At 39.9% G+C, this 72,089-nt stretch overlaps 1 long non-coding RNA gene across 1 annotated transcript; it reads left to right on the forward strand.

Annotated features, from left to right (window-relative positions):
* Positions 1–16,308: 16,308 nt before the first annotated feature.
* On the forward strand, positions 16,309–58,889 carry LOC122686004. The gene is made up of 4 exons (XR_006338605.1): positions 16,309–16,369; positions 25,497–25,627; positions 32,836–32,950; positions 58,153–58,889. It is a non-coding gene; the product is annotated as an uncharacterized LOC122686004 (long non-coding RNA).
* Positions 58,890–72,089: the final 13,200 nt, after the last annotated feature.

A 72,089-nucleotide genomic window follows, 5' to 3' on the forward strand; every position in this document is an offset into this window, starting at 1 on the left:
AAATGTTGTTCAGCTCATGGTAGTGCATATCCTGTGAAATTAGACAGTGGAAGAGAATTAGCTAAGGCCCAGAAAACTCACAGACTTCTTATAATCTGCAAGCACTATGTGTAAATCTATACAATTTCAGCATGAAGGACCTTGACCACACATATGAACTAGGAACTGGGATGGAAATTGATAATAATGGTGGCTATCTGTCATCCAACAGAAATATGAAGTTTACCTCCTTTTTAGTTTGCTCTATAATTTACCTGCTTTGGATCCACCCATAAACACTTTTCATTTCCAAGCAGGACAGTTTTTTAAATTGGAGTATAGTTGATTTGTAATGTTGTGTTAGTTTCAAGTGTAGAGCAAAGTGCTTTAGCTATACACATATATAATTTTTCAAATTGTTTTCCATTGTAGGTTATTATAAGATGCTGAGTATAGTTCCCTGTCCTATACAGTAGGTCCTTGTTGTTGACCTCGGTTATATATAGTAGTGTGTGTATCTGTTAATTGCAAACCCCTAATTTATCCCTCCCACTCCTTTCCCTTTGGTAACTATAAGTTTGCTTTCTATTGTCCATGAATTTGTTTCTGTTTTATAAATACATTCATTTGCACTATTTTTGGATTCCACATATAAGTGATATAATATTTGTCTTTGTTTGACTTCACTTAGTATGATAATATCCAGGTGCAGCTATGTTGCTGCAAATGACATTATTTCTTTCTTTTGGCAGCTAATATTCCATTGTATGTAAATATCATGTCTTCTTTATGCATCTGTTATGGGCATTTAGGTTGCTACTATGTCTTGGCTGTTGTAAATAGTGCTGCTATAAACACTGAGGTGCATGCATCTTTGAGAAATATGGTTTTCTCCAAATATATGCCCAGGAGTGGGATTGCAGGATCATATGGCAATTCTATTTTTAGTTTTTTAAGGAACCTCCATACTGTTCTCCATAGTGGCTGCACCAATTTACATTCCCACCAACAGTGTAGGAAGGTTTCCTTCTCTCCACACCCTCTCCAGCATTTATTATTTGTACACATTTTAATGATGGCCATTCTGATCAATGTGAAGAGATCCCTCAGTGTAGTTTTGATTTGAATTTCTCTAATAATTAGCGATATTGAGCATCTTTTCACATGCCCACTGGCCATCTATTAATATATGTAGGACCAATTGTTAAAAATGGCTTCAATGAGCTATTTTGCATTTTCCCAGGTGGTATGTCCTTGGACAGATGGGTTTATTGAGGGCAGATGCAGAGACTCTGTGTAACAACACAGAACCAAGAAGGTCATGTAAACCTTACAGTCCTCACCTGAGTCCAGCCCTGGATCTGCTCCATTTCTAATTCCTCACTGGGTTTTCTTAATCGCACTGAGGTATTTTCTTACCCTGATCGCAATGTTTGCCTTAAATCTCATAAAGCTCGCTGTGTTCCTGCTGCTGTCAGAGTCTCCTGCTTTGTGAACTATGAGGTTTAGTGCATTGGGACTATCTGTGCACATTGCATTCACTTAAAAAGGGAAAATCCTTTCAAACAGCTCCAGCTATAGAAAATCAATTTAGTTTATTTAGGAGGAAATGAGAAACTTGCATTGTAGGTGTGGAGTCTTACAACCATTCTGACTGGTAAAGTGTTCTTAAGGGGGTGGTTGGAAGAGTATGGGATCGCTGCAGCCAAAATTATTTTTGCGAGCACATTTCCAAACTCATGATCATGTTTTGGTAAGAAAAATCCCTATCCTTCTTAAGTTCTCAGGCTTCCCTCACTCCCAATTCTGGAACCCGTGTCAGGCTGTTCTGTGGCTCAGTTCTTGGTGATATGTTTTCAATTTGAGTCAACTTGATGAGAGAAAAATTACTAAAAAGTGGGAATGAGCTGTGAGGTGAACAGGGTTTTCCTATCAAAGTGGAGGTATTTTTAAAAGCATTTATTATTTCAAACTAAAACATTTATAGAAAGCCATGAGTGTGAAGTGTATGGTTACCAGTTGTGGATTGCTGCATTGAAAAAGTCAAGTTCCTAGGAAATATTAACTGAGGCTCTGGCTAACAAGAAGTTGGATCGAGGGAATAATTTGGTTCAGAAGACATGGCAGCTTAAAACAATAGTTTACTAATGTAGTAGAAACCAGCAAATAGCATTCATAAATGTTGCCATGATTGAGACAGCATTTGGGGTCTTAAATGGAAACAATTCTGTCATTAACAGAATTGAAATGCTGAATGTATATATCTTATACATGTGTATGTCAGAAGTGAGAAAAATCACTCCTCCGTTTTCTATGTTTTATGGCCTCTGATGTAATATGGTTATTTTTTTTTCAGTGTTGAAAATTATAACTATATCATTTTCATCACATTTGTTCCATAGTACAGAAGTATTTGATGGAATTCCCAGGTGGTTCAGTGGTAAAGAATCTGCCTGTGGTACAGGAGACGCTGGTTCGATCCCTGGGTTGGGAAGATCCCCTGGAGAAGGAAATGGCAACCCACGTCAATATTCTTGCCTGGGAAATCCCATGGACAGAGAAGCCTGGTGGGCTTCTGTGGGGTTGCAAAGAGTCAGACACGACTTGGGGACTAAACAACAAAAAGCAATAAAATATTTAGCTTAGAAGCAAAAAAGTCTGGTTTCAACTGTGGATTAAAGAGATGTTGTAGAGTTAAGTTCACTTTCTTAGGGAAGGTCAGTCTTGTGAGGCATCTCTGGAAATTTGTTTGGAACTTATAAAATTCTCTTATCACGGAACTGCTGGAGATCTGAGAGAAATGTGTTTAATCACATTGGATGGGAATGCCCCTTTTTGTGTAAGTTCTTAGTTCACAATGTTTCTTCTCACTCAGCTAAGCAGCCTGGGTTCATTCTGCAACAATGCATATGGTGTGTTGTTAGATAAATAGCCAGCTGCAAACTGTGTTTATGGTATATGATTCTACATAGGCATAAAATTTTATGCATGTGCATGCTGGTGCATGTGTATAAAAAGAAAGATGACTTGAAGGTTGTTAATACTTAACTCTGGGTGGTGGGTTTTGGATGATTATTGTTTTCTTTGTACAGTTTCTAGAGTGGTCCATTTTCTTTTGTTATTATGAAATGTCATACATTTGTCCAGTTTAAAGAGCAATAATATAATGACTACCCACTGCCTGGCTGAAAAATAGAATATTGCTTTATCTTAGAAGCCAAGCCTTCCTCTGTCCCTATCTCTTTCATGGAGGTCATTGCTTGGCTGAATTTTTTTGTGCTAATCATTCCTTTATTTTTCTATATGGTTTACCCACCTGTGTCTCCCTCTGCTCTCCTTTCTTTTTTTAAAGCAATAATTGTATTTATTTATTTTTGACTGTGCTGGGTCTTCGTTGCTGCACGTGGGTTTTTCTCTCATTGCGGTGAGCAGGGACTACTCTCTAGTTGCAGAGCACAGACTTCTCATTGTGGTGGCTGCTCTTGTTGCAGAGTAGGCGCTTTGGAGCATGCGGGCTCAGTGGTTGTGGCTCGCGGACTCTTAGAGTGCAGGTTGAATAGTTGTGGAGCTTGGGCTTAGTTGCTCTGCATCATGTGGGATCTTTCTGGACCAGGGACCCAACCCTCGTGTGCTGAATTGACAGGTGGATTCTTAATCCCTGAGCCACCAGAAAAGCCCTCCACTCTCCTTTCTCTGCAGACATTCCCTGCACTGGCCTCTTTGTGTTTCTGCAACACACTGGGGACCCTCCTACCTCAGGGCATCTGCATTTGCTGTCCCCACTGCCTGGACTGCTCTTCCTCCTTATCTGGCTCATCCCCTCACTGCCTTCAGGTCTGAACTCCAGTATTACATTCTTGATGAGAATTTCCCCTACTGTTTTCTGTGAAATTGTTAATTCCAAGACCCTATATTTCCTACTCTCTTTCGCTACTTTGCTTTTTCTGTATATACTTACATTATCTAATACATTATACTTTTCACATTTTCACTTTGTCTTTTTTCTGTCTTCACTGGAATGTAAGGTCTGTTTTCACAACTGTGTTCTAGTTGAATGGTATTGGCACAGAGTAGGCACTCAATATTTGTATTTGTGAAGAGAATAAATGAACATGTGTATGAAAACATGCTGTTACTACTACCTTATATTACTTTTCTTAGACTACTCTAGTTCCAACCCATATTTTAATTAGAACAACATATTTGTCATTATGTAAAAGCATTTGCATGTGTTTTCTTTTTCTGTACCACAGTTTGAATTTTGCCTTTACTAAGCTTAAGAAGTAACATGTTGAGTGCAAATTTAATCATTTCTGACTGGCACTTGGAGAAAAGAGCTCTTGCGTTAGAAAGTGAAAAATCTTCAGATATTCCAGATATATTCTCTTTGAGGAAATGTCTCAGGAAGAGCTTTTAAATCTATCTTTGTGTGATCTACACATCCAAAAAGCAAAGAAATCTTTGAGTAGCAAGACTTATCATGAGATTCAGCTCAGTTCAGTCACTCAGTCGTGTCTGACTCTTTCTGACCCCATGAACTGCAGCCCACCAGGCTTCCCTGTCCATTACCAAATTCCAGAGCTTGTTCAGACTCAGGTTTATTGAGTCGGTGATGCTATCCAACCATCTCATCCTCTGTAGTCCCCGTCTCCTCCTGCTTTCAGTCTTTCCCAGCATCAGGGTCTTTTCCAATGAGTCAATTCTTCCCATCATGTGGCCAAAGTATTGGAGTTTCAGCTTCAGCATCAGTCCTTCCAATGAATATTCGGGACTGATTTCCTTTGGGGTGGACTGGTCGAATCTCCTTGCTGTCCAAGGGACTCTCAAGAGTCTTCTCCAACACCACAGTTCAAAAGCATCAATTCTTCGATGCTCAAGTTTCTCTATGGTCCAGCTCTCACATCGATACATGACCACTGGAAAAACCATAGCCTTGACCAGACGGACCTTTGTTGGCAAAGTAATGTCTCTGCTTTTTAACATGCTGTTTAGGTTGGTCATAACTTTCCTTCCAAGGAGCAAGCATCTTTTAATTTCAAGGCTGTAGTCACCATCTGCAGTGATTTTGGAGCCCAGAAAAATGAAGTCTGCCACTGTTTCCATTGTATCCTTATCTATTTGCCATGAAGTGATAGGACCAGATGTCATGATCTTCATTTTTGAATGTTGAGTTTTAAGCCAAATTTTTCACTCTCCTCTTTCACTTTCATCAAGAGGCTCTTTAGTTCCTCTTCGCTTTCTACCTTGAGGGTGGTGTCAGCTGCGTATCTGAGATTATTGATATTTCTCCAGTAGTCTTAATTCCAGCTTAGGGCTGCTTTTACATTTGAGGTGGATGGTCACCTCCATTAGACCTCAGTTGATCTAACCCAGTTCTTCATCTTGATCTTCAGATATCAATACTTGAGTGAACATTTGGGTCAGGTGGTCTACACTGCATGTATATTTCCTTTTCCTTCTTTGACTTCATTAAATATTAGTAAGTTTTCTCGGCAGAAGGAAGAAAAGAAAGTGAAAGTGTGACTCCATGGACTGTAGCCTACCAAACTCCTCTGTCCGTGGAATCCTCTAGGCAAGAATACTGGAGTGGGTTACCATTTCCTTCTCCAGCAATCTTCCCGACCCAGGGATTGAATCCAGGTCTCCTGCATTGTAGGCCGACTCCCTACTGACTGAACCACCAGGGAAGAATTGTTATCTCTTACTGTGCCAGCAGAAGGAAGATGGAGAGTCAGTTAATCTGTCTGGATGCCTGTTTTTATAATGTTTTACTGGAACACATCTTCTCCCATTTGGTTATGTGTTGTATGTGAATATTTTCTATGCCTACATTCGTTCTGTGACAGTAGAACTGAGGAATTGTAACACTGGCCATATGACTTCTGAAGCTTATTTTCTTCTGGCCCTGGTTAGAAAATGTATGGATCCCTGACACCAAACTATAACCAACATGAAACAGAGTCAAGCCAAAGGCAATTAGCCTTGTGAAAGAGGAGAAAACAAAGGTATTCAATTGGGACTTCCCTGGCGGTCCAGTGATTTTCTGGGCTCCAAAAACACTGCAGTTGGTGGCTGCAGCCAAGAAATTAAATGACGCTTGCTCCTTGGAAGAAAAGCTATGACCAACTTAGACAGCATATTAAAAAGCAGAGACATTACTTTACCAATAAAGATTGTCTAGTCATTCTATGGTTTTTCCAGTAGTCATGTATGGATGAGAGAGTTGGACCATGATGCATGACTGAAGGCAGAAGGGAACAACAGAGGATGAGGTGGTTAGATGGCATCGCCGACTCAATGGACATGAGTTTGAGTAAACTCAGGAAGTTGGTGATGGACAGGGAAGCCTGGCGTGCTGCAGTCCATGGGGTCGCAAAGAGTTGGACACAACTGAGCAACTGAACTGAACTGGTGGTCCAGTGGTTAAGACTTCACCTTCCAAGTCAGGGGAGGCAGGTTTGATTTCTGATTGGGGAGCTGAGATCCCTCATGCCTCATAGTAAAAAACCAAAACATAAAACAGAAATAAATGTGTTCAATAATTCATAGGAACTCAGTCCCTAGTTAATAGACAATTACATATTTTTTTAATTTTTACAGTGGCTTGATCTTGTTGCATTATTTGTAAACATAAGCTTTCTAAATATGATCATTTATTCTCACTGACATATTGAAATTCAAAGCTGTTTTGTTTTAATTATGGATTGATTTTCTTTTTTTTTTTTTGGATTGATTTTCAAGTAGCAGTGACTTCTGCCACTCATTTACAGTTGCTTTGCAGCTTTTTAGATCAAGTGCTATTCTGTAATAGGCACCACTGCATTTTTATAACACAAATTACACTATAACTTACCTGTTTTGTATATGTGTCTTTTAATATGTGATTGAAATTTGTTGTAGTGATTGGTTTTGATGAAATCATATCTCTTTAAACATAACTACTTCACAGTGGAAAGATAGGTAGCATTAATGCTGTAGTTAATTTGGTCACCTAATCAGGTTTTATAAGAACAACTTGTTTCCTGGATTTTTTAAAAGTACAGATAGCACCTACAGATTTAATGTATCTTATTTGTGGAATATCAAGATAGATTATATTGAAACGTCTCTTGAGATGTGTGAAAAATGATAAAAATTAAGTACTTGTTAAACACTTGAGAAGCTTTCAGAATGTGTTTTCTGCATTTGGATTCTCCAGGAAGGTCCTACTTAGATTTGTCATCTGTTTGAATTAATGAGGTAGGTATAATAGAGACAAAGTGACAAACCCAGCCTTCAAATATTTATTGGGAAATACAAGGCCATGTCACATTTTTAGTATATAATGCAGCCTTAACAGTCTGAAAGAGTAGGTTCACTGTAAATATTTCACAGTCAGATTTATGTAGGTACTATGGAAAACAGGAGACTTTTGCCTATAACGTAGGCATAAACATATAGCCATTAATTCATAAGTAGAAGACTGTATCTGGCACTGCATTGCTGCAGTAATTTTTTTTCCTTTAATCAAAAAGTAATAATAACAGAACTAACCAATTGTGGAGTCTCATGTGTGCCACACTTGTTCTGTGCGCTTTCTGAGCATTGTGTCTTGGTGTCACGTGTCTTTTACGAGATCCTTCCAGCTTTATTTTGCTGATGAGGAAAGAGGCTTAGAGAGGTTAAGTAATATCTCAGAAACACAGAGAGGAAGTCATGGCACCCAGTTTTGACTGATCCAATCTATCATATCTGGAAGTGTAGCGCTGAATCTCTGCAGTGTGCAACCACCCTCAATAGGTATTCAACTCAGTTCAGTTCAGTCGCTCAGTCGTGTCGGACTCTTTGCGACCCCATGAACCGCAGCACGCCAGGCCTCCCTGTCCATCACCAACTCCCTGAGTTTACCCAAACTCATGTCCATTGAGTCGGCGATGCCATCTAACCATCTCATCCTCTGTCATCCCTTTCTCCTGCCTTCAATCTTTCCCAGCATCAGGGTCTTTTCAAATGAGTCAGTTCTTCCCATCAGGTGGCCAAAATATTGGAGTTTCAGCTTCAACATCAGTCCTTCCAATGAACACCCAGGACTGATTTCCTTTAGGATGGACTGGTTGGATCTCCTTGCAGTCTAATGGACTCTCAAGAGTCTTCTCCAACACCACAATTCAAAAGCATCAATTCTTCAGCACTCAGCTTTCTTTATAGTCCAACTCTCACATCTGTACGTGACTAGTGAAAAAACCATAGCCTTGACTAGATGGACCTTTGTTGCCAAAGTAATGTCTCTGCTTTTTAATATGCTGCCTAGGTTGGTCATAACTTTCCTTCCAAGGAGTAAGCGACTTTTAATTGCATGACTGCAATCACCATCTGCAGTGATTTTGGAACCCAAAAAAATAAAGTCAGCCACTGTTTCCACTGTTTCCCCATCTATTTGCCATGAAGTGATGGGACCGGATGCCATGATCTTAGTTTTCTGTATGTTGAGCTTTAAGCCAACTTTTTCACTCTCCTCTTTCACTTTCATCAAGAGGCTCTTTAGTTCTTCTTCACTTTCTGCCATAAGGGTGGTGTCATCTGCATCTCTGAGGTTATTGATATTTCTCCCGGCAATCTTGATTCCAGCTTGTGCTTCATCCAGCCCAGCATGTCTAATGATGTACTCTGCATATAAGTTAAATAAACAGGGTGATAATATATAGCCTTGATGTACTCCTTTTCCTATTTGGAACCAGTCTGTTGTTCCATGTCCAGTTCTAACTGTTGCTTCCTGACCTGCATACAGGTTTCTCAAGAGGCAGGTCAGGTGGTCTGGTATTCCCATCTCCTTCAGAATTTTCCACAGTTTATTGTGATTCACAGAGTCAAAGGTTTTGGCATAGTCAATAAAGAAGAAGTAGATGTTTTACTGAAACTCTCTTGCTTTTTGGATGATCCAGCAGATGTTGGCAATTTCATTTCTGGTTCCTCTGCCTTTTCTGAAACCAGCTTGAACATCTTGACGTTCACGGCTCACATACTGCTGAAGCTTGGCTTGGAGAATTTTGAGCATTACTTTACTAGCGTGTGAGATGAGTGCAATTGTGCAGTAGTTTGAGCATTCTTTGGCATTGCCTTTCTTTGGGATTGGAATGAAAACTGACCTTTTCCAGTCCTCTGGCCACTGCTGAGTTTTCCCAGTTTGCTGGCATATTGAGTGCAGCACTTTCACAGCATCATCTTTAAGGATTTGGAATAGCTCATCTGGAATTCCATCACCTCCACTAGCTTTGTTCGTAGTGACACTTCCTAAGGCCCACTTGACTTCACATTCCAGGATATCTGGCTCTAGGTGAGTGATCACACCATTGTGATCATCTGGGTCGTGAAGATCTTTTTTGTATAGTTCTTCAGGGTATTCTTGCCACCTCTTCTTAATATCTTCTGCTTCTGTTAGGTCCATACCATTTCCGTTCTTTATTGAGCCCATCTTTGCATGAAATGTTCCCTTGGTATCTGTAATTTTCTTGAAGAGATCTCTAGTCTTTCCCATTCTATTGTTTTCCTCTATTTCTTTGCACTGATCACTGAGGAAGGCTTTCTTATCTCTCCTTGCTATTCCTTGGAAATCTGCATTCAATAGATGTATCTTAGCTTATTGATTATGGGAAAGTATTTAAATGAATCTTGTGTCCAAATCTGTTTTTATGTCTTATACAAAATAGTTAAAAACAGAATTCTCTTCTACCTTCTATCACCATCAACCCTGCCTCTTTTATATTTGCATAGTTCATTACCTTTTGGAGATCATTCTAAATTAAATTAAAACCTGTTTTTTTTTTTTCAAAGCATTACAGTCATCCTTCTTATTTATCCTTTTCCTAGATTCTTAAATGTGATGTTGTAAATCTCATTTTTCATTCCTGCCTCAAAAGGTGCTTTCTCATTAAAAGAAATAAAAAGAAACGTGGAAATTCCAGGGTTGCTGCAGACAGCTGTACTTTGTTGAGTTGACTTAGGTCTGGAAGGTGTTCATTCTACTAGACATTTCTGGAAACAAATATTTTAGCTTGATTTATGGTGCTGAAATAATTATTGTTATTTTACGAATCCCATGTACTTCCATTGGAAGAACATTTGGAAAGCATCTTCCAATTGTCCAAGCACCGTTCCCTGCCCTAAATGACTTCCATTTAATTAAACCAGGTGGTACTTTGTGTCAACAGATTTTAGATAATACTTCTAAGGAGACTTGAAGGTGAAACGTACAATTTAGCAGGACATATTATCAGTGTAATGCCATCAGTATGTATATGACAGGTCATTGATAAGCACCTTCTTTGTACAGTTTTATGTGCAGACAATTGTTCTGGCATCTAGACAGCATCTGGAGGGTGCACTCTCCCTCCAGGATGGGAAACTTTGGGGAAGAACCGAGGTGTTTTTTAAGTTGACCTCTTTCTTCCTCTCCCAGCTCAATGAGCAGAGAATTATTTTGCAGCATCTAGAAGTCGAAGTGTGCAATCATGTTGCCCACTCAGGGCACATCTGACTGAATTTCCACTTACTCCTTTGGAAGCACATGGAGAAATGAAGGTGAAATTTTTTCACAAGCAGTTAATAGATTCAGCAACACTTGCATAATTATTTCAATCATTAATAAAATATTATTGACTACCTCATTCCAGAAAATATAGTCTACCTCACTCTAGAAAAGTCTTGGGTGATGCACTTGAATGTGTCAAATAAAGTTAAAATTCTGCAGTAATAGGAAGTCAGGACAGAGGAAATATTACATGACAATTGAGGCTGGGAGAATCAGGGCAGGACCATTCATGTAGAAGTGAATAATGTGGAGGTCCATGTGGCATTGAACTTCCTGTGATTGACTTGGAAAGGGAATCTTGCCTGGTAAAATCTAAATTTAATTAACTGAGAAGAAACTATGCAAACATTTCAGTGCTTTTCCCCCCATTGTTTTGAAAGTCACAAAGGGTCAAAGCTTTTGTAAGTCCCATCTTGTCATGGTGGTCATTTTGAGGGAAATTAATTGATTCTTTCCTGCCACAGATAACATAACTAAATGGATCATTCCATTCCATTAAATGGCACCTAGGAAAAAAATTCCTCTCACAGTGTAGTCAATTTAGATCTGCAGAATGGACGCACTTGGTAGAATCTGGCTGGTCCTCTTTAGTGTAGTTATAGGGACCAGCGATGCTGTTGAGAACTCCAGGAAGAGATATTCACATCTTTCTCTATTTCCCCCTTAGTATCCCTCTTCTGAGTCTAGTATTTGTACTGTGGTCACTGTCTCAGATCTCCCTGTTAGGAACTGTGAAAGGTCTGATATCTTACACTACTTGCAAGCTGACAAGTGAGCCTGACCTCGTTCATGACTCGCAGAAGCAGCAGCCGGAGGATCCCACACTCAAGCTCCACAGGCCACGTAGAGAGGGCGAGGGATGCCCGCACAGTCGGTGGGTTGCAGCGGTCCCCAGTATTTGGCATCAGGGACTGGTTTCATGGAAGACAATTTTTCCGTGAATGGGAGTGGAGGGGAAGGTTTCAGGAAGATTCAAGCACATTACATTTATTGTGCACTTTATTTCTATTACCATTACATCAGCTCCACCTCAGATCATCAGGTATTAGATCCCAGAGGTTGGTTACCCCTGATTACGGGAGAGGAACCCTGAGCTTAAGAAACCCGCCTATCTTGATATTTTATCATGGGCAGTAAGCATGCTGCTCCTTCATCCAAGAGAAAGGCATTTGTTTCTGTCTTGCCAGGTCGTCAGTTGTACAAACATCCTTAGTTTGAAACAGTGGCAATTAGTGCTTTTTCTTGTAAGAAATGCAGAAATGTGATAGGCCCACAGAGAATAGCCTTATAACAGTACCCCACTTCTTTATATCTACCTAAATACTATCTATCCCTGAAAATGAACATTTTCAGAGCTGCTTTTTTTTCAGACTTCTTGATGCCTGTATTTTATTTTAACTAAAAAACTTTTTACTGGAGTATAGTTGATTTCCAATGTTGTGTTTAGTATCTACTCTACAGCAAAGTCAATCAGTTATGCGTATGCATATAGTCACTCATTTTTAAGATTCTTTTCCCATACAGGCCATTATAGAGTATTGAGTAGAGGTCCTTGTGCCATACAGTAGGTCCTTATTAGTTATCTATTTTATATATATATAGTAGTATGTATATGTCAATCCCAATCTCCCAATTTATCCCTCCTCCTCCTGAGTGCTTGTGTACTAAGTCACTTCACACACGACTCTTTGGGACTATATGGACTGTAGCCACCAGGTTCCTCTGTCCATGGAATTCGCCAGGCAAGAATACTGGAGTGGGTTCCCATGCAACCCAGGGATACCATGCTCCTCCAGGGCATCTTCCCACCCAGGGGTCGAATCCATGTCTCTTTCATCTCCTGCATTGGCAGGTGGGTTCTTTACTGCTAGTACCACCTGGGAAGCCCCCTCTTCCCCTTTATCCTGTGGTAAACATATGTTTGTTTTCTATATCTGCAACTTTATTTCTATTTTATAGATAAATTCATTTGTACCCTTACATTTTAGAGAAATCTCTTTCTGGATTTTTATTGTAGACTTTACCAAGATTTTGTTATTAATCTTCTAATATACACTTCTTTGTTTTTAATGGTTTCTTATGAGTCAACATCTTTTTCTCAAAGGTTTTTGAGGGTAGAAACCAGAAACCACCTTTGGAGCTTGTTTTGTATCCACTATAGTACCCGATATTGTAGATGGTTTTATATATATAAGAAAGTGCCACAGTTGGAAAGGTAGTCCATGGTAACACAGTGATAAATAATTGCTCATAATTTCCAATTTGTCATGCTACAATGACCAAAAACACAGAATCCCTCACTAAGAATCTGAAAGTTTTTATGATTTCATAGCTGTAGCATGCCAAGATTCTATAGCTAACTCTTGGCTTGGCTTCACTGGAGTTTAATCATGGCATGCTGTTGATTCGTGTTGATTTATCTCTGATTAAACATAAGGGATGGAAGGAACTCTCATGATACAAGTGTGGCTCTATTTTTATCCAAAAGCTTTTTCTATAAATAGGGCCAGTCATGTGCAGAAGACAGGTGGCAGCAAGGTGGAAGGCTTAATTGTGGATGAACACAATTCATGTCCGTGTTAATTAAGCAAGCAGCAAGACAATGTTTGTTGAAAATTAACTAGATATCTGCACTGGGCAAGTCTTGTCATCTTGGTTCCTAGTACAGAACCAGAGACTGAGACCAGTATGTGTACTGGAAATGTCAGGAACCGAAGTAAATATTTTTCCTTTTTTTCTTCTGTATATCTATGAAAAAGCAAGATGTGTTTTGAAATGGAATTAGAAGGCTCCCCTATAGAAGGTGATTTTATAGATGTGTCAGAGGCGCTTTAGCTTCATGGGCAGCATAGGCTTTGGAAGCAGGGTTAAAATCTGGACTGCACCACTGAGTCAGGTTAAATTACATGAGTTTGCTGAGTTATCAGCAAATGTGGAAAATAAAGCCCACTTCTTGGAGAATTAAATGACATAATGGATGGCAAGCACCCAGTGGATGTACATCTGATACATACACTTGAGTCCCCAAATGGTAATTTTCATTATTATTAATATTAAACAATTGAGTTGTAAAGAAGTTTCAAGGCTGGAAAAGTGGGGAGGAGTTACCTCCCCACTTCAGTTGAAGAGGAATTAAGAAGAGCAGAATTGGGGGAAGGGTTTTCCTGGTGGCTCAGTGGTAAAGAATCCGCCTGCCAATGCAGGAGACCTAGATTCGATCTCTGGGATGGGAAGACCCTTTGGAGAAGGAAATGGCAATCTGCTCCAGTATTCTTGCCTGGGAAATCCCATGGACAGAGGAACCTAGTGGGCTACAGTCCATGGGGTTGCAGAGTTGGACACAACTTATTGACTAACCAACAACAAAACAAAGGGTTGGGAGGGAGGGATGAATTGGCAGAGAATGGCAGATGTTCAGGGCAGTGAAACAATTCTGTGTTGCTATAAAGGTGGATACATGTCATTGTATGTTTATTCAAACACATAGGATGTACAAGGCCAAGAGTGGACACTAATGTGGTGGTTATGATGTGTGCTGTAGATTCATGCATAGTAACAGATGGGGCTTCTTTGGCAGTCCAGTGCTTGGGAATTTGCCTTGCAGAGCAAGGGACACCGGTTTGATCTCTGGTCTGGGAAGACCCCACATGTCTCAAGGCAGCTAGGTCCGTGTGCTGCAGCTACTGAGCCCACTCATCCTAGAACAGGTGCTCCTGTGCTCCGCAACAAGAGGAGCCACCACGAGAAGCCCGAACACCCCAACTAGAGAGTAGTAGAGAGAAAGCTCACGTGCAGCGATGAAGACCCAACACAGCCAACAAAAAAATAAAAAAAATAAATTAAAAAATTTAAAAAATAGTAACAAATGTAGTACTGGAGTAGACAGTGATGATGGGGGAGGCGATGCAGGGCAGGGGGAGGGGGAGAAGGGACAATCTCTGTACTTTTTGCTCAATTTTGCTGTGAGCCTGAAAGTGCTCTAAAAATTAAAGTCTCTAAAGTGCTCTAAAAATAAAAAAAAACATCCTTAGAAGCAGCCTTCAAACAGGAAATAGGCCAAGGGATGCAGGAAGATTTTAACTAAAAGCCAGGGCACCCACCAGGTTTCAGAGATAAAGGGGAAAAGATGACAACCCTTCATCAGGTTGCCCTGATTACTGATGGATTAAATGAAGAATCTCAATTTTCTGGACCACAAAGAAAGCATATTAAATTTTGTAACCCTATCGATCTTTGTAAATTTTCTATGCTAAAAGTGGACAACTCATTCATAGAGGCTTTGCCCAAGCTGACTTTTTTGTATTTCTTACTTGCTTTTTTAGATAGTTCCATTATAAAACATAAAATCAAAATTATGATGTAGAGAGTAATAGTCTCTTTGTCAAATTGAAATAAGGTAACTGGTAGTTTTCCAAGACAGTCTGAAGGGGGTGAGTTACATTTATGTGATCTAAATCCATTGGTTAAATGCACAGGGATTAACATCTGTTAAAAGAATTGTGCTTAGCATGCAGGTGTTTCAATATTTGCATTTAGTATGTGTTTCAGAAACGGCCTCTGAGAAAAACATTTATACAACAATCTGGTGGTTTTATTGTCTAAATCTGTCAGGACAGTCATTCCGTTACTCAGACTTTGTGACCCTCTTGCAAGCTGTAAACTGTTTAACGAAGTGAGTATATTGAGAAAGATGACAGACTTTCAAACTCTGGGGAAAGAGTCTTATATGAGAAGAATCAGCTTTTCCCCTGGAGACAGGGCCTAATATGTGAACAGCAAAAACAATTACATTGGTGATTTCAGGAAGTCCAATAAATTTCATGGCAGAGCCCCACTTTTGAAATATTACATCACTCAGCAAAAGTTCAGGCTCATATATTAGCTGAAATGAACTAATCATGAATTAATTACCATCAGTTCATTTTTGTGAATGAACTGCAGAGGTGGGGCTCTGGTTTCAGCGCGGTCAGCGCCTTGCAGCTTAACTGTGCTGCGCTATAAGTGTCCCTGTGCCCACGGGTGAGGGCACCTGGGGGTGGACTCCATCCAGCAGATCAGGGGATCCCCTCTCATTGTGGGGTTTGCCACCATTCCCTAATCTACCTTGTTAAAATAAGTTGTACTCTGGGCATTTGTTTTGTAGGTAAAGCGGGGGAAATAAATGCAGCATTTCTCCAGGGATTTGTGGCTTAAAATTAGACAGAAAATAGAGGAATCAATTGGTTTTGCACCCTGCCAGATTATCTTCCGAGCTAATGAAAACTTGGGAAAAGAATTAGAAATGATTTCTGCTTTATGAAAACCACACATAGCAATGATAGTATAGGATGGCTCACTTTGGCTTAATTACTTTTTAAGTACCTTTAATGTCTTGAGGGCATGTGGACAGCCAGTCAGAAATCGTGTTTTGTGTATAAATAGCAATTGGCTTTTGATGTTAATATCTGCCATGCGACTTGCTCTTCACAAGGACTCTGTGTTCTGACTTCTAGATAGTTCCTGAATCAAGGTGATTTCAGGTCACTTTGGAAACTCATCCAGGAAATTTCAGTTGAAGCAGATTTTCAGAGACCTTATGGCTTCAGAGTTGGACCATAAAGAAGGCTGAGCGCCAAAGACTTGATATTTTCAAACTGTGGTGCTGGAGAAGACTCTTGAGAGTTCCATGGACAGCAAGGAGATCAAACCAGCCAATTCTAAAGGAAATTAACCCTGAATATTCACTGGAAGTTCTGATGCTGAAGCTGACGCTCCAATACTTTGGCCACCTGATGCAAAGAACTGACTCACTGGAAAAGACCCTGATGCTGGGAAGGATTGAGGGTAAGAGCAGGCAGAGGGTGACAGAGGATGAGGTGGTTGATGGCATCACTGACTCAATGCACATGAGTTTGAGCAAACTCCAGGAGACGGTGAAGGACAGGGAAACCTGGCATGCTGCAGTCCATGGTGTTGCAAAGAGTCAGACATGACTTAGGGACTAAACAACAACAACAAATGGTTTCAGGTCATTGTCTTCATCAGCTGAGACTGCGTCATGTGGGGTTGCAAGTAGATTTTTGTCTTGATGGTTTCTGGAAAAATCCGTACTTTTCTGGTGTCATAATAGACATCTTCTGTGTTTTCTTCACTGAACATGTTTTATTATTTCTCCCAATTGCTGTTTCCAATCAATCTGATAAACTGTACCTTATCTGTATATCTTCCTTTGGAGATTTGCATGGACCAGAAACATCTCCAGAAATTTTTTGGCGGGGAGACCTATTTTGATAATTAACTCCTGATTTTGCCAGTTATGAGTATGAGAAAAACATACTTTTAGCACGTAATAAATAAGAGTACATTTTAATACCCCAAGTTAAGAAAGATATGATGAGTGAATGAAGAATGGCACTTAGAGTAAATCTGATTTATTACACAGAAACAGTTTCTTATTTTTCTCATTTGGGTGACATGGATTGACATCTAGCAGGAGAGTACTGAGAATCATTGACAGATCTGAAAGTGTCTTTCTCTTGACATCAGGGGACCTGGGTTGGGTGAGGCGCTAACTCCAGTTCAGTTATTGTTTTTTTTTTCCCTGAGATTCTGCCTCTGGGAAGAGGAGATGGGAACTTTGGCCTGGCCTTTCTGGCAAGTTTATTATGAAATTCACATGAAATAATGTATGTAGAAGTTTGGACTATAAAGCATGCTTTTGGGCTGTAAAGCATGATGAAAGTGAAGTTGTTTTATTGCAAATTTATGGAAGATGATAATGAGGTATTAGAATCCTCTGGTTAGGCACAGAGTCAGGAATCATCTGAGGAATTGCCTCCTGGTCTCTCCGCTGAGTGTTTGACCTCTCCATGTGCACGGCAGCAATGCCATCTTTGGTCTCCGACTGGTAAAGGATACAGAGATTTTAGTTGAGCTGGGTCAGACCTTTTCCTGAAGCACCTCCTCCTATTGCTACCAGCTCCTTTGAAGAAAGAAATGCTCCTTTTCTTTTCAGTGATAGTCCTTGAGAAAGGCAAACGTAATTCCTGAGATTTAATTTTTTTCCAGGGCAAACGTGTCTATTTCTTTTAATCATTTCTCATGAGGAAAATTCTGAGACCAATGGTCATCCTGTCCTGTTCCTCCCATCTCTCAGGGGCACTAACAATGGCCTTTGTATCCCAGGGATGCTCTGCAGAGCCCATGGAGAGGTGTGGTACCCAACTCCTTGCTCAGCATGTGGTACTGCTCTAAAGACCTTGGGATCCCCTTCCTGTATGTTGTATTCTCTGCTTTCCTTGGGCTTGGCATACACCTCCCTTTACTTCTACTACATTCTATTTAATGCATAGAAGCAACTGAAGTGACTTAATGCACGCACGCACACACACACACACACACACACACTAATAGGGCATGTATTTATTTTAAAAAATCACTTACTTTTCCTGGTGTCAAGAGCAAAACCTTATAAAAACTTTGTTTCACCCTATAAATTTGGCCCTGTGCTCAGTTCTAATATCGAGTGCAAGTCTGATTTTTAATTTCTTAAATGATTTTAAATTCATGTAGTACATGTATGAGGAATACAATCCAAAGGGCAAAAAAGTATATGCGGTATAAACCAAGTCTCCTTTTTTGTCTGTATCTCAGAACCTGCCACCTCTCCTCTCCAGATGGAAGTGTTACCTGTTTCTTGTATATTCTTCAGAAATGATTTACACACACACACATTTTTCACATATACACATTGTTCTACATGGTGCTGGATATAATACAGTTGATGAGTAGTCTTTTTTTCTTATGCAAACATACATATTTCATGGGTCACACAAGGTCACATAACCAGATCACATCTAGTGTATTTTAAATGGGAAAGAAAATTGATGTCAATTTGCTTTAATATTTAAATTTTAAATTGGCATTTTGCACCCTTAAAAAAACTGCATCCTTGCTAAGTTGCATCTGACTCTTTGTGACCCCATGGACTATAGCCCACCAGGCTCTTCTGTCCATGGGATTCTCCAGGCAAGAATACTGGAGTGGGTTTCCATGCTATTCTCCAGTGGATCTTCCTGACCCAAGGATCAAACCCATGACTTTCATATCTCCAGTATTGGCAAGCAGGTTCTTTACCACTAGGGCCACCTGAGAAGCCCTAAACTCAAGGAAGACTGCAGAACCTGCAAGTCAACCATACATTTTATTTTATTTAAAATTTTTTTGATTTGGACCATTTTTAATGTCTTTATATAATTTATTACAATAGTGCTTCTGTTGTTTCTGCTCTGGTTTTTGGGCCATGAGGCATGTGGAATATTAGTTCCCTGACCAAGGGATCTAACCCACAACCCCTGTACTGGAAGGCGAAGTCCTAACCACTGGACCGCCAGAGAAGTCCTGTCCTTTTCTCGTCTTTGCCCTTGTAAGAGGGAAGGATGGGTGTCTATAAACCTCAGTGTTCTCCAGCACCAACCAACTTTTCTTGCCCTTCCCTCTTGTTTTCTATGACTCACAGTTCTCCTCTATATGTGCATTGACTCTGTGGGTGGTGGTGGGGGTTCGGTGGTGTGGGAACAGAGAAGACGAGAGAGGAAGGAAAGGTAATACCTGATGAATGGGGCTATGTCTATAGTCTCCAAGGTAGTGATGTAAACACATTGACAGTCGAGAATATGAGTGTCACTGCTTCTTATTTCATGGGTAGGGAGTGACTGGAATGGATATTATATCAAGGAAGAGAGGGTGGGTGGGGGCTTCCATTTCACATCCTGCCTCCTCTATTTCTTCCGGTGCATCCTAGACGATTAGTCATCCTTACTACATTGCACAATCATACCTTGTCCATGAACAGCATATTATAATCCACAGTATCCCTATTTTGAAGAGTAGGAAAATGGATTAATGAAATTTCTTTAATTACTTTATTTACAGTTTAGGAGGGCTTCCCTGGTAACTCAGCCGGTAAAAAATCTACCTGCAATGCAGGAGACCCTGGTTCGATTCCTGGGTTGGGAAGATCCCCTGGAGGAGGACATGGCAACCCACTCCAGTATTCTTGCCTGGAGAATCCCCATGGACAGAGGAGCCTGGCGGGCTACAGTCCATGGGTTCCCAAAGAATAGGACATGACTGAGTGACTCAGCACAGCACAGCCCTGATTAGGAAGTTAATAGTACATCGTTCCTAGCCTAAGAGAATGTGGGAACTTCTGGGAGACAGAAGAGATATGGTATCTTTAAACACTAGGTGTGTACTGGAGAATCATCAGGGGACCCTTCCCTGTGTGGTGTGGTGCTGCCTTAACCACATATGATTAGATACTAACATGTATTTCCTGAGGCTTTTTAACATTTATTCTGTAAGATGTCCTCTGGCTCCAGATGCGACTGGCTTCCTGGGCTACTGTTTGGGTCAGATCTCAGTGTTTAAAGCAACAAGACAGTGACAGACAAATGATGCCTGTGTAATCGTGTGAATTCTATTTTCCTGAGGTCCATCTCACGATGCCAAAATGGAACAGTTTTCTCACATATTTATTTCTGAGAAAGTGCTGCAAATGAAATCACTATAGATTCATATTTCCACTGAGTCTCCAATAATCTGTGTATCCTGCGACCTACCTCATCTTGCTTCTACAGGTTTATATCTTCAGCGAGAATTTGTTTGCTGAAGCTTTTAGAAAAGAGAAAGGGAGCAAGGGGGAGAGAGAGAGAGAGACAGAGTAGGAGCAGGGAAGGAGGGAGAGAGACTGCAACTTTATTTTTCACTTGACTTCTAAGTCAGGGCAGAGGGGAGACAGTCACCAGCGTTCCTGACATTGATGTCCATGTGATGAGGGCTGTCACGTTACTAAGTTGTTCAGGATTTCAGTGACATTTCTTTAAAAATATAGCAATGGACTGGGAGTTTGGGTTCGTAGATGCAAACTATTACAGTTAAAATGGATAGACAAGATCCTACTATATAGCACAGAGTGTTATTCTTAATATCCTGTGATAAACCATAATGGAAAAGATATATAAAATGGAATAATGGAAAAATATATAAAAAATGAATATACGTGTATGTGTGTGGATAAGTGAATCACTTTGCTGCACAGCAGAGATTGGCAAAACTCTGTAAATCAACAATACTTTGATAAAAAGAAATATAAATAGAAATAGAAATTATAACTAATAATAGTAAAAGAAAAGTAACCTACAGATTGAATGTGCTTAACAAAAAAATCCAGAAAAAACTTATTTCCGATGAGCTTTCCAGTTGTGAAGAATATGTGTTACTGATCTTCATAGAAATAATGACTTCAATCCAGGTTTTCTAAGAAACTGAATGACTGCCCCAGGTTAATGGCCTTGAGGCACTCTCCCAGGCAGCCCTCTATTCTCAGGAAATGCCCCAGTTCTTCATCATTATTGTGTAAATAATACAAAAGTGGTACTAGTTCTCTGGTCAGATGGAAAACATACAACCCTGTTCTCTCCGGAATTTCCTTTATGATGATAAGAATAACATATTAGGGGGAAAATGCAACAATTTGGCTACCTATGCAAATAAATAGTCTTGTTCAAACAAAATTTTTAAACATAATATTAAACAACCTGAGCTCCGTACATCTGTATAAGAAATAGGGGAAGACTGCAGACTCAGAATTCTTAGACAGCTGTAGTTACAGCTGAGCAGATGCAAGTATTGCATCGAGAATAATGCAATTACTGTCATATTAGATATTTCAAGTTAAGATCAGGGTTAAATAGACACATAATTGACTGCTTTAATTGTTGCAAAGAAAAGACTGTACTGAAATTTACTTTTAAAATTAGGACCTTCTCTTCTCATAAAAATATCTTCTGTAACTACACTTTAAAGTTTTCCAATATATATTATGATGTATAAGGATTGTATTTTCTTATCTTAAAATATCAAAGGATTTTTATGGTCTTTTCATGGGCTTATTTTGCATTCCAGGATCTTCAAGCAGGCAAATAGTAAAATGAAAAACATGTGCGGGACATTAGGATCGTAGTTGCCTCAGCCACTGTGGGGGTTACTACTGAGGGGGAAAGGTCTTGGAGGTGCTCTTCTTACTTTGAACAGAGATGTGCGTGCATAACAGCATCCCACGCCACATATTCAGCTGTACAAGTTGTACACGTTAAATATCTCACAATTGTATCTGTTAATTATATGTTACTAAAACTGGAAAAAGGTAAATTTTTAAAAATGCTCTTTCTTGCTGTGAGCGTTCTTTTTATATTTAGAGGATCAGCTCTTTTTCTAAACGATTTTCTAAACAAAGCTTTTGATTAAAAGTCCATCTTGTTCTCATGTATGTGGTTGTTGTTTAATCAATAGGAACATTTCATGCAAAGATGGGCACAAAAAAGGACAGAAATGGTATGGACCTAACAGAAGCAGAAGATATTAGAAGAGGTGACAATAATACACAGAAGAACTGTACAAAAAAGATCTTTACGACCCAGATAATCACGACGGTGTGATTACTCACCTAGAGCCAGACATCCTAGAATGAGAAGTCAAGTGGGCCTTAGGAAACATCAATATGAACAAAGCTAGTGGAGGTAATGGAATTCCAGTTGAGCTCTTTCAAATCCTGAAAGATGATGCTGTGGAAGTGCTGCACTCAATATGCCAGCAAATTGGGAAAACTCAGCAGTGGCCACAGGACTGGAAAAGGTCAGTTTTCTTTCCAATCCCGAAGAAAGGCAATGCCAAAGAATGCTCAAACTACTGCACAATTGCACTCATCTCACAAGCTAGCAAAATAATGCTCAAAATCCCCCAAGCCAGGCTTCAACAGTACATGAACCATGAACTTCCAGATGTTCAAGCTGGTTTTAGAAAAGGCAGAGGAACCAGAGATAAAACTGCCAACATCTGCTGGATCATTGAAAAAGCAAGAGAGTTCCAGAAAAACATCTACTTCTGCTTTATTGACTATGCCAAAACCTTTGACTCCATGGATCACACCAAACTGTGGAAAATTCTGAAAGAGATGGGAATACCAGACCACCTGACCTGCCTCCTGAGAAATCTGTAAGCTGGTCAAGAAGCAACAGTGAGAACTGGACATGGAACAACATACTGGTTCCAAATCGGGAAAGGGGTCCGTCAAGGCTGTATACTGTCACCCTGCTTATTTAACTGATATGCAGAGTACATCATGAGAAATGCTGGGCTGGATGAAGCACAAGCTGGAATCAAGATTGCTGGGAGAAATATCAATAACCTCAGATATGCAGATGACACCACATTATGGCAGAAAGCAAAGAAGAACTAAAGAGCCTCTTGATGAGAGTGAAAGAGGAGAGTGAAAAAGTTGGCTTAAAACTCAACATTCAGAAAACTAAGTTCATGGCATCTGGTCCCATCACTTCATGGCAAATAGATGGGGAAACAGCGGAAACAGTGACAGACTTTACTTTTTGGGGCTCCAAAACCACTGCCAGTGGTGGCTGCAGCCATGAAATTAAAAGACACTTGCTCCTTGGAAGAAAAGTTATGACCAACCTAGACAGCATATTAAAAAGCAGAGACATTACTTTGGCAACAAAGGTCCATCTCGTCAAAGCTTTGGTTTTTCCAGCAGTCATATATGGATGTGAGAGTTGGACTATAAAGAAAGCTGAGCACTGAACAACTGATGCTTTTGAACTGTGGTGTTGGAGAAGACTCTTGTGAGTCCCTTGGACTGCAAGGAGATCCAACCAGTCCATCTTAAAGGAGATCAGTCCTGAATATTCTTTGGAAGGACTGATGCTGAAGCTGAAACTCCAATACTTTGGCCACCTGATGGGAAGAACTGACTCATTGGAAAAGACCCTGATGCTGGGAAAGATTGAAGGTGGGAGGAGAAGTGGATGACAGAGGATGAGATGGTTAGATGGCATCACCTACTCAATGGACATGAGTTTGAGTAAACTCTGGGAGTTGGTGGTAGACAGGGAGGCCTTGATGTGCTGCAGTCCATGGGGTCACAAAGAGCTGGACACGACTGAGCGACTGAACTGAACTGAATCACTAAGTCATTGACTCTTTTGTGACCACCTAGACGGTAGCCTGCTGTGCTCCTCAGTCCATGGGATTTCCGAAACAAGAGTACTGGAGTGGGTTAACATTTCCTACTTCAAGGGATCTTCCTGACACAGGGATCGAATCCGAGCCTCCTGTATTGGCAGGCAGATTCTTTAACCACTGAGCCACCAGGGAAGCTCCACATGTGTGATAAGCTACCTCAATTAGAATCTGTTTTCATATTTCCAAATAATTCGATTTTTTAAATTTTCTTTTCTGTTGTGTTAGTCTGACTGTTTATTCATCTGCCATGCTTTGAGTCAGAGAATTGCTAATCACTTCCATCTTGGTTCTTCATAAAGGGGCTATCAGAAATTTTGCATATATTTTACACATACATGTGGATTTTAGAGCCAACTGGTTTAGTACCAGGACCTCATTTACGTATGTATTTTTTGGGGAAAATCACATTACATTTCCATTACCTAGAAAGATGTCTGGTATCTTTTTTGTTGAGTCATCTTGATGAAAAGCGACGGTCGTCTTTCTATTTGTTCAACCTCACTTTTATCTTTCAGGAGTGTCTGTAATGTTCCTTGTGAAGATTTTGTATGTTACTGTTAATGCACAAAATGTCTTTTAGGTTTTGTTGACGTTTTTCCTGTCCTTACATCCTCTGCCTGGTTATTCTTTATACATGTTATGGCTATAGATTTTTGTATAATTTTGTATTTTGCTAACATTCTCAATTATTTTATGATCACTTTATCACTGATTCAGATATTACAAGTAAAGTATTGTATCATGTGCAAACAGTAGCTCCAATTATTTTCTCTGGTTTCATTACATTAGCTAATAAATCTAATTCTGTGTTAATAGTTCAATAAAATAGTAGGCACTTTTGCCTTGTTCAGGGTCTTAGTGGATATTCTTCTGCTGTTTACCTAGTAAGTCACTGACTTGTTTTAGAATTGAGGTAATTTATTTTACCAATTTGAAGAAAAATCCATGATTTTCTATTTTACAAAGTGTGTTTTTTTTTTTAATCAGAAGTGGATTTTGAACTGTGGAACTTTTTTCAGTATCTATGTCAATAATCAAATTTTCTAAAGATTTTTTAAAAAGATAGTGGTCATGCTAAAGAATTTCTTAATATTGAATCACTCTTGCTTTCATGTAATAAGCCTTAGTCATGATATATTAATTTTCAAATATGCTATTATAATCTATTTCCTAATGTTTCATTTAAGATATGTTTGCCCTGGGACTTCCCAGGTGGTCCAGTGGTTAAGACTCAGTGCAGGAGTCTTGGGTTCGATCCCTGGTCAGGGAACTAAGATCTTGCATGCCATGTGTGGCCAAAAAAACTAAAAAAAAAAAGGATTTTGTTTTGTCCCAGTATTTCAAAATGAGACTGGTCTGTGTTTTTATTTGCTATGCTATTTTATCAGGCTTATGTATCTATCCTATATTTCCTTTGTAGTAAAGTTTTTGAAAATGTCTAATTCCAGGGACAGCGGAGCCTGGTGGGCTGCCGTCTATGGGGTCACACAGAGTTGGACATGACTGAAGCGACTTAGCAGCATCCTTGGGAAAATTAAAGTAGCATTGGATTATCTAGCCTTTGAAGTTTTGGCTGAATTCCTTGTGAAACCATCTGCCCATGCTAATTTTTAAGGGCTAATTCCCCCTTTCTTCTATGAAAATTAATCCAAGTTTTTTTAAAAAAAATATTTGTATACTGTTCTACAATAAAAAAATACTGGCCTATAAAGGTGTGTATGCCCAATTCCCTGGGACTTGTGACTATGTTATGTTGCATGGAAGAAGTGAGTGTGGGAATCTGATTAACAGTAGAGGACTTGAGATAGGGAGATTATTCTGGACTATATAATCTTTTGAGAATTTAAAAATGCATAGCTTTTTTTTTTTCTAGGTCAGAGAGACACCTGTGAGAGGCACTTGATCTTCAGCCACTGAATCTGGCTTTGAAGACTGAGTGAGGGACCATCAGCTAAGGATTTCAGTGGCTTCCAGAAGCCGGGAACGGCTCTTAACTGACAGCTGGTAAGAAAACAGCCACAGGGAAACACATCCTGGCAACACACCATTCAGCAGGAAACAAATCCTCCTGTAGACAACCCAGAAAAGGAAGCAGACTGATGACATCTTGATTTTTGTTCGGGGAGACCCATATTGGATTTCTGACCTCCAGAACTCCAGATAATACATTTGTGTTAAGCCATTAAATATGCCAAAGGAAAAAACTTTACAATAATAACAAATGACAAAGGATAAAATTTACAAAGCAGAAATAGAAACACAGACATAGAGAACAAACAGATGGATACCTAGGGGGAAAGAGGAGGTGGGATGAATTGGGAGATTGGGACTGACATATATAATCTACTGATACTATGTATACAAGAGATGAGAACCTACTGTGTAGCACAGGGAACCCTATATTAAGTGCTCTGTGGTGACCAAATTGGGAAGGAAATCCAAAAAAGAGGGGATACATGTAGATGTACAGCTGATTCACTTTGCTGTGCAGTAGAAACTAACATAACATTGTAAAGCAACTATACTCCAATAAGAATTTTTAAAAATTACACAACTAAATAAAAAGATTATTGCTTAAAAACTTGTGTTGAGCCACTAAATTTGTGATATTTTTGTGGCAGCAATAGAAAACAGGGTCAAATTTGATAAATATGTTTGATACGAAGTGGGCTAATTTAGATAGGTTTTCAAATGTGTTTCCATATAATTATGCAATATGGAGGCATGATTTTTAAAGTTTTCTCTACTTCCCTTTGGTCATTTATTATTTTGTGTATTTGTTCAGTTCAGTTCAGTTCAGGCACTCAGTCGTGTCCAACTCTTTGTGACCCCATGGACTGCAGCACACCAGGCTTCCCTGTCCATGACCAACTCACGGAGCTTACTCAAAGTCCTGTCCATCAAGTCGGTGACGCCATCCAACCATCTCATCCTCTGTCATCCACTTCTCCTCCCTCCTTCAATCTTTCCCAGCATCAGGGTCTTTTCCAATGAGTCAGTTCTTCCCATCAGGTGGCCAAAGTATTGGAGTTTCAGCTTCAGCATCAGTCCTTCCAAAGAATATTCAGGACTGATCTCCTTTAAGATGGACTGGTTGGATCTCCTTGCAGTCCAAGGGACTCACAAGAGTCTTCTCCAACACCACAGTTCAAAAGCATCAGTTGTTCAGTGCTCAGCTTTCTTTATAGTCCAACTCTCACATCCATATATGACTGCTGGAAAAACCAAAGCTTTGACGAGATGGACCTTTGTTGCCAAAGTAATGTCTCTGCTTTTTAATATGCTGTCTAGGTTGGTCATAACTTTTCTTCCAAGGAGCAAGTGTCTTTTAATTTCATGGCTGCAGCCACCACTGGCAGTGGTTTTGGAGCCCCAAAAAGTAAAGTCTGTCACTGTTTCCGCTGTTTCCCCATCTATTTGCCATGAAGTGATGGGACCAGATGCCATGAACTTAGTTTTCTGAATGTTGAGTTTTAAGCCAACTTTTTCACTCTCCTCTTTCACTCTCATCAAGAGGCTCTTTAGTTCTTTGCTTTCTGCCATAAGTGTGGTGTCATCTGCATATCTGAGGTTATTGATATTTCTCCCAGCAATCTTGATTCCAGCTTGTGCTTCATCCAGCCCAGCATTTCTCATGATGTACTCTGCATATCAGTTAAATAAGCAGGGTGACAGTATACAGCCTTGACGGACCCCTTTCCCGATTTGGAACCAGTATGTTGTTCCATGTCCAGTTCTCACTGTTGCTTCTTGACCAGCTTACAGATTTCTCAGGAGGCAGGTCAGGTGGTCTGGTATTCCCATCTCTTTCAGAATTTTCCACAGTTTGGTGTGATCCATGTAGTCAAAGGTTTTGGCATAGTCAATAAAGCAGAAGTAGATGTTTTTCTGGAACTCTCTTGCTTTTTCAATGATCCAGCAGATGTTGGCAGTTTTATCTCTGGTTCCTCTGCCTTTTCTAAAACCAGCTTGAACATCTGGAAGTTCATGGTTCATGTACTGTTGAAGCCTGGCTTGGGGGATTTTGAGCATTATTTTGCTAGCTTGTGAGATGAGTGCAATTGTGCAGTAGTTTGAGCATTCTTTGGCATTGCCTTTCTTCGGGATTGGAAAGAAAACTGACCTTTTCCAGTCCTGTGGCCACTGCTGAGTTTTCCCAATTTGCTGGCATACTGAGTGCAGCACTTTCACAGCATCATCTTTCAGGATTTGAAAGAGCTCAACTGGAATTCCATCACCTCCACTAGCTTTGTTCATATTGATGTTTCCTAAGGCCCACTTGACTTCTCATTCTAGGATGTCTGGCTCTAGGTGAGTAATCACACCATCATGATTATCTGGGTTGTGAAGATCTTTTTTTGTACAGTTCTGTGTATTATTGTCACCTCTTCCTAATATCTTCTTCTTCTGTTATGTCCATGCCATTTCTGTCCTTTATTGTGCCCGTCTTCCAATACTTTGGCCATCTGATGCAAAGAACTGACTCATTTGAAAAGACTCTGATGCTGGGAAAGATTGAGGGCAGGAGGAGAAGGGGACAACAAAGGATGAGATGGTTGGAAGGCATCACCGACTCATTGGACATGGGTTTAGATGGACTCTGGGTGTTGGTGATGGACAGGGAGGCCTGGTGTGCTGCGGTTCATGGGGTTGCAAAGAGTTGGACACAACTGAGCAACTGAATTGAATTGAATTGCATGAAATATTCCCTTGGTATCTCTAATTTTCTTGAAGAGATCTCTAGTCTTTCCTATTCTATTGTTTTCCTCTATTTCTTTTCATTGATCACTGAAGAAGGCTTTCTTATTTCTCCTTGCTATTCTTCAGAACTCTGCATTCAAATGGGTATATCTTTCCTTTTCTCCTTTGCCTTTAGCTTCTCTTCTTTTCTCAACTATTAGTAAGGCCTCCTCAGACAAGCATTTTGCCTTTTTGAATTTCTTTTTCTGGGGATGGTCTTGATCACTACCTGCTGTACAATGTCAGGAACCTCCATCCATAGTTCTTCAGGCACTCTGTCTATCAGATGTAATCCCTTGAATCTATTTGTCACTTTCACTGTATAGTCGTAAGGGATTTGGTTTAGGTCATACCTGAATGGTCTAGTGGTTTTCCCTACTTTCTTCAATTTAAGTCTGAATTTGGCAATAAGGAGTTCATGATCTGAGCCAGAATCAGCTCCTGGTCTTGTTTTTGCTAACTGTATAGTTTGTACTTACTCTCTTTTTCTTCAATGAAGTTAGCTAATTTTTGTTTATGGCTACTTTCAGGTCTTTGCAATCGGCAGTTTTGGAGCGGAATGCTAAGGGCTGTATCTTACCTGATCTTTGCCCCATTAGCTCTTTGCCCCATTGGCCCTGAGAAGACAGGGCCAGGCTTACCTCGTCCTGAATCTACCTCTTATAATTCTCTCTCTCTTTTTTTATTTTTAAATTTTTTATTGGAGTATAGTTGATTTACAGTGTTGTATTAGTTTCTGCTGTACAGAAAAATGAGTCTGTTATACATATATCCCCACTTTTTCAGATTCTTTTCCCATATAGGCCATTACAGAGTATTGAATAGTTTCCTGTGCTATGCAATAGGTCCTTATTTGTTTATCTATTTTATTTTCTTATTTGTTTATCTATATAGTAGTATGTACATGTCATTCCCAGTCTCCCTGTTTATTCCACGCCCACCCCCCTATAATTCTCTTGAATTGATTTCTCTTGCAGGAATGCTAAACTCAGCATGGAAAAGCCAAGCCTCACCAATATTGATTCCCTCCCCACCACTTAGTCTCACTCACAGGCTCTACCTGCATGTGAATTTGGACCCTCTGATTGGCTTGCTCTGTCTGCGTGGTTGCACGTGGCTCACTCTACACCCTCCCGGCCTGATCCATCAGCTCTGCTTACACTCAGTTGGGCAGAGCTTAGACACACCCAGCATTCTTTCTCTCCTACCGGGAAGGAAGGCTGGGAAACATAGTGTTTATTCTTAGTGGCTGTCTGTTCAGCTAAAACAGACATTATCTTGTAACGGCAGAAGAGAATGCATAACTGGCCGACTGTTGGCATATGCCACGTCTTTATCTCATGATTTTTTCTTATATTTTCCCCATTAAAACTAAGGATGTTTCTTTGCACTTAAATGCTTAAAAATTTACCCTACACTAAGTAATATTTACATTGAGAGAAATTTAAACTAGTTTATTCTTTATATAGTTGTTAGTTTTTTTCTCCAATGAGACTAGCCCTTTTCATATATATTATAGTTAATAATGATCATTATTTAAAAAATTCAACCAATGAGAGAGAAATATCCAACATTTATGCACATTGAGAAAAAATATCATTAATATTTTGATGACTATTCTTTCCTGTAACATTTTAGAAATATACCCCCACTTTTCCAAAGATTTTATCAAAAAGTCATCATGCAGTAATACTGCCTTCACTGTATAAACTTTTAAAAATGCAGTTTTCTTTTTGTTCGTTGTCTTTTCTCCTCTCTCCAAGTAGTTAACCCTAGATATCAATGTTATCACTTTGGTATGTATCTTGGCTTACTTTAATTTATGATCATAAAATTATATTCATACATATATTTGCATATATTCATGCACATGTATAATTGTATGTATATTTTAAAATCTTGGTATTGTTTGTTTAGAAAAGTGGGATAATATATATTACATATTGTATTATAATGCAATGTTATTATTATATTTCTCTGCTGCTTACCTTTCTGACTTAACAGCATGTTGTAGAAATCTTTTCAATAATTGATTTTATGATTTTATTATTAATTTATTTATTTTGGCTGTGCTAGGTCTTCGTTGCCGAATGGGCTACTCTGGTTGTGGCAGTCTTCTCATTGCGGTATCTTCTCTTGTTTCAGAGCACAGGCTCTAGGGCTTTCGGGCTTCAGTAGGTGCAGCTCCTGAGCTTTAGAGCACAGGCTAAGTAGCTGTGGCATGCAGACATAGCTGCTCTGAGGCTAGTGGGATCTTCTGGATCAGGGATTGATCCCATGTCCCTTGTGTTGGAGGGCAGATTCTTTACCATTGAGCCACCAGAGAAGTCCTCAGTCATTGATTTTAGATTGAAAGTATTCTTTGCAATTGCTGCATGTTATCTCATAGTATGGTTTTACCCAACTTATTTAAATTTTGGGGTTTTCCTGATAGCTCAGTTGGTAAAGAATCTGCTTGCAGTGCAGGAGACCCAAGTTTGGTTCCTGGGTCGGGAAGATCCCCTAGAGAAGGGATAGGCTACCCACTTCAGTATTCTTGGGCTTCCCTTGTGGCTCAGCTGGTAAAGAATCCACCTGCAATTCAAATTTTTACCTGATATTGAGCATGCATTTTTTTCTTCACATTTTTTGTCCCTGCCCTGAAAAACAGCATTAATCTTCCCTATATACCAGTACTTCATTTCTACAGAATAGATGGCCAGTAACAGGGATGCTGATGTGAAGAGTGTATGTACTTTAAATTTTAATAGATATGGCCAGGGTGCTTGTCCAAAAGGCTAAAACAATTCATACTTCCTCCAGCAACATATGGTTATATCCTTTCCCACAACTCCATCAGCCATAGGTGTTATCACTCTTTTAAATCTTACCGATATCGTGTGTGAAGTGATATCTCTTGCTACTTTAACTTTTTGTTTTATGATCATTGAGACTGTGTGTGTCTGTGTTATATGTGTAGTATTTTTAGGCTATCTGAAAAATATGATAAAACAAAACCCATGAATTTTAGTACTTCAGTGACACATGTGTGTGTCAGTCACTTAGTCATGCCCAACTCTTAGCGACCCCATGGACTGCAGCCTGCCAGGCTCCTTTGTCCATGGGATCTCCCAGGCAAGAATACTGGAGTAGGCTGCCGTTTCCTTCTCCAGGGGATCTTCCCGACCCAGGGATCGAAACTCAGGCTCCTGCATTGCAGGCAGATTCTTTACTGTCTGAACCACTAGGGAAGCCCATAATTTGTCCATAGAAGGCCACATCAGCTGTTCAAAAGATAAAAAATTCTGTGCAGAGCTTCTTGTGATATGAAATGCCCATCTCACTGCTCTTTTTCTTTTCAGAAGTAGTTTCAAATTTTAAATTGTCTAGTTAACTGGTTGTTTTCTTATTCTTTAAACCCAGCAGATGACTAAATAGCTAGTAAGCTTCTACTGCCAGGTAAAAATATGCTATACATCCCATTGCTTCAATAGTAAACATTTGGCTATTTTTGCAATGTTTAAAAATACTTGGATTACTTTAATCTTAAAATTTTGGCAGTCAATTTAGAAGAGCATCGATTGGAAGTTCTTCCTGACCTGTCTGGGTCTTTTCAGGGTAAATGTAATTGCTGTTTCAGGAGGTTAAGATTCTAGTCCTGTAGCTTTGACATAGGTGAACCTACCTAAAGACTAAGAGAAATAATTTTGTCATAATTCAGACTAATGGTAGACTCTTAGTCTAAAGACATAAACTTTAAGTTAAACATTGAAGCCATTGATTGTGTTCAATGTAATTGATTTTGGTAAACATTAAAACCAGTCTTGTAAAAGTCTTGGTCTAGGTATTTAAAGAGAACAGCCTAGGTATTTTTCAAGTATGGTTGTTTGTGTATTTATTACATACCTGTTCTATTTAAAATACAAAATCTTCCAAAACTGTTCCTTTGTGCCGTTATGTTAGTTCCCAAATATTACAGCTTGATTTACTCATACCAGTCTCAACTTTTAAAACCTATTCAAATATCAAATATATTTTTACAAAGGCACTGTAATTGCTCTTATGAATTCAAAGTGCATGATTACTGTACCTATATGTAAATAGCATGTATATTATGGATGCCAAAATCTAATACATGTATTAGGTTGTACTAGATAATTCCCCCCTCATGGTATCATGTTTCTCTTAAATTTTTAGGAGTCTGTGGTCTGTTAATATAAATGCTCTGAGTGCTGGGTCAATTTTTAAAATATAGATGTACAAAGTTGTAGCTACTTGTTTTTCTTACAGGAAAACTGGCACCAACCTTTTGGCCAACCCAATATGATGTGATAGACACAGAAACTGTGAAATCAGGTTTGGTTGTTCCTGTGGCATTTCAAACAAGCAAAAAATGTTAAATTGTCTATAAAGAAACTGTGTTTGTAAGTTTTATTATTAAATCTGCCACTGCTTTGCTGACTCATAAAAATGGAAAATGTGTGCTTTTATAGGTTTATAAAAAGGCAAGCTATCGTTTCATGAAAAATATCTTGCACCGATTGAATACAGGTGGCTGCTTGTTTGGACTTTGAAGATGTAAAGGCTTCGTATAGATGTCTGAAAAAGGTAATACAGCAATATAAAAAAAAATCTTCCTCTCTTTGCTCATCAATCCTTTGGGTATTCCATGTCAAATAAACGCTACAACAATTTATAGTAAGAGTACACAGTGGAAGTGCCAACCCTAACACTCCTTAGGACTGGATACCAGCCAGGTTTTTCACACCAATATTTAATGCGAACTAAAACGTCTTTTCCACTGGAAGTGTGAGAAGGAGCCTGCTTTCCTATATTTGGCTACGCGCTTACGTGAAGTATAAAGTCAAATGCCCGTGATGTTCTCTTTATTTCAACCGTGATGAATTGTGTTCATTTGTTTAAGTGCATGTGGCAGCTTTAGTGTTCCAACTATAAATTTTGGTTAACGTCTATTGACATGCTGTATTAAACTTAAGAAAAACAAATTACACTTCACCCGTTTTAATTGACTAAATGTGTCAAAAACACAGTGCGTCGAACACGAAAGGTCAGAGCCTTCGTCTACACTGTAATGGGTGTCATGGCAAGGATCCAACTTTTCTTGTACATTTCATTTTTCACCGAGTTTGAGGACGAAGCATACGTTTCACGTTCACTTCCACTTCTCATTTGTACTTCAAAGTTTATCACAGGCTGTGTGACTACCAAGAACCCTTTTCTCCTGTGCTATTTAAAATTCTCTTCACTGTGACGTGCCTGCCGAGAGAATACTAATGTTCTCCTGTAAACACGGCCTCAAGAATGGACTGCGGCGTTCTCAGGAACAAAATGCTGATTTATAGCACACATAGATCACCGTAGTGATGCCTGGAAAGGACCCCGTTTACATATCTTGTCCCTGCTTCCACGACTGAACCAGCAACTGTGTGGCTAAACTTGGCATCCTAGGTTCCCTTGGAATCTGATTAAAGTTACCAGTTCTTTGGCTCTGCATCCATTGGTTTATATAAATCTTGATTCCTCCAGTAATTTATTAGCTTGAAGCTTGATGATTATATAATGTTTATGAAGCTCTCTCTCACCTGCTACCACCCACCTGTCCTTCCCTGCCCCCGCCCCTGCCCCTAATTACCTCTTGGTCTGGGATCTTTTCATCTCTTTTCTCAAAATTAGCTCCTTTTCAAGGGTTCCACCATGAGTTTCCAGTGTGAATTTATGTCTGGAAAAACTCTCCATGCAGCCGGTGTTTGCAAAGTGTTACATTTCGTTTTGGATAAAACAGGGATTCTAAATCTTAAAGTTTATGCCACTTTCATCATTGCTTGCAACAATCTCATTCCTTATGACATTCCTCATTCCATAAAACCACACGTTTTATGTCAGCAGTAATGAGACACTGTCAATATTTGTTCTACTAGGATCAACGAGGGGTGGAAAACCTAATAGTCGTCCTTATCTGAGAAGCTCAGACACTGCCTGGTGGAGCTTCATTAGGACTTTCAATCCTCCTTAAAGAAAGGAGAGAGCTTCCCTGGTGCTCATTGGTAAAGAATCTGCCTGCAGTGCAGGAGATGCAGTTTCAGTCCTTGGGTCAGGAAGACCCCCTGGAGAAGGGAATGGCAACTCACTCCAGTATTCTTGCCTGGAAAATTCCATGGACAGAGGAGCCTGTCAGGCTATAGTCCATTGGGTTGCAAAGAGTCTGACCCGACTGAACGGCTAACACTTTAAAGAAAGGAGAAGACCACCCCACCCTAGGGAATCGCTACTACCGTGAAGATTTTCTGTTTATTTTTGTTTTTTTAATCTTGAAGATTTGATGAGAGTGAGTCTGGTTCTAAATGATGGGCAGGCAGACTTTCTGTAAGGGACCAGAGAAGGAAATTTTAAGCTGAGAAGCCCAGATGGTCTCTGTCACAGCCCCTCAGCCCTGCCATCCATGGCACAACCTTCGGTGTTGTATAAACTGATAAATGTGGCTGTGTTCCCATAAATATTTATAGACAATGAAATTTGAATATCATATAAATTTCGCGTGTCATGAAACAGTCTTCTTCTGACTTTTTTCCAACCTTTTTAAAATGCAACACCATTTTTAGCTTGGGGGCCATAAGAAAACTGTTGGCAGGCTGGATTTGGCTGGAGGGTCCAGCCTGCCAGCCGCTGCTTTAAACTCACATAATACTAATTTCTAAAAGGCTCAAGATGATTAGAGTTAGAAAGTTTCCCTTTTAAAATAGAGTTGCTCTAGTCTTCTCTATGGGTTTCCCATGTGACTCAGTGGTGAAGAATCAGGCTACTAATGCAGTAGGCACAAAAGATGAGGGTTTCATTCCTGGGTTGGGAAGATCAACTGGAGAAGGAAATGGCAACAAGTGTTCTTGCCTGGGAAATCCCATCCCATGGACAGAGGAGCCTGGTGGGCTCTAGTCCACAGAGTCGCAAAAGACTCGGACACAACTGAGCACAGTCTTCTCTTAATACAAGAATCGTTTCCCTCCCTTCCCTCATTTTTGAGTCGGATGGTAAATATGGTGGCATTTGGAGTCGAACCCTATGAGGATGAGATGTAGCAACAGCATGTGATGCCTGGCCAGTATCTGCTCCATCCTTGTCATCCCCATGCCCGTGGCCCCGGGCCTCTGTGTGCTGTCTTCTCTGGCCTCCAGGGTGCCTTTGGCCCATGGGGGAGGCTGTGCTGGAGGTGCTGAGGCAGCAAGATCCCTTGGGGGTAGCCCTTGGCCAATGACCAAGGGTAAGTATCCCCAGTGTGGGTGGTCTCCAAGGGAAGGCCTGCATTGCCCCTCTGGTTCCTCAGCGGGGTGGGAGCCCTTGTTGCTCATGGCTGCAACATGCTCAAAAACATACCCTTGACTGGCCTCCATCCTTCTCTGTTGCATCCTAACCTCTCTCTTGGTACGTCTTAAGACTCCCCCAAAACCGCCTGCTTGCTAGAGCCTCAAAAGGTAGCATGTTGTTTTATTATTTTCATAAGTTATTTAGAAAAATTATTTATTGACTGCACTGGGTCTTTATTGTGGCATGTGGGCTTTCTCTAGTTGCAGAGAGTGGGCTACTCTCTGGTTGTCAGTATGCATGGGCTTCTCTTTGTGATAGCTTCAGTAGTCGGTGTACCTGTGCTCAATAGTTGCAGCTCTCGGGCTCCAGAGTGCAAGCTTAGTAGTTGTGGCCCATGGGCTTAGGTGCTCTGAGGCCTGTGGGATCTTCCTGAACCAGGGATAGAACCTATGTCCCCCACACTGGCAGGCGAATTCTTAACTACTGGATTTCCAGAGAAGCCACAGATGGCATGTTCTTAAATTTAAAAATAATGAGGCCCGCTGGCCTAGGTTGTAAATCTTCAATCCTTCCTTTTTCCATCTGTATTTAGGCAGGGCCGGCCAGCTGTCCTCGAGCGTGGTGGGGACTTTTTTCTCCTCTTTTGTCTTTGGCCGAAGGGCAGATACCAGAGCTCCTGGCCCTCTGAATGATTGCTCACCAAAGAGCATTCCGAGAAGAGGTGTAACACCTCCACCCAGGTCACACCCATTGTTGTGTTGTGTGTGCTGTTACAGATGACTCAAGAAAATAGGTCAGAGGGGACACAGTGTGATTGCCTCCCCTCCCCCCATGCCTGTGACATGTCAAAGGTTATCTCTCTATGACAGCTCACTTTCTCTTTTCTGTTGTAACGTGTAGGACTGGGATGAAGTAAAGTGATAGGGTCTCTTTGAACTCCAAATCTCTGATAAATTTTACTCTGTGTCCAGTCCACTGCCGATTTCCTTGCTGCCCTTTGCAACTCTGGCCCATCTGCTCACTTTTCTTCTTTATGGTGCTGGGGTAAAGTCATTCCAGAAAACAATTTTTACATTTTTATTAAGACTTTTTAAAAAGTAGTTAAACGTTTTCCCCTGATAACACCCTCACTCTGGATCTTTCTTTCATTAGCAGGAGGCATGGATATGCCTTACTAGTATTTCTTCTACTGACTCCTATTTTTGAAAAGTACAATGTCTTCATTACTTACAGTGTAAGTGGAAGTGACCAGAAGTGTTCTTGGGATAAAATTTTCTTAAGGAAAGAGAAATAAAGTGAGAAAATGCAAAGGAGAGATATTAAGATTCCATGTATAGCAACAAAAGGGGATGGTAAAGGATCTGAAACCATTAAATACAAAGTTGGTAAGATAGAAGGGTTATGCTTACCTAAAGTCAAAGGCACTTAGAGAAGCAAATTTATAATTTAATCAAAAGTTTTTATTTTATTTTTTAAAATATTTTTTAATGTTGACCATTTTTAAAGTACTGAATTTATTACAATATTGCTTTTGTTTTTTTTATGTTTGGGATTTTTTGGCCCCAAGGCTTGTGGGATCTTAACTTCCTGACCAGGGATCGAACCTGCACCCCCTGCATTGGAAGGTGAAGTCTTAACCACTGGACTGCCAGGGAAGTGCCAAAAGTTTTATTTTTAATAGAAGTCGCTACCACTACTTCAAGTTGAATGTCAGATTTTAAAGAATGTTTTTTGAATAATTATCACCATGGTAACTTCCAATTGCTATGAATATTAAATAAATGTTTACTTGGACTGAAAATTTCTTAGATACTTTGGCAGAGAGAATGATGTGGAAGGCTAAGGTGAGAAAAAGGAAAACCAGGAATTATACTTTTGTAGGCCATACTTGCACACGTTGAAGTGAAATAGATGCATTCATATAGTTTAGAACTTGGCTTTGAGGCTACACTGAATATGGCCAGTTTAGTTCAGGAAGTGATTCATGTGGTTTGGGAAAGAAAAGTACAGTTACGAGTAACCCCTTGTCTATGATGAGCTGTGGATTAGATGAAGTCTTCGAGGGGATTGGGATGGGGAACACGTGTAAATCCATGGCTGATTCATGTCAATGTATGGCAAAAACCACTACAATATTGTAAAGTAATTAGCCTCCATCTAATAAAAATAAATGAAAAAAAACAACAACGTTGTTACAAATAGGAACTTGGATGGATCAGTGGATTGTCTTGATTCTTTCTACATATTAGCCTAGACCTGGGTGTTAAAGGTACTTCAGTTACTAAGATGTGGTCCCTGGCTTAGGCAGCCTCTGGTGACTTTATGAGCAGCACCAAAAATGGTACAGGAAAGCCCAAGAAGCGCCTTATGCTCTTTGGTCGATTCCACTGCACTGTGGAAAGCCTATGGTGTGGTCATTGCTTTCCTTGGTCGTGGAGTCATACTGCCTTCATCCCTCCATTCACTTCACTCAGCATTTTTGGATCACGTGCCGTAAACTGGATGTGGTGCTCAGTGATTCAGATGTCCTCAGGGAGCTTACTCTCTTGTCTTTAGAACAAACCAACACTGAGATATAAGAATGCATTAGTAATCTTTGAGCTTCAGGAGTCATTAAAATTGAATTATGACATTGAATAATCCATATATGAAAATTAATGTATTGCAGATGACAGTCTTTGAGGGCAGCCTCCTGGCAACACATGACTACAGTCACATGAAGATGGGAGGTAATGTGAAGACAGGACATCTTCTCTATTATGTTCAAAGATTTAGTTGCCAACTGTTACTTTTAATAATCTATACCATCCATGCAGCAAAACTCAGCAATGAATTTTCAAGTTTCCTACTGGTCATTTGAATAACACTGCAGATAAAACTTTTTACATTATAAATGGATGTCTACCACCTTAAGATCACTGCCCATCTCACTTCATCCTTCCTTGGGGTCCTCAGTTGCACATCATCATGTATCATCACCTTTCAGCCTGCTCTGGTTCCCCCATCTCACACTTCATCATGTCTTACATTCTTTGGGAGCTCTCTGCTCTGTCAAGGAATCTGTCTCCACTGTTTACTAATTCATTATTTCCAAACCAAGTATAATGTAATCAAACTTTATTGGTATCTAAATTAGTTCTTTTTAATGTATCAAAACTAGGACTACTGCATATTATCAAAAGGGATAATTTCTTTGATAAAACGTGGTCAACAAGTAGTAAATGATACTATGTGGTGTCTGGGCTTTATTCTTCTCTACATTGATTCTATGAACTTGAGCAGATAACTTACTATGGTGCTTTTGTGACATTAAACAGAAAGAAGTTAAGTTATATACTGACTGCCCTATTGAGGTGTCCACATTATGAGTTGATCATATTGCTTTTGGTGATGTTAACTTGAGCAGGTGATTATTTTGAGTACATATCAGAGTAGTGAGTGTCATTTTGGGGGAGGTCACCTTCTTTACCTTAAATAGCTAAGTAATTTCTTTTATTCTTATTGACCAATAAAGGCTGAATGAGAACTAATCTGGATCATTTGAAAGATCACAAAATTGAAAAAACTAGGGAAATCCCTGGCGGCCCAACGTTCAGAACTCCACACTTCCACTGCAGGGGGCAGGGGTTTGATCCCTGGTCAAGGAACTAAGATCCTGTAAGCCGCTCAGCATGATAAAAAAAAAAAGTAATAAAAAAATTAAAAGACCAGTTATTACATGGTTTACTCTTGAAGTAAGTAGATTTCCCTGAGTGAATTATTGCTTCAAATTTTCTAAGGCAAATTGCTAACATATATTTTATTATGTGATGGAGTTGAGCATAGCAAATATAATATTTTTATTCACAATTGTTTCACTTTATCTATTCAAATTCTAAGCCACCCTTGTGGCTTCCCTTGTGGCTCAGCTGGTAAAGAATCTGTCTGCAATGCGGGAGACCTGGGTTAAATCCCTGGGTTGGGAAGATCCTCTAGAGAAGGGAAGGACTACCCACTCCAGTATTCTGGCCTGGAGAATTCCATGGACTGTACACCATGGACTTGCAAAGAGTCGGACACGACTGAGCGACTTACTTTCACTTCATTCAGATTCTCATGTATTCTATGTACAATTTCTCACTCTTTGCTAATATAATAATTTTGAATTACCCAAATAGATTTTTTCCATTACTCTGTGTCTCTCAGTCTGTTCAAGCTGCAAATACCACAGACTGGGTGGCTTATAAACAACAGAAATTTATTTCTCACAATTCTGAAGCCTGGGAATTCCAACATCAAGGTGCCAACATGGTTGTGTCCTAGTGGGAGAACTCTTGCTTGTTCATAGCTGGCCATTTTCTTGCTGTGTCCTCAAGTGGCAGAAGTGGCGACAATGGGACCTTTTCTTAAGGGTGCTAATCCCATTCGTGAGAGTGCTGCCATCACGATCTAACCACTTCTCAGAGGCCCCCACCTCCTAACACTATCATCTTTTGGGGTTAGGATTTCAAATATGAATTTTAGGGGGACACAAACACTCAGACCATAACATCATGTCCACTAGAATCAATAGGTTGTACATTTAGAAGTTCACCCTCCCCAACAAAGTTACTGCAATTCAATGTGTTTCAATGTGTTTTGGTAGCTAGCACCTCCGGCTGGGGCGGCAAGCAGCAATTTCAAGATCTAATGCGAAAGCATCATGATTTCTGATCTGATTTTAATAATTCTAGGAGTTGCCAAGATATATGTAATGTCTCATTGGTGTGACTAGAGTATTTTTCCATTAGTCCTAGTGAATATTGAATTCATACTATTAAAGTGGGCAAAACATGCCTATAGGAGGCATTTAAATTGCAATGCAGAGAAGTATTTATTATTTAGAACAATATTTCAGTTTAAAGAATCAAACCTGCAAATTTAGGATGACTAATTTTTACCAAGGCACCTTGTTATTGCCTAGGCTTAAAGCATGATATTAAACACATATGTTACAACAAAGCAGTCAGGTCTGTGTGGTCAACTTTTAATTTTGTTTTCATTCTACTCTTTGGCCTGTGGAATTTAAGACTTTGTTTATTCAGAAGATGATGAGAAAACCCTGCCTTTGGAGTACTCCATAAAAATTTACAGGGACAATGCTGTTTTCTTTAGTCAAAACAATGCATTTCATTGACTTTAATGGTTGCTTGCAGTTGTAACTGGTTTGTACTTTGAAGCACTTTGATATTTGTTATCAGTTTTTGACTTAAGAGATGCTGGTTGAAATACAAATAGGTTGATAAGTCTTGACTGATGTTAGAAACAGGCATTTTCAATTTAACTTCAGGAATCTGAGAAAACAAATGTTAATGTTTGCAGAATAAGAAGGTATGATGTTATATAATCAAGTATTCACAGAAACATGAGGTCCTTGGTGGCTCAGATAGTGAAGATCTGCCTGCAGTGCAGGAGACCTGGGTTCGATCCCGAGGGTGGGGAAAATCCTCTGGAGAAGGAAATGGCAACCCACTTAAGTATTCTTGCCATGGGCAGAGGAGTCTGGCGGGCTACAATCCATGGTGTCACAAAGAGTCAGACACGACTGATTGACTAAGCACACACATGCCACACAGAAACATACTTATATTTATCAGGTATGATCCAGAATAAGAACAGTGTGAATTTTAAAAATTGAGACAGGCAATGTGGCACTGATATTTATACGTAAGTGATGGAGGGAACATCCAGAAGAATTTTGTGTAATCTCTGATGGCCAGTACATATAAGACTACTGGATTCAGATGGAAAAGGTGAGATGACTTGAACGATGTATTTTAGAATGCCGACAGCCAGTCTACGGAAGCCCACTGACTGCCAAGAGAAGACCAAAATGTCACCTATGCTTACTCTTGGTTGAGCAAGCATTTCTTGCATCCCTTTAACATGTTAGGCACAGGTGATGGAGACAGAAAGATAAATAAGACACTATCCCCTGTCTAGAATCAGGCTATATATATAAAGTAGTAATAGGCAAAATAATAATCATCATTTATTAAACACCTAAAGTATGCCCACTGCTTAAATGCAGTTACTCCTAACACTCTGATTCTACAAAGTATCATTTGTTGCCATTTGCCAAGAGGAAGAAAGAAAGAAAGAAAGAAAGAAATAGCCTTGAAGTGGTTAATGAACTGACCCAAGTCACAGAGAGCAAATAGAGAATTTGGTTTGGACCTTGTTCAGATCCCAAGGTCTAAGGTCTAAGGTCACCATTTTGAAAATATATGGGTCAGATCATGTAGGTCATTTAGGACATTTCAAGTAATTTATATTTTATTCTGAAGGCTATTGAATGCTGCTGATTTTAAATAGCTTGTGGCATGCCAGGATGTAGGCTTTATTTTTTAATGTATATTTTTTAAATAAATTTTTTTTATTTTCCTCTAGTTTCAGCGAGCCAGGGCTACTCTCTAATTGTGGTGCATGGGCTTTTCATTGCAGTGGCTTCTCTTGATTCAGAGCACAAGCTCTAGGGAGTATGCACTCAGTAGTTGCAGTGGATGGGCTTAGTTATCCTCTGGCATGTGAGATCTTCCCAGACCAGAGATGGAACCCATGACCCCTGCATTGGCAGGAGGATTCTTAACCGTTGGACACCGAGGAAGTCCAGGGTGTGGGCTTTAAAGGGAAATATCAGACAAGGATGGAGAATGGAGATGAAACCTCAAGAAGGTAACACTGGATTAGCAGGTAAAATTGATGAGCCCTGAGAACAGAGCCTTGAAAATGAAAGTGAAGGGAAAGCGTTAGTCACTCAGTCATGTCAGATTCTTTGTGACCCCATGGACTGTAGTTCACCAGGCTCTTCTGTCCATGGGATTCTTCAAGCAAGAATACTGGAGTGGTTAGCCATTCTCTTCTACAGGAGATCTTCCCGACCCAGGGATCGAACCCAGGTCTCCCACATTGCAGGCAGATTCTTTTCCATCTGAACCACTAAGGAAGCTGCTCAGGGAAGAGGATAGACACGTTGAGGGCCTCAAATATTTAAGTGGGAGAAATAGGAGATGACCTTCCATTTCCATCCATTCTTTATGTGAAAGAAAAACAAAGAGCTATCATGTTATAAAAACTGGTTGAGGAAAGAGATCGAAAAAGTCAAATGTCATAGAACAATCAAGTATGATAGAATATATAATTATCCAGTGGCTACAGCAATTTGGAAACTGCATGAATAGCAATTTGATCTCATCAAGAACAGTTGTTGGAATTCCCTGGTGGTCCAGTGGTTAGGACTTTGAGCTTCCATTGCAGGGGGAGTGGGTTTGATCCCTGGTTAGGGAACTAAGATCCCACATGCCTCATGTTACCACCCTCCCCCCTCCAAAAAAAAAAAAACAAAACAAAACAGTTGTTGTAGAATGGTGGAGAAAGAAACCACATTACAGTGAGTGAAGAACCAAGTGGGAAGCAAATACTGCTGTTAAGAAATGATCGTGAAAGACAAGGCGTCCTAGAGAGATTGCTCAAGAGATGCACTGGCTGGAGAGAGGGCTTGTTTCTTCACAAGGAAGAGGCTTGAATCACATGCAGAAGGTGAAATCCAAGACAGAGGAAGAGGTTCAAGGGCAGGGGAAAGCAGAGCTGTGGAAGATGTGGGATGCTAGACTAGCTTTTGGCAGGAGGCGGGACATCTTACTCTCTGTGACAGAAGGGATGTAGGTGTGAAGATATACCATGTAGGAAAATAGGACTTTAAGAAACTTTTTCCTAAATGATTTCTGTTTTTCATGTTGAGAAAAGGATAAGATGATCTATGGCAAATGAGAAAGATAGGGTTTGAAAAAGGAGTAAATGTAAATGGTAAAAAATTGTGGAAATGGGAGAAGAAGCAGACTGCTGCTGCTAAGTCGCTTCAGTCGTGTCCGACTCTGTGCGACCCCATAGACGGCAGCCCACCAGGCTCCCCTGTCCCTGGGATTCTCCAGGCAAGAACACTGGAGTGGGTTGCCATTTCCTTCTCCAATGCATGCATGCATGCTAAGTTGCTTCAGTCATGTCCGACTCTGTGCAGCCTCATGGACAGCAGCCCACAGGCTCCTCTGTCCATGGAATTCTCTAGGCAAGAGTACTGGAGTGGGTTGCCATTTCGTTCTCCAAGGAGCAGACTAGGGATATGTATAGAAAGAACTGCTGCTTGTCCCCAAAGGTTTGATCAGAGCTCTGAAACCATGTTTCTTCCTGATGCCAGATTTCATGACTCTGGGATTGTTTTCATGGTACTTAGATATAGAAATGAAGTAGATCAATGGCTAGGTTGATCCAAAGGTTTTCAGTCTTTATGGGTCAGAAGAGAGACTGACCAAGTCAAGAGCCAGTAGATGTTAACAAGTGAATGTGTGAATATTTGAATAGAGTCTGAGACTCAGGCTAGATATGAAGGAATGGGAGGAAGAAGAGGCAGGTTCTTTGAGATATATGACAGATACTGATAAAAGTAGGAGAGTGGGGAATCTGTAAAGAGAAAAATTTGTGATTGGGATATGGTGCTTTAGATATAAAAGATGGAATACTTTCAGGGGAAATGAGATATTTAAAACACCCCAAAGCAATTTGCATATTTTTTCATGGGGGGATCATGGCATCTGGTCCCATCACTTCATGGCAAATAGATGGAGAAACAATGGAAACAGTGACAGACTTTATTTTCTTGGGCTCCAAAATCACTGCAGAGAGTGATGGCAGCCATGAAATTAAAAGATGATTGCTCCCTGGAAGAAAAGCTATGACAAACCTATACAGCATATTAAAAAGCAGGGACATTATTTATTGACAAAGGTCCATGTAGCCAAAGCTATGGTTTTTCCAGTAGTCATGTATGGACATGAGAGTTGGACCATAAAGTTGAGAGCCGAAGAATTAATGCTTTTGAATTGTGGTATTGGAGAAGACTCTTGAGAGTCCCTTGGACAGCAAGATCAAACCAGTCAATCCTAAAGGAAATCAGTCCTGAATACTCATTAGAAGGACTGATGTTGAAGCTGAAGCTCCAATACTTTGGCCACCTTATGCGAAGGACTGACTCCTTGGGGAAAATCCTGATGTTGGGAAAGATTGAGGGCAGGAGGAGAAGGGGATGACAGAGGATGAGATGGTTGGATGGCATCACCAACTTGATGGACATAGTTTGAGCAAGCTCTGGGATTTGGTGATGGATAGGGAAGCCTGGCATGCTGCAATCCATGGGGTTGCAAAGAGTCGGACATGACTGAGCAACTGAACTGAACTGAACTGAACTGTGTAGCAGAGGGAACTTGACTCAGTATCCTGTAATAATCTATAAGCGAAAAGAATCTTGAAAAGAATAGATTCATGTAGATGTGTATAACTGAATCACTTTGCAGCACAGCTGAAACTAACACAGCATAGCAAATCAACTATTCATGTGTGCTCAGTCACCCAGTCTGTCTGACTCTTTGTGACCCCATGGACTGTAGCCCCCCAGGCTCAGCAAGGATACTGGAGTGGGTTGCCATATCCTTTTCCACAAGATCTTCAATTTAAAAAAATGAGTTGAAAAAGCCCAAAGTGGCAAGATTATGTGAAACAGTTCTTTTGGTCTCTTGTCCATCATGATCCTGCTGTTACAGAGCCGAGCACACCGTATGGTGAGCATGTAGTGTCTGTCCCATTCTATTATGATTTCATCCATGGTGCTGACTACAACTTATTTATTTCTGAACTTCCAGTGCTTAGCAGTGCCTGGCACAACCTGCTTGTGTGTGCTTAGTCACTCGGTCGTGTCTGACTCTTTGCGACTCCATGGACTGTAGCCCGCCAGGTTCCCCTGTCCATGGAATTCTCCAGGCAAGAATACTGGAGTGGGTTGCCATGCCCTCCCCAGGGCATCTTCCCAACCTAGGGGTTGAACCCAGGTCTCCTTCATGGCAGGCAGATTCTTTACCATCTGAGCCACCAGGGAAGCCCTGGCACATCCTAGGGATTCAGTAATGTTTGTTTTCTCATGTAGACAGAAATAATCAGAAAGACTTCATGAACTAAGCATGTTTCCAACAACCTGCTGTCCTTTTTTTTTTTTTTTTAAATCACTGTTTTCCATATTCGACTTTTTCCCCAAACGATCAGTACAGCACACGTTAAAGTGAAAGTGTTAGTTACTCAGTCGTTTCTGACTCTTTGTGACCCTGTGAACTGTGCCCGCCAGGCTCCTTTGTTCATGGATTTCTTCAGGCAAGAATACTCGAGTGGGGTACCATTTCCTACTCCAGGGATCTTCCCCACCCAGGGATCAAACCCAGGTCTCCTGCACTGCAGGCAGATTCTATACTGTCTGAGCCACAGCATTTATACTCACAGAACACAGTAGGTACATAGTAAATAGTTGCAATCAGTTGATTATAAAAGAGCAACTTTCCCTGATTGTAGAATGTTGGACTTTGCTTTGTTGCTACTTCTGTAAACCTACATCTGGGGAAATATATTTAAACAGATTCCATTTACTTTTCTTAGTTCTGACAAAAATATGTTTTACTTCCTGAAAACATGCCTTTGAGGTATGGCTTCTTCACCTTGTTGAAGGTATTCAGCACGTGATTCTGACGCTGACAGAATGATTTCAGTAGGAGTCGAATCTTTGTACACTGCGTGCATCCTATCCAGGATGCCCACAGACATTTAGAAATTTGCAGAGAACTCTGCTGAAAATTTTATTCCAGTTGATTAATAGCTCATCTACCTCACAAAAGTGGAAAATTGAACTAGCTTATTTGTATCTTTTTTTTTTCCCTTGACTAGCTCTATACCAGTCAAAATCATTGAATAATTACTCAGAGAGCTCAAGTGAGGTTTGGGTAAATCAACATGTCTGGGGGATCATTTGACTGGCATAGGATGGAAAAAATATTGCCATTTTAAAAAGTGAAAAAGCCTTTTAATTACAGGGATATTTGAGTGCTGGTAACAGGAATGACTTGTTTCTTTCAGATGCACAAACAAATGTCAATACTAGTTAGAGCTTTTGCCTGGGTTCTTCACTGTAGTTTCCGAGATTCTCTCTGGTCCACTCCCAGTTTCAGAGGGTGCTGTTCTTCTTATCTTGGACCAAGTCATCTTCTTTATTTTGAATGTTTGTGAGGACTCATTACCTATCACCCATTTATCTATAATTTAGAGAAGTTTGAAGTACTGTATCCGGAAAAGGCAATGGCACCCCAATCCAGTATTCTTGCCTGGAAAATCCCATGGACGGAGGAGCCTGGTGGGCTGCAGTCCATGGGGTCGCTAAGAGTCGGACACGACTAAGTGACTTCACCTTCACTTTTCACTTTCATGCATTGGAGAAGGTAATGGCAACCCACTCCAGTGTGCTTGCCCGGAGAATCCCAGGGATGGGGGGAGCTTGGTGGGCTGCCGTCTATGGGGTTGCACAGAGTCGGACACAACGGAAGCGACATAGCAGCAGCAGCAGCAGCAGAAGTACTGTATCAGGTTCCTAGATGTCTCTTATAGATATTTATAAAACTCCACTTAACACAGGACTTTCCAGGTGGCTCAGTGGTAAAGAATCTGCCTGCCAATCCAGGAGATGCAGGAGACATGGGTTTGATCCCTGGGTCTGGAAGGCCTCCTGAAGGAGTAAAGGCAACCCACTCCAGTATTCTTGCCTGGGAAATCCCATGGACAGAGGAACCTGGCGGGCTACAAATCCTCAAGATTGCAAAGAGCTGGACCAACTGAGCGGCGGAGAGCGCGTGCATGCACACACACACACACACACACACACACACACACACACACACCCACCACTTAACACAGAAAGGAACCATAAGAATATAAACATCACCTGAGGTAATTGTGAACCCAATTGAAAGTATTTCTATATTCAGTGGCCATCACAAATAGCCACATCCTAACAGTAGCATCTTCAATCTTTATTTTGACCACAGATGTAAAAAATCTTAGTAAGGTCAGAGGGGTTATATATTACTGTTCTATAGCAATTTCAAGGTTCCTGGCATAGGCTTAATGATGAAATGATATCCTGTGTGACAAACCAAGACAAATTGCTTCTTTGAAATCTGAATTAAAACATCAGTGTTGATTTTTTGAAAATTTAATCAAATGCAATTTAGGTTACTTTAAACTTATAAATAGTACTCAGAAGGAATAGTCACATGGAAGAGGAATATAAGCCTGGATCTAGCTGTTTTCACAACTGACCTAAGAATCAACATTTACATAGTGAGATATCTTTTCAGGAAATGTCACAAAGTGAAATAATTATGTGTCAGTAGTCTCAATTTCTGAAATAACTGAATGCTTCCTTTTTCCAAGTTAAAGACTTTTCAAGATAGAGTTGAATAAGTATGCAACCCCAACCAGATGTTAATCTCTCTGAAAGACTACTCGGTAACAATTCTTTTCATTCCTGATTGCTTGTCTGGTTGACAAGATTTTTCCAAATTCTTCTTGGATCCTAAGAAACAAAAAAGGGATGGAGGGGTGCATAAAATCTGCCATTAAGCTAGACAATTTGCTTTTGCTTTTTCAGATTTAATTCATATACATTTTCCTAATGTGTCAGGTGGACTGGACTTACCTCATGGCTCTAGCTTCACCTCTAGGTTAATTATTTTAGGATCAATTTTCCCCATTTCTGCACCTGGATTTATTTGAATTAAAACCAAGCTTTGAATTCACTTTTGATGTTGCTGACTGCAAATTTCTAATAATCTACCTCTTCAACAACTCTTTCTTTTTTCTTACACCCAAGACACCTATTTTTTTTAAAAAGTATTTCTTTGGCTGCTTGGGATCTTAGAGGAACCTGGTGGACTACAGTCCATGGAGGTTACACAGAATTGGACATGAATGAGCATGCATACAAGTTCCAAAAGCAATGCGTTTGCACATCTTTTTTTTTAAATCACATTTTATTTGTTTGTCATTGTTATATTATTTGGGCTTCCTTGGTGGCTCAGCTGGTAAAGAATCTGCCGGCAATGTGGGAGACCTGGGTTTGATCCTTGGGCTGGGAGGATCCCCTGGAGAAGAGAATGGCTGCCCAGTCCAGTATTCTGGCCTGGAGAATTTCATGGACTATAGTCCATGGGGTCAAAAAGAGTTGGACAAGACTGAGCAACTTTCACTTTCATTATTATTTATTTTTGCTGGGCTGGGCCTTAGTTACAGCATACTGGATCTTTACTTGTGACATGTGGGATCTAGTTCCCTGACCAGGGATTGAACCCAGGCTCCCTGCACTGGGAGAGCAAAGTCTTAGGCAATGGACCATCAGGGAAGTCCTGCACATCTTTTCAAGATGGTGCGTCTGCAGGTGACTGAGGTCACCTGGTGTACATTGATTTTTTTTGAAGTTTCAATTTCAGAATGGGATGTTCTCTTACCTGAGAGCATACACTTGGAGTTCAGTGAACAGATTCTGCTGACACAATGCAATAAGAGGACGTCTTCACCAAAGTCTCAGTCAAGCAACATTTTCCTTGGAGTAGTCATTGGAAATGCTCCATTTTCTTCAATAGATATTAATGAAATCACCTACTACATTCAAGGGTAATAGAGAAGATATGTGTGTAAAAGAGAAAATACATTAATTTTCAAATAGAATTATCTTAAATATTGAAGCTCTGTAAATGGATTAAAAAAGAAAATGCTTTTATTTGTGATGTTTTACTATGTTCTCTCATATGCAATCTCATTTACCCCTTAGTAATCTTGGGACTTTATATGAATGAGTCAATTGAAGCTTTGAGATTTTAAGTTAATTTTCCAAGATCATTCTGTTCGCAACTGGTGATGTCACTCATCCATTTTGATTTGAAAAGATTCATGAGATGGTCAAATCTTATTCCAGTGCAATTTTTTTTAATTTTTAAAAAAAATTTTTCCCATTTGTTTTTATTGGAGGCTAATTACTTTACAATATTGTAGTGGTTTTTGCCATACATTGTGGGGGGGCGGGGATCGGGATGGGGAATACATGTAAATCCAGTGCAATTTTGATATTTGACAAATTTCAGAGCAACATGAAGTGGTGTGTGTATGGATTTTGCAGAAACCAGTAAGCCTATCTCTCAAGAGCATGGATTTTTCAGTAGACTAGACCCGAGTTCAAGTTTCTACTTTTCCATGTAGAAGTTTTTTATTTTTTAAACCTTTTGTAAACTCCAGAAGCCTGTTTCCTCATTTAGAAAACAGGCATCATAATAGTTCCTGTCTCATGGAGTTGTATTAGAGCTGAATGAGCTGATACAGGAAAAGCTCATGGTGCCAGGCAGGGGCTAATGACACCAAACATTAGCTGCAAGTTCTTTTTTTTTTTTTTAAATCATAGACAGTAACAGGTCTGATACATATTTATTCATTGAATTTACAGTTTTCATTTCTAGACTACATATATCTTATATATTTATACACAAAATGTGATTAATCAGAGAACGCCTGAAGTACATTTCCATTGTAAATTGCTCAAACTGTCTTAGAGAATGAAAATAGCCCTGAGATGCAGTGCTGACATTCTCCGACAGCTGGGGCAGCAGACAGCGCTGATGTCTTTCTACCTATGAACTAAGAGTTTTATCCGACGGAGGTGGTGACCGTGATTTCTCTCTGAAAGATGCCTGAATGCCAGCCAATGCTGTATTAGGATCTGACACACCACCTGACCCATCTAAAGGCAGATAGAAGAATAAGGTTTTTCAAAGGTCACTTTGAAACCATGCAAAGTGTTTTACGTGTTTTTGCTGTGGTCAAAGATTGTGTTTAAGATACTTGTAACAAACGCAACAAAAATCAAAATGAACCAACAAACAGAATGAAAATAGAGAAAGAAAGGGAAAAAAAGGAGGGAGGGGAGTTTGGGGGAGAATGGATACATGTATATGTATGACTGAGTCCCTTGGGTTGTTCACCTGAGACTATCACAACGCTGTTTGTTAATTGGCTCTATCACAATAAAAAATAAAAAGTTTTTTTTTTTGAAGAGCTTCTGTCCAGGATTGAAATGCTTGCACTTTAGTCAGTCTTAACATTTTTGATAATGACATTATGCACAGCAGCAAAGAAACAAAAGGGGATAAAGGTCTTAGGAGTTATATTGATAAACTATGTGTGGTGCTCAAAAATGGCACAGAGTATCTTGTTTAAGCTGTAAAAATATATTAGCGTGTCATGTTATCTTCATAAATTCTTCTCACACGTAGGGTGGGTGAAATTCCCAAATCCCAAGGCACATCACCCATTCGGCTGGTCGCTGCAATTCATCAGTTGTTTTGCAGGCTCACAGTGGAGACTGAGGTATTATGATTCTAGAGGGTTTGATAATAGATGAATTATTAGCTGTTGGGGACAGATTCGTTTTGGAGCCTTTCTGTGTTAGTTTCTCCTGTAGGACAGCAATCATTCTCATGGCACTTGCTCCCTCAGCCTTAAAGAGATTCCAATTCTAGCTTGTAATTTTTTTCCTAGTAAAATTTCATTAGTGGTTAATTATGACTGGTAGAGCTGTCCGGAAGTTCAGCAAGTGTGTGGAGAGTTCAAACATGTCAAATTCTAATCAGTCTCACGATGGAACAGCCTTGGGGATTCTTTGTCACCATGTTTATACACATTTGTATTCCTTTCCTCCATAGAGGATCATGTGTTGAACTTGAGATTTTGACCTTTTTGGAAAACAAAAAGACTCTTAGAACTTATTTCTTCTAAGGTTGAGCAGTTTTACTTTTTGATCTTTGAGTATTTCAGCAGCATCTAACTTAGACAAGGATGCAAGAAATTAAATGCTCTTTTGAATGTTGTAGATCAGGCGAGATGAACCCAAAGTGTGCTTAAGCCTCTTCATTCCTTTCTAAAAGCTTTCTAAGGAAGCCAGACCAGCCAGGGCAGATTAAGCAGAATCATCTTCTTTTCCAAAGGTGTATACTTGTGGGAAACTGAAAGGAGACAAACCACCAAGGAATGTCATAAAGTTCTCAATAAATTCCCAAAGTTCCAAATTGCAGTCTTAGAAGAGTTTCTTCACATTTAGGTAGGATTTTAGTGCATACATTGTCATCAATTCCAAAGTTAGCTTGACTACTAAAATATTAATCACTTGTTTTTTTTTTCAGTGGGGGTTGGAAGATACGCAAATAACGAAGGATTTTCAAAAAGTCAACACAAAATATAGTTGTGTGTGTGCTCAGTTGCTTAGTTGTGTCAGACTTTTTGTGACCTCTGGACTGCAGCCAGCCAGGCTCCTCTGTCCACGGAATTTTCCAGGTAAGAATACTGGAGTGGGTTGCCATTTCCTCCTCCAGGGGATCTTCCTGACCCAGAGATCAAACCCACATCTCCTGCATCTTCCTGCATTGGCAGGTGAATTCTCTACCACCAGGCCAACTGGGAGGCCCCCAGATATAGTTACACTGAAACAATTAGATAATTAGACACATAAATTATGCTGAAACCAAAGTTTTTTCTAGGAATACATTGTTATCAGAATTTTGTGCTGTTTTTTGTCTCTAATTTTCTGAAAACTGGGTTTTTCAGAAAACCACACCTATAATTTCATAACTGGGGGACACAGAGGAGAATATCAAACCTGAATTAAAGATGGAGAAATGGTCCCAATGGCAGAAGTCCTGAGTGGCAGTTGAATCTATAGCAAACATTCTAGAATGCTGAAGTCGATTTAGAATATTTTCTAATGCACTTTATGTTTTTGCTGTGTCAGATATTTTTTGAGTGAGGGGCATTTCTGTTTCGGCAAAGAATTATGTGGCTGAATTATCAGGAGTGTGATTCAGGACCTGAAAGATATTTGTTTATGCACTATTGAGGGCTCATAATTGAAATGAGGTATGAGTCACAAACATTATGTATTCAACAGTTATGTGAATTATTTCTGATAAGTTATTTTCAACCCTTTTGTCAGCCCCTGTACCTCTAATGCCATTTTAGAGAACCCCTGGCCAAGGGCAGACTCAGTCTTAGATTTTTCCTATTTAAAGGGCCTTATGAAGGGGACTTCCCTGGCTGTCCAGTGGTTAAGACTGTGTCTTTACAATGCAGGTAGCACAGGTTGGATCCCTGGCTGGGGAACTAAGATCCCACATGCCTCGTGGGATGGCCAAAAAAAAAAAAGTGCATTATGAGGATACAAAAGAAATCAAAAGTATAGACTATATTCTGGAAACTTATAGACTATTTTGGGAAAGTAGCATTCACTGGTAAGAATAGAGAGAGGGAGAAGACAGGGCTTGAGGTGCTATGGAGTGATGAACTTGGATGGCAATGAACACGGAGGGTGACCATCCAGGACTAACCGGAGGGATGGGGCAAGCTGACTAGGCATTGAAGTTGAGACATGTCTGGCATAAGGCACTGGAAGGCCTCCTCCCTCTTCCCTGTTAATTCAGTTGCTCATTCAAAACAAGTGTGTTGGGGTGTGGACGGTAGGCTGGGTGCCTTGGTGAGGAATATAGCATTGAGGATGGTGGGCATTGGTACCTCGTCCAGGAAGTTTAGGGTCCAGAGTTCAGCAGACAGAGACTATTTCCCAGAGTTTGCCCAAACTCATGTCCATTTAGTCAGTGATGGCATCGAACCATCTCATCCTCTTTGGCTCACTTCTCCTCCTGTCCTCAGTCTTTCTCAGCATCAGGGTCTTTTCCAGTAAGTTGGCTCTTTGCAACAGGTGGCCAAAGTACTGGAGCTTCAGCTTCAGCATCAATCCTTCCAGTGAATATTCAGGGTTGATTTCCTTTAGGAATGACAAGTTGGATCTCCTTGTAATTCAAGGGACTCTCAAGAGTCTTCTCCAACACCACAGTTCAAAAGCATCAATTCATTGGTGCTCATCTTTCTTTATGGTCCAGCTGTCACATCTGTACATGACCATTGGAATCTCAGTTAACTCTTGCAGTGGTCCTGTGGGTCGGACAGGGCAGGCCCTGCCAGGTCCCATCTTGTTTGAGAAATTGAATCTCAGAGGCTGGCTGCCCTGCTGGCATCTTGCAGTTGAGAAGTGGAGGAGGTGCTGAAAATAACTCCAATTAAAAAAAAAAAAACAACACAGTAGTTTCCAATGGAAAGTTTCAAAGCACAGAGCATCTAGGACTCTCACTGTTCTCAGAAAATTCGAGAACGTTGGGATAATCAGGAACTTTTGTTTATAAATGTGTCCAGTGAAGAAAGAACTGTGGTTGGAAGAAAAATTCCACTTTATCTGAAGGACTGTTCAAATATCTCCTTTCTGGCTGTTTCCTTCTTGAGAACACCAGAAGCTGGCTTGGAAGCTCTTTGAGGACAGTCTTGGGTCAGTTTCTTTCTGCTGTCATAAGTGCTTACTCTCAGTAACTGGTGTTTTGAACAGTTTTAAGAAGGCTCCTTTGGTTGCTGTGTAGAGAAGAGACCCGGGATGAGATGGAAGCAGGAGAGAACACCTGGAAGGCTGATGCCCTGGTCTGAGTGAGAGAGAGGGTGATGGTGTTGGTAAGAAGTACTGGGTATATTGCATATACTTTTATATTTTGAGACCTCTCTGGTGGCTCAGACAGTAAAGAATCTACCTGCAATGCAGGAGACCCAGGTCTGATCCCTAGGTTAGGAAGAGCCCCTGGACGAGGGAATGGCTACCCACTTCAGTATTCTTGCCTGGAGAATCCCATGGACGGAGGAACCTGATGGGCTTTAGTCCATGGAGTCACAAAGAATAGGACACGACTGAGCGACTAACACTTTCACTTTTATATTTTGAAAGCAGAGCCAGCAGGACTCTGACAGATTAGATGTGGGTTGTGGGAATTGAGGTCAAGACAAGTGTTTTGGCCTGAAGTCTGGAGGGAAGGAGGGACCCCCAGAGAGGATGAGGAGGTGGTAGGAGAAGCCAATGTGGATGGAAGATCAAGAGTCCAGTTCTGGAAATGTGGAGCTCAAGGCACCTGGTACACATTAGATTTTCTTTTTTTCATTCTTTCTTTCCTCCCTCCTTCCTTCCTTTCTCTCTTCCTTCCTTCCTCCCTACCTCTTTCCCTCCCTTCCTTTCTTTATCTTTCCTTCTTTTTCTCTGCTTGACCTTTCATAACATTAAATTAAGGAAGACATACTGGATTTCTATTGAATACAGTTTATTTCACTTTTCTAACTTCAAAATATTCATCTGCAAGAGGAAGAAAACAGAAATTAGAAATGAATACTCTAGTTTTTGAGTGGGGACATTATTTTACTAATGTATTCTTACAGCTAAATAAGAGATTCATTTTTCAGTCGATTTTGTTTTTTCAGTTTTACATGAGACATTGTGCACCTCTGGGCTATGTTTTCCTTGACTGATTCTGTTGGAGCTGGTGGAGGGAGTCCCTTCACTGAAACAGCATCTCTGCTCAGGGTTTGATCCACTCCCTTGGAAGGCAGTGCTGTGTCCTGCTGATTTTATGTCAATTCCAACTTGGTAAAGAAAGTCAAACATCTTCAAAAGTTCAGTATGAGGATAGAGCATATGAAATATGAATTCTTAACATTATACACTGTCCTGACCCTTTCACTGAAGTATAGACCTTTTGATACTTAGGGCTCTACACTAATTTTTCATGTCATTAGGGTACTGTTCTTTGATAAGCAACTTTATTGCATTGAATTACAAGCAAGCGTGGATCCATTTTAAGCCACTTAATATTCAAGTGTAGGATAAGACAATGAGCATGTCTGAGATTGAATATTTCTGAAAATATCTTCAGTAGCTTGTAATCATAAAAAGCATGTTTTATGGATATGGCCATGTTAAGACACTCCAGAACTTTCTTTTATCTTTAATATATTAAAACCCTTTCTTCTAAAAGCATTTTAATTTTTTAAACAGGTGTAATTCAGTAGCACTCATGCTAAATTTTGATTAAATTACTTGAAGCAAAAATAATTGCATCTTAGCACATGAATAGAGATGACCAATTTTTATTTCATACTTTTAAATTTCAAATCATGAGAATCTCAACATTTCCAAGGATATGCAATTTAATGTTCACTATGTGCTTAAATTGGAGAACTTCCACTAGAAAAAAATGCATTGTTGAGAAAGTACAACTCCAACAAACTAGGAAGTGTAACAAAAAAGAATCAGGATCACAGAGATAGAGAACAATCTGGTAGTTAACAGTGGGGAGGGGAGGGGCAACACAGGGGAAGGGTGTTAAGAGGTACAATCTACTATGTATAAAATAAGCAATGAGGATATAGTATGCAACATGGAGAATATACCCAATATTTTATAATAACTATAACTGGAATATAAAAACAAAATTGCTGTCTGGGGAGGCCTTACAAATAGCTGAGAAAAGAGGAGAAGCTAAAGGCAAAGGAAAAAAGGAAAGATATACCCATTTGAATGCAGAGTTCCAAAGAATAGCAAGGAGAGATTAGAAAGCCTTCCTCAGTCATCAGTGCACAGAAATAGAGGAAAATAATAGAATAGGAAAGACTAGAGATCTCTTCAAGAAAATTAGAGATACCAAGGGAATATTTCATGTAAAGATGGGCTCAATACAGCACAGAAATGGTATGGACCTAACAGAAGCAGAAGATATTAAGAAGAGGTGGCAAGAATACCCCGAAGAAATGTACAAAAAGATCTTCATGATCCAGATGATCACAATGGTGTGATCACTCACCTGGAGCCAGACATCCTGGAAGTCAAGTGGTTCTTAGGAAGCATCACTACAAACAAAGCTAGTGGAAGTGATGGAATTCCAGTTGAGCTATTTCAAATCCTAAAAGATGATGCTGTGAAAGTGCTGCACTCAATATACCAGCAAATTGGGAAAATTCAGCAGTGGCCACAGGACCAGAAAAGGTCAGTTTTCATTCCAATCCCGAAGAAAGGCAATGCCAAAGAATGCTCAAACTAACACACAATTGCTCTCATCTCACACACTAGTAAAATAATGCTCAAAATCCTCTAAGCCAGGCTTCAGCAATACGTGAACTGTGAACTTCCAGATGTTCAAGCTGGATTTATAAAAGGCAGAGGAACCAGAGATCAAATTGCCAACATCCGCTGGATCATTGAAAAAACAAGAGAGTTCCAGAAAAACATCTATTTATGCTTTATTGACTATGCCAAAGCCTTTGACTGTGTGGATCACAATAAACTGTGGAAAATTCTGAAAGAGATGGGAATACCAGACCACCTGACCTGCCTCTTGAGAAACCTGTATGCAGGTCAGGAAGCAACAGTTAGAACTGGACATGGAACCACAGACTGGTTCCAAATCAGGAAAGGAGTACGTCAAGGCTGTATATTGTCACCCTGCTTATTTAACTGATATGCAGAGTACATCATGAGAAACGCTGGGCTGGAAGAAGCACAAGCTGGAATCAAGATTACCGGAAGAAATATCAATAAACTCAGATATGCAGATGACACCACCCTTAGGGCAGAAAGTGAAGAAGAACTAAAGAGCCTCTTGATGAGAGTGAAAGAGGAGAGTGAAAAAGTTGGCTTAAAACTCAACATTCAGAAAACTAGGATCATGGCATCTGGTCCCATCACTTCATGGCAAATAGATGGGGAAACAGCAGAAACAGTGGCTGACTTTATTTTTTTGGGTTCCAAAATCACTGCAGATGGTGACTGTAGCCATGAAATTGAAAGACTCATATTCCTTGGAAGGAAAGTTATGACCAACCTAGGCAGCATATTAAAAAGCAGAGACATTACTTTGCCAACGAAGGTCTGTCTGGTCAAAGCTATGGTTTTTCCAGTAGTCATGTATGGATGTGAGAGTTGGACTATAAAGAAAGCTGAGTGCTGAAGAACTAATGCTTTTGAACTGTGGTGTTGGAGAAGACTCTTGAGAGTCCATTAGACTGCAAGGAGATCCAACCAGTCCATCCTAAAGGAAATCAGTCCTGAATATTCATTGGAAAGACTGATGCTGAAGCTGAAACTCCAATACTTTGGCCACCTGATGGGAAGAACTGACTCATTGGGAAAGACCCTGATGCTGGGAAAGATTGAAGGCAGGAGGAGAAGGGGACAACAGAGGATGAGATGGTTGGATGGCATCATCAACTCAATGGACATGAGTTTGAGTAAACTCTGGGAATTGGTGATGGACAGAGAGGCCTGGCGTGCTGTGGTCCATGGGGTTGCAAAGAGTTGTACGCGACTGAGTGAACTGACTGATAAATGGAGTATAACTAAACAATTGTGAATCACTATATTGTACACCTTTAATTTCCATAATATTCTACAGCAACTGTACTTCAATAAAAAAAGAAGTAAAGAAAAAGTACAACTCCATTATGGACTGACTTTTTTCTTCTTATTTTTGATGGTCTCCTCCCTAATGTCCTGATCTGAAATTCATAACTCTTGTTTGTTTGTTTTTGTTTTAAATTGGGATATAGTGGCTTTACCATGTTGTGTTAGTTTCCACTATACAACAATATATGACACATATATCCCCCTGATCTTGTGCTTTCTTCCCTCTCCCCCTATCCTACTCCTCTAGGTCATCACAGAGGACTGACCCGCAAGTCTTTCAAGGTCTATTTCTAATTGCTACTTAGTGAAACCTGCCTGAGAACTTCTGCCTTCATCAAACTCTACTTCCTGGGCAGCCATGCACTTATTAGCTGCATTGGTGACATAGACACAATTATTGTGGAGCTGATTCCATGCAGCTTAGCACAGCGTTACATAGCATTTAAAAGTTTTCCTTGCATGTAATTATTCTCTCTGCAGTAAGTTTCTAAGGTGTCTGAAGACAGGTATGTCATGCCTTTTGTTCTGGGTGCCATGTATTTTTTGTTGAATGAAATATTTTATTCATTCAACTATCATTTATTCAGCTCACTATAAGCCAAGGATGGTGCTGAGTATTGGCACACCAAGCTTTATTTGTTATTTATTAATTCACTGCATTTTTGAGTGTCTGACATCTGTCAGGTGCTTGATGTACAGGATTGAAGTAAATTAAATTTCTAGTTCTGTAGATCTTACCTCTTAGAATGGGGGACGGATCATAAAAAAGCAAATAACAACTAGGTACATATTTTTAAATAGTGATAAGGGCTATGAAGAAAATGAAACAGTAAGGAGAGACGGAGTGTGAGCATATGGGGGTGTTTGAGAGAAGATGTTGAGGAAGGGCCTCTCTCACAAGATGGCATTTGAGCAGAGAACTGAGTGAAGTGAGCGACGGAACCAACCAAACATTCGCCAGGAGAGAGTTCCTGCCAGAGGAAAAGAAAGGCAAGTTCAACTGCTGGGGATCGGGGTACCCACGGCGTGTCCTGGAACAATGAGAAGGTCACTGTGGGTGGGACACCTCAAGTGATGGGAAAGGGGGCTCCCGGGAGGTGAGGTCAGGAAGGAGGCAGTGCCAGCTCATGGTGGGCTTTAAAGGATTTAATTCCACACATAAGAGGAAGACATTGAGAGGTTTTAAGTAGGTTACTGACATCGTCTGATTTATGCTGAGATGAATGAGAAAGATTCCAGAATTGTTCTAAAGAAACTGAAAATCTGTTATTCAGAGTTCTGCTGCACAAACATTCATAGTCATTTTTATTAAACTATGAAATCAGAAAAGGAAATTTCCTAAAAATTAAAAAATTCCAGCTATGTGTATGGTATTAAGTAGGGTGCACATATAAGTGGGTAATTGTGTAAAGTGGCAAATAGTAAATTTAAATAGAAAATTATAGCCTCAAAAGTTATAAAGACAAGGAATGTAGACTTTACAAACTAAAAACTTAAGTCCAAGAAATGCAATATTTTCATCTGAGAAATGAAATGTGTGGCTATTTTATTTACTTCCATATTTTTGCATGTCAAAATATCAAGGTATGATTTAATATTTTATGTAAGAATATACATTTCTATCATTTGAAATCACAGGACTAAAGGAATGTTAATAAATAATTATGGCCCATTTTTTCCTCAGAGAACGGCATAGTTGTAAATTGGATCTGAAGAGCTGTGAAATAGAAATAATTATATGCTCTTATGCTATTAAATGGTGGCTCAGACCATTAAGAATCTATCCGCAATGCAGGAGACCTGGGTTCAATCCCTGTTTTGGGGAGATCCTATGGAGAAGAAAATGACTACTCACTCCAGTATTCTTGCCTGGAGAATCCCATGGACAGAGCAGCCTGGTGGGCTACAGTCCATGTGACAGCAGTCAGAAATGATTGAGCAACTAACACTTTCATGGTATTAAATAATCAAAGCTATTTTTTTTTTTCCTGTCCACAGATGAGATCTTAGTGCAAGGGCTCTGGGTTGTGATATTAATTTTGACACTGATGTGATAGACTGTGTGGATCACAATAAACTGTGGAAAATTCTGAAAGAGATGGGAATACCAGACCACCTGACCTGCCGCTTGAGAATGCAGGTATGCAGGTCAGGAAGCAACAGTTGGAACTGGACATGTTCCAACAGACTGGTTCCAAATCAGGAAAGGAGTATGTCAAGGCTGTATATTGTCACCCTGCTTGTTTAACTTATATGAAGAGTACATCATGAGAAACGCTGGGCTGGAAGAAGCACAAGCTGGAATCAAGATTGCTGGGAGAAATATCAATAACCTCAGATAAGCAGATGACACCACCCTTAGGGCAGAAAGTGAACAAGGACTAAAGAGCCTCTTGATGAAAGTGAAAGAGAAGAGTAAAAAAGTTGGCTTAAAACTCAACATTCAGAAAACTAAGATCATGGCATCCAGTTCCATCATTTCATGGCAAATAGATGGAGAAACAGTGGCTGACTTTATTTTTTGGGGTTTCAAAATCACTGCAGATGGTGACTGCAGCCATGAAATTAAAAGATTTGGAAGGAAAGTTATGACCAACCTAGACAGCATATTAAAAAGCAGAGACATTACTTTGCCAACAAAGGTCTGTCTAGTCAAAGCTATGGTTTTTCCAGTAGTCATGTATGGATGTGAGAGTTGGACTATAGAGAAAGCTGAGAGCCGAAGAATTGATACTTTTGACTGTGGTGGTGGAGAAGACTCTTGAGAGTCCCTTGGACTGCAAGGAGATCCAACCAGTCCATCCTAAAGGAGATCAGTCCTGAATATTCATTGGAAGGACTAATGTTTAAGCTGAAACTCCAATACTTCGGCCACCTGATGCAAAGAGCTGACTCAATGGAAAAGACCCTGATGCTGGGAAAGATTGAGGGCAGGAGGAGAAAGGGACGAGAGAGGATGAAATGGTTGGATGGCATCATCAACTTGATGGACATGATTTTGGGTAAACTCTGGGAATTGGTGATGGACAGGGAGGCCTGGCATGCTGCAGTTCATGGGGTAACAAAGAGTTGGACAGGACTGAGCAACTGAATTGAACTTGGAGCAAGACAAGTAATGGTAGAAACAGCCAATGTTTATTGAGTGTTCTTTTCTGGTAACTCTGTCAGTTACATGCTTTGTGTGTGGGTTTTCTTGCCAGAGTTCTGAACTAGATGAGAAAGAAAACAAAACTGGTCACAAGGAGAAGCCCCTTTACCACCACTGAAGCTATCACCAGACAATGTGGCAACAATAGGCTTCAAACACCAAACTCTGGAATTCCATGAACATCAGCATCCAGATTTTCCACTAAAGGGCAACCTAAGATGAGTAGAACAGAGCAGAATTTGAGTGTTCTGTGGGCAGCTGACCTCAGGATAAAAAGAAGCAGAGAAAGGATCTGGGCTACACTGCTCTACCTCATCTTATGTCTTAGATGAGGGTATTTGAGGAAATCCCCTTTAGAGGCTTCCCTGGTGGCTCAGTCAGTAAGGAGACTGCCTGCAATTCAGGTAATCCAGGTTCTATCCCTGGGTCAGGAAGATTCCCTGGAGAAGGAAATGGCAACCCACTCCAGTATTCTTGCCTAGGAAATTCCGTGGACAGAGAAACCTGGTGGAGTATAGTCCGTGGGGTCACAAGAGTCTGATACGACTCAGAAACTAAACCACCTCTTCATTTAGATTATGGAGGGACTTCCCTGGTGGTCCAGTGGTTAAGACCTCCATTGCAGGGGGTGTGGGTTCGATCCCTGGTTGGGGAGCTAATATCCCATATGTCTGGAGGCCAGAAAACCAATATGTAAAACAGGAGCAGCATAGTAATGAATTCAATAAAAACTTTAAATGTGGTCCACATTTTTTAAAAAAAGCTTAAACATTTATAAAAGTGGACAAGAACTGTTGTTCTTCATGGCAATGAATGTATTAATTCATTTAATTCTCAGAAATTTTATGACGTAGAAACAAAGGCACAGAGAGGTGAAGTAAGTCACCAGATATCCCACACCTGGCACTGGGGGAAGCAGTCTTGAACTCAGGGAGTTTGGTCCTGGAGTTCTCACCCATCTTTCTTCTCCAATCATTATTTTTAGCTGAGCTTTCTAATCTGAAAAATGGCCAGATTAGGCTAGAAACATCTCTAAGAATTCCTTTCAACTTTAAAATGCTTTCATATGTTGGGTTTATTGTAAAAATATCTGGGTGTGTGAACTGTTTTAAACTCCTCAGGCAAGGGAGGATATGGAACAGTATTATACACAACTTAAAATGTTATTCTGATGAAAAGTTGCAGTAGGTAATTGTAACCCAATTCTCTTTTCAGTGTGGAAAACTTAACAGTTTAAAAAGGAGCAGACAGATGGAATTTTGCTAACGTGTCCAAGGAGGAAACATGACTTCACATGCATATTATATGCAAGTTTATGAATGCAGTCATAGGGTCTGGAACCAAGATAGGAAACTGTGATGAAAATCAGTGAAGTAAAATATCAAAATAAAACATCTCATGACAACCCCTAATGGGAGCAATGCTGATGCCTGTAATAAAACTTGGGAGCATTAACATGAGACATAAATGGCTGAAAGATTCTGAGTTTCCCTGGTGATATTCATATGTCACAAAATGAATGTTAACTGGCAACAATTCAAGAAGTGATGCATTTAACATGCCACTATTGAGATGCCCAGGTTGCGATCACCGACAGTAAATTGTGACATTTTACTTTGTGTCAAATTAACTAGACGCTTGTTTATAATTTCCTAAGAACTTGTTGAGAGCAAAGATTTAGGATTATAATCTCAGCTAAGAATGGAATGTGTGATTTAGGTAATAAGCTCACCTTTGTGTATTTGACATTATCAACATATTTCCAACAAAATGGTTTCAGTTTTTTTTTTTTTTTAAAGTTTTACTGAAAGGAGAGAATTTCAGTTCAGTTCAGTTCAGCCACTCAGTCGTGTCTGACTCTTTTCAACCCCATGGACTGTAGCACACCAGGCCTCCCTGTCCATTACCAACTCCCAGAGTTTACTCAAATTCATGTTCATTGAGTCCGTGATGCCATCCAACCATGTCATCCTCTATCGTCCCCTTCTCTTCCTGCCTTCAATCTTTCACAACATCAGGGTCTTTTCAAATGAGTCAGTTCTTTGCATCAGGTGGCCAAAGTATTGGAGTTTCAGCTTCAACATCAGTCCTTCCAATGAACACTCAAGACTGATCTCCTTTAGGATGGACTGGTTGGATCTCCTTGCAGTCCAAGGGACTCTCTAGAGTCTTCTTCAACACTTCTCCAACACATTTCAAAAGCATCAATTCTTCAGTACTCAGCTTTCTTTATAGTCCAACTCTCACATCCATACATGACTACTGGAAAAACCATAGCCTTGATTTGACAGACCTTTGTTGGCAAAGTAATGTCTTACCCCACGTTTAAATACATTCTGGGCATTTTGGACTAATATTTTTTATTGAAGATTAATCAATACCATTCACCATTGCAACAAAAAGAATAAAATACTTAGGAGTATATCTACCTAAAGAAACAAAATACCTATACATAGAAAACTATAAAACATGGATGAAAGAAATCAAAGAGGACACAAACAGATGGAGACATATACCGTGTTCATGGATTGGAAGAATCAATATTGTCAAAATGGCTATTCTACCCAAAGCAATCTATAGATTCAATGCAATCCCTATCAAGCTACCAACAGTATTTTTCACAGAACTAGAACAAATAATTTGACAATTTGTATGGAAATACAAAAAACCTCAAATAGCCAAAGCTATTCTTGAGAAAGAAGAATGGAACTGGAGGAATCAACCTGCCTGGCTTGAGAATATATTACAAAGCCACAGTCATCAAGACAGTATGGTACTGGCACAAAGACAGAAATATAGATCAATGGAACAAAATAGAAAGCCCAGAGATAAATCCACATACCTATGGACACCTTATCTTTGACAAAGGAGGCAAGGATATACAATGGAAAAAAGACAACCTCTTTAACAAGTGGTGCTGGGAAAACTGGTCAACCACTTGTAAAAGAATGAAACTAGAACACCTTCTAACACCATACACAAAAATAAACTCAAAATGGATTAAAGATCTAAATGTAAGACCAGAAACTATAAAACTCCTAGAGGAGAACATAGGCAAAACACTCTCTGACATAAATCATAGCAGGATCCTCTATGACCCACCTCCCAGAATATTGGAAATAAAAGCAAAAATAAACAAATGGGACCTAATGAAACTTAAAAGCTTTGGCACAACAAAGGAAACTATAAGCAAGGTGAAAAGACAGCCCTCAGATTGGGAGAAAATAATAGCAAATGAAGCAACAGACAAAGGATTAATCTCAAAAATATACAAGCAACTCCTGCAGCTCAATTCCAGAAAAATAAATGACCCAATCAAAAAATGGGCCAAAGAACTCAACAGACATTTCTCCAAAGAAGACATACAGATGGCTAACAAACACATGAAAAGATGCTCAACATCATTATCAGAGAAATGCAAATCAAAACCACAATGAGGTACCATTACACTCCAGTCAGGATGGCTGCTATCCAAAAGTCTACAAGCGATAAATGCTGGAGAGGGTATGGAGAAAAGGGAACCCTCTTACACTGTTGGTGGGAATGCAAACTAGTACAGCCGCTATGGAGAACAGTGTGGAGATTTCTTAAAAAACTGGAAATAGAACTGCCATATGACCCAGCTATCCCACTTCTGGGCATACACACTGAGGAAACCAGATCTGAGAGAGACACGTGCACCCCAATGTTCATCGCAGCACTGTTTATAATAGCCAGGACATGGAAGCAGCCTAGATGCCCATCAGCAGATGAATGGATAAGGAAGCTGTGGTATATATACACCATGGAATATTACTCAGCCATTAAAAAGAATTCATTTGAATCAGTTCTAATGAGATGGATGAAACTGGAGCCCGTTATACAGAGTGAAGTAAGCCAGAAAGATAAAGACCAATACAGTATACTAACACATATATATGGAATTTAGAAAGATGGTAATGATAACCCTATATGCAAAACAGAAAAAGAGACACAGATGTACAGAACAGACTTTGGGACTCTGTGGGAAAAGGCAAGGGTGGGATGTTTCAAGAGAACAGCATCAAAACATGTATATTTTCTAGGGTGAAACAGATCCCCAGCCCAGGTTGGACGCATGAGACAAGTGCTTGGGCCTGGTGCACTGGGAAGACCCAGAGGGATCGGGTAGAGAGGGAAGTGGGAGGGGGGATCGGGATGGGGAACACATGTAAATCCATGGCTGATTCATGTCAATGTATGACAAAAACCACTACAATATTGTAAAGTAATTAGCCTCCAAGTAATAAAAATAAATGAAAAAAAAATAAAAAGAAAATTAAAAAAGCCCTCAAATTAATGTTTCTAAAAACGGCTTCAAATCAATGTAAGATCTAATTACACAGTTAATTGTTCTGTGTGTGTTTGCTCAGTCATGTACAACTCTTTGAGACCCCATGGACTATAGCCCACCAAGCTCTTCTGTTCATGGGATTTCCCAGGCAAGAATACCGGAGTGGGTTGCCACACTCTCCTCCAGGGGAACCTCCCCACCCAGGGATTGAACCCTGGTCTCCTCATTGCAGGCACATTCTTTACCACTGTGTCACCTGGGAAGTCCAGTCAATGGTTCAAATAACTTCAGTTTTTATGTCAAATTAATTTGGTAGTTGGAAAGTGTTGAATACCTTCATTCAATGCAATACACTTAAATTCTAGTTGATGAACTTTTATCTCCATCAAAAAAAAAAAAAAAAACTCAAAAGCAAAAACAAAAACAAATCAGAAGAATAGCATTGCCTTTGCTAATTAAATAATATATCTTTGAAGAGTGTGAGTTAAAAGAAAAGTATTTGTTTTCTTCAGGGGTTGCTTTGGTATTATGTATAGCTATAGTTTTAATTCTCTGTTTATCTCTATTATCATCTTAAGAGTATTATCTTTCAGAATCCTTCTGGCACCTCAGAGGTACTTTCCAAAAAATTTTTTTTTTCTTTTTGGTTAAAAAGAGGTTTGATTTGCCCACTGGAATTTCATGTATACTTGCTCTTTCCCATCTGTGTGTGAGTGTGTTTTGATATTATGTCCTTAAAATTATATTATGAAAGGGTGTTATGATTCTTGACTTCCATAAGTAGCCTAAGCACAAGAATGACTTTTTAATGATACAGTTTAATCTATATATACATTATAAATTGCTTCCAAGAATATGCTTACTTTATTGACTAACATCTCAGGATAGAGGACATGATTTAGTAAGGAGCAGACTTGGCATATTAAAAAGAGAAATGACCAATGCTGATACTCTGGAGCAGAGAGGTTTATTAAAATAAATAGAAAAGGGACCAGAGTCTTTTACCTTCATTGTATATTACAAAGTGTGATAAAGTATCTCAACTCATAGCATAAACCAAAACTACATTATTTGATTCCTAATAAATTTGGCTGATGACTTGTTACAAAAATGAACAGTAAGGACTAAACACAAATGTATAAATAAGTTGACATGTATTCAAAAAATTCTAATAATGTCCAGGGTGTAGTGGGTTAGAGATGCCAGGAGAGGAGGAGGGCTGCCTGAATAGTTAGGTCTCTTCTGTGGCTTATTTTGAGAACAGTGACTTGGAGCTGTTGTGAAATATTCTCTTGTGATTCCTCCACCTATAAATAGCTGGCTTTGGGTCTGATGGCTTCTAATCAGTGAATAATGATTGCCGACTGGGCCACGGTTATCAACAGCAACAACAGTAGCATTTATGGGACTTGAATCCTCATAACAAGCCAGTGAAGTAAGGATTATAATTACCTTCATTTTACCCACAAGCAAACCAACACTCGGAGAGTTTAGGCCACTTGCCAAAGACCATGAAACAAGGCAAATATCACTGATATTTATTGTGCTCCTGCTATGTTCTAGGCACTGTTGCTGGTCTCGAGGACAAAATGGAGCAAAAGGCAGCCTGTGTTCTCAATCCCTGTATAGTCTTCTGGGGGAAACAGAAGAATTCTTAGGCAACAACGGTGTACAGAGCTAAGCACAAATACAAGAAGTGTTGCATTGAGGTGCCATGAGATACAGAATACATTCCCAGGGGGCCAGGGGAGACTTCTGCAGGCAGAAAGTAACAGAACAAGGTAAAAGAGCTCTCTTTCTTCTGTTGTAGTTGTTGTTGTTTGGTTCCCGAGCAGTGTACAACTCTTTGTGACCCCGTGGACTGTAGCACGCCAGGCCTCCCTGTCCCCCAGTATCTCCTGGAGTTTGCCTAAGGTCATGCCCATTGAATCAGTGATGCTATCCAGCTACCTCATCCTCTGCCACCCTCTTCTCCTTTTGCCTTCAATCTTTCCCAGCATCAGGGTCTTTTCCCCTGGAGGAAGGAATGGCAAACCACTCCAGTACTCTTGCCTGGAGAATCCCATGGATGGAGGAGCCTGGTGGGCTACAGTCCATGGGGTCGCAAAGAGTCGGACATGATTGAGCGACTTCACTTTTCCCAGCATCAGGGTCTTTTCCACTGGAGGAGGGAATGGCAAACCACTCCAATACTCTTGCTTCAAGAACTCCTCTTTCTTGAGTACCTTGCTTTTAAAAATACATTGTGTTCATCTTCAGTCTTCTGACTCTGTGAGTCTTTAGTTCTATGCAACTGTATTAGAGCTGACCACGATATAACCTGGGAAACTCTTCTCTCTGCAAATGTACTGCCAGCTCCCACCTTACATTCACTTTCAGGGCTGTGTTTAGAAGGGTACTTATCTATTGTGCCAAAGAAAATATATACTTGAGAAAAACACTGAATAGTTTGATAGATGTGTGGAATCCAAAGCCAGTTGTTTATAAGATCAAGTTGTTGTTGCTCAGTTCCTAAGTCATGTCTAACTCTGTGATCCCATGGATTGCACTCTGCTGGGCTCCCCTATCCTCTGCTATCTCCCAGAGTTTGCTCAAATTCATGTGCATTGAGTCGGTGATGCCATCTAACCATCTAATTCTCTGCTACCCTGTTCTACTTTTGCCTTCAATCTTTCCCAGCATCAGGGTCTTTTCCAACATGTCTGTTCTCTTCACATCAGGTGGTCAAAGTATTGGAGCTTCAGCTTCAGCATCAGTCCTTTCAATGAATATTCAGGGTTGATTTCCTTTAGGATTGACTTGTTTGATCTCCTTGCAGTCCAATGGACTCTAAGGAGTCTTCTCCAACACCACAGTCTGAAAGCATCAATTCTTCAGCCCTCAACCTTTTTTACAGCCCAACTCTCACATCTGTACATGACTACTGGAAAAACCATAGCTTTGACTATCTGGACCTTTGTTGGCAAAGTAATATCTCCGCTTTTTAACACACTGTCTAGGCTTGTCATAGCTTTCCCAAGGAGCAAGCTTCTTTTTATTTCATGGCCGCAGGTAACATCTGCAGTGATTTTGGAGCCCAAGAAAATAAAATCTATAACTATTTCCACTTTTCTCTCTTCTATTTGCCGTGAAGTGATGGGCCCAGGTTACTATTTATAAGCTCTCAATTTTAATATAAGATATTTTAGTTACTCAAAAGTGTTCTGTTATTTGGAAGTGTTTTAATATTTAGAAGGTCAGCCTGACATATACTTTCCTGTCATATGGAATGATCACATGAATTTATAGCATTCACAGAGCAGTCTGTAGATCTGACTGGACTTATGAATGAAATGTGTCACTTTTTTGATTAATCATTGAAGCTCTGGCAGCAAGAGAAAATAACAAGTTATTGTCTTTACAGCATCTCTTTTCCAAGAACTGCCCCTCCCTCTAAAGTGGTTGCTATGGGTGCCACCATATTTAAAAATGTGACTATTGATTGATTTTGGGTGGGAAGAAGAGTCAAGTTGGGCTAATCATCAGTTCAGTTCAGTTCAGTCACTCAGTCCTGTCTGACTCTTTGCAACCCCATAAATCACAGCATGCCAGGCCTCCCTGTCCATCATCAACTCCCGGAATCTACCCAAACCCATGTCCATCGAGTCAGTGATGCCATCCGGCCATCTCATCCTCTGTCATCCCCTTCTCCTCCTGCCCCTAATCCCTCTCAGCAACAGGGTCTTTTTCAATGAGTCAGCTCTTCACATCAGGTGGCCAAAGTATTGGAGTTTCAGCTTCAACATCAGTCCTTCCAGTGAACACCCAGGACTAATCTCCTTTAGGATGGACTGGTTGGATCTTCTTGCAGTCCAAGGGACTCTCAAGAGTCTTCTCCAACACCACAGTTCAAAAGCATCAATTCTATGGCGCTCAGCTTTCTTCACTGTCCAACTCTCACATCCATACATGACCACTGGAAAAACCATAGCCTTGACTAGATGGACCTTTGTTGGCAAAGTAATGTCTCTGCTTTTAAATATGCTATCCAGGTTGGTCATAACTTTCCTTCCAAGGAGTAAGCATCTTTTAATTTCATGGCTGCAATCACCATCTGCAGTGATTTTGCATCCCCCCAAAATGAAGTCTGACACTGTTTCCACTGTTTCCCCATCTATTTCCCATGAAGTAATGGGACCAGATGCCATAATCTTAGTTTTCTGAATGTTGCTAATAATACTGTACTACTATTTGGTCTCACAGATTAGGCTTGATTGCTCATGGTCGTTTACTCGCTAAGCCGTGACCAACTCTTATCACCCCATGGACTGTATTCTGCCAGGCTCCTCTGTCCATGGGGTTTCTCAGACAAGAATACTGGAGTGGGTTGCCATTTCCTTCTCCAGGAGATCTTCCCCACCCCAGGAATTCAGTGAGAGTTTACCTAATTTTCTAGAAGAGGAAATCGGCACATGTTAAGTGTAAAAAATATACCTAGAGAGAGAACCTGGGTATTTCTATACCAGTCTAGAGTTTTTGCCCTACATTACACTGCAACCTCAAAATAAAAGTCATCATCTTCTTTAAGAGTGTTTTTCTGGGCATAGTTTGATTAGCAAAAGCAATAATTACATTTCAGTTCTACAATTGAAAAGTTTTAACAAATTCATTTCAAAACTTATTTCCAATAGTGAATTTGAGAATACTTTTTTTTTTTTTAATTTATTTTTTTTTTGGTCATACATTGATATGAATCAGCCATAGATTTACACGTATTCCCCATCCCGATCCCCCCTCCCACCTCCCTCTCCACCCGATTCCTCTGGGTCTTCCCAGTGCACCAGGCCCGAGCACTTGTCTCATGCATCCCACCTGGGCTGGTGATCTGTTTCACCATAGATAGTATACATGCTGTTCTTTTGAAATATCCCACCCTCACATTCTCCCACAGAGTTCAAAAGTCTGTTCTGTATTTCTGTGTCTCTTTTTCCGTTTTGCATATAGGGTTATCGTTACCATCTTTCTAAATTCCATATATATGTGTTAGTATGCTGTAATGTTCTTTATCTTTCTGGCTTCCTTCACTCTGTATAAGGGGCTCCAGTTTCATCCATCTCATTAGAACTGATTCAAATGAATTCTTTTTAACAGCTGAGTAATATTCCATGGTGTATATGTACCACAGCTTCCTTATCCATTCATCTGCTGATGGGCATCTAGGTTGCTTCCATGTCCTGGCTATTATAAACAGTGCTGCGATGAACATTGGGGTGCACGTGTCTCTTTCAGATATGGTTTCCTCAGTGTGTATGCCCAGAAGTGGTATTGCTGGGTCATATGGCAGTTCTATTTCCAGTTTTTTAAGAAATCTCCACACTGTTCTCCATAGTGGCTGTACTAGTTTGCATTCCCACCTACAGTGTAAGAGGGTTCCCTTTTCTCCACACCCTCTCCAGCATTTATTGCTTGTAGACTTTTGGATAGCAGCCATCCTGACTGGCGTGTAATGGTACCTCACTGTGGTTTTGATTTGCATTTCTCTGATAATGAGTGATGTTGAGCATCTTTTCATGTGTTTGTTAGCCATCTGTATGTCTTCTTTGGAGAAATGTCTGTTTAGATCTTTGGCCCATTTTTTGATTGGGTCATTTATTTTTCTGGAATTGAGCTGCAGGAGTTGCTTGTATATTTTTGAGATTAATCCTTTGTCTGTTGCTTCATTTGCTATTATTTTCTCCCAATCTGAGGGCTGTCTTTTCACTTTACTTATAGTTTCCTTTGTTGTGCCAAAGCTTTTAAGTTTCATTAGGTCCCATTTGTTTATTTTTGCTTTTATTTCCAATATTCTGGGAGGTGGGTCATACATGATCCTCTACATAGAAAACCCTAAAGACTCTACCAGAAAATTACTAGAGCTAATCAATGAATATAGTAAAGTTGCAGGATATAAAATTAACACACAGAAATCCCTTGCATTCCTATATACTAACAATGAAAAAACAGAAAGAGAAATTAAGGAAACAATACCATTCACCATTGCAACAAAAAGAATAAAATACTTAGGAGTATATCTACCTAAAGAAACAAAATACCTATACATAGAAAACTATAAAACACTGATGAAAGAAATCAAAGAGGACACAAACAGATGGAGAAACATACCGTGTTCATGGATTGGAAGAATCAATATTGTCAAAATGGCTATTCTACCTAAAGCAATCTATAGATTCAATGCAATCCCTATCAAGTTACCAACGGTATTTTTCACAGAACTAGACCAAAGAATTTCACAATTTGTATGGAAATACAAAAAACCTCAAATAGCCAAAGTAATCTTGAGAAAGAAGAATGGAACTGGAGGAATCAACCTGCCTGACTTCAGACTCTACTACAAAGCCACAGTCATCAAGACAGTATGGTACTGGCACAAAGACAGAAATATAGATCAATGGAACAGAATAGAAAGCCCAGAGATAAATCCATGAACCTATGGACACCTTATCTTTGACAAAGGAGGCAAGGATATACAATGGAAAAAAGACAACCTCTTTAACAAGTGGTGCTGGGAAAACTGGTCAACCACTTGTAAAAGAATGAAACTAGAACACTTTCTAACACCATACACAAAAATAAACTCAAAATGGATTAAAGATCTAAATGTAAGACCAGAAACTATAAAACTCCTAGAGGAGAACATAGGCAAAACACTCTCCGACATAAATCACAGCGAGAATACTTTTAAAAT

Source organism: Cervus elaphus, chromosome 29 (assembly GCF_910594005.1).
Source record: "Cervus elaphus chromosome 29, mCerEla1.1, whole genome shotgun sequence".
Taxonomy (NCBI): Eukaryota; Metazoa; Chordata; class Mammalia; order Artiodactyla; family Cervidae; genus Cervus; species Cervus elaphus.